Here is a 72089-nt window from a genome sequence, read left to right on the forward strand (position 1 = left end):
GCGTTCTTGACAAGGCAAATCTGTTCTTTGGAGGGAGATGCACCGGATTCAAGAACAGTCTCTACGAACACCCTCCCCTCTCATTAACATGACATTTACATTGTATTGACTTGTAAATGTAAAAGGTACACCCTCTAAACTTCCTTATAAGGCAGCAGCAAGAGAGTGTTTGAGACACGTGAGCACTGGAGTGCAGGTGAAACTCCGCCCACCAGAGTGATGGTCATTTCTGCAGATGACAGAGCTTCAAACAGCCAATAAAGTCTGACCTGAGACAGCTAAACTTTTATACTCAGAAAGGGTGTGTGTCGTAATAAAACACCCTCTGCCTCTGCTGCAGTGACAGGTAAAACTGCCCAGGCCATGTCCACCTTGTCTCCCCGGTCAGCGCGCGCATGCACACCGGGGCATGTGCACGTGTGCACGTGGCGGCGGTCAGCGTGGTGGATATTACGTGTGCACGTTGCAATAGTTATTGCGCGTGCACGTGGCGGTGGTCATTGCGCGTGCACGTCGTAGTGGTCATTGCACTTATACCTCCCACAGACCTCCAAACACGTTAATGTGACCAAGTTCAGCTTCAGATCTAAAATCTGATTTTGAGTTTAACTGGCACTGAACTATAAAACCATTGATCACTAAAATTCACTTGAATAAATTTACTTTTAAATTAAATAATTTGTGGTAATATTTGAATCATTTTAAGAAAGAAATTTAAATTTTTGGATCACCTTTGACTGTAACAAAATTCTAAAAGAACAGATTTTTTGTGTGTAAGAGTCCTCCTGAGTGTTCTTAGAATTTGTGCTTACTTTTAAGAACAGGTCAGTTAAGAACACGTTCGTGAATGCCAAAAATCTTCTTAAGAATGCTCTAAGAACAGATTTGTTCTTAAGAACGCTTCATGAATGAGGCCCATTGTTGCAATGTGAAAAAGCATTTGATATCTCTGGACAAGGCACTTAATCTCCAAACTGCTTCAGCATAGTTACTCAGCAGCAACCATCAGCAGTAGTGAATGCACCAGCATGTAATTGTGTGTGTGGATGAGATATATTTTTAATGATCCTTGTGAGCTAACAGAGTCACAAGGTCAATAATAATAGAATGCAGAAAGGAAAAAAAAAGAATATAATGAATGATAAGTATGAATGAATCACACTATTTTGTGGGTGTGCATAATAAAAGCAGCACGACATAATGAGACTAAAATTAAATCAAAATAGTCTTGTATGAGATTTATACAGTATGAAAATATGTGCAAAATTATCATCATATCAAGATGTTTTTGAATGAATCCATATGTGCATTGTGTCCTAGACTGTTCTCATAATGCACAACCCAGCGTGGGCAGTGCTAATGTTTAAAACAATAGCCAAGAAGGAAAAAAACACTGATTTATTCTTTTGTGTCTGGATCCTCCAACAAAAAGAAATTGAAAGAAAAAAAATATAGAAGAACAGGAAGGGAAAAAAAACTTGTTTTGGTCAACCATCACCTCAGGGCAAGAGAGATCTGTGGTTTGGACATGTGCTTTGAATTCAGAACACAGGCTGTCTTAATCGCTGTCAGAGCACAGTGAGGCACACACAACAAACTTACACATTTGTAGTGATATGTATACCCACCTGCCCACACACACGCTTTGGACACATGTTCATTACCTAGGGGGCATGACTTGAAAATCTGAGGTTGGTATCCTTCCCATCACACATCATTAAAATGAAGTAATCAATGTCTACCTAATTGAACCTTCCTGTCAGACCTATTTCAATATTTTTCTGTCATGTAGGTTTCTATTGTATTTCTTTTTTTTTTTATGCATCAGTCACCTGGTGCATCTACCATTCCTCTCCGTCATCTCCGACAATCTTCCATGGCCTTCCGCCTGCCGTCGCAGCCCTGGACCATCTGCCACACGTCAAGAAGCCCTCCGACCATTCGCCTCCCTCATAGTTTCCCCCGGCTCTTCTGTCCCCTTAAGCCTCCCGCCATTAGCTAAGTCTCAGTCTGTTCAAGCCCAGACTAGGTTTAGTCTTGTTCATAGTTTACTATATTTTTGTATAGCTCAGTTCTCCTGTGAGTGTAGTGTTCATTCGTTTTTATCTGGCACGCCAGTTTTGCATTTTACTGTAAATTTAAGCTCAGATTAGTATGATAATCATAGTGTTCTTTGTTTGATAATTAGTATATTCTAGTGAGTGTAGTCACTCATTCATTTTGCGCTTAGAATCACAGGTCTAGTTTTTCCTGTTTCTGCTGTTTTGTAGTGACTTTGAGTATTTTGTTTCCACTATCCTGCCCAGGTGTTTTCTGCAGTGGGTTAGTTATCTTGATTTGTTTAAATCTCTTTGTATAGTCAGCCAGCCACTAGAGACACTACTGAGTGCTTGCATTTGTTTACATTAATATATCGATCCCACTTCCGGTTTAGTTTTCAGGTGAGTTTTGTTGCTTCTTTAACTAATTCCCTTTGTAAATACATTTTTGTTTCTTCATCTGTTCGCTTCCATTTCATTCCTGCACCTGAGCCTCTAGAAACCATAACAGGTGACCCTTACCATCGGATCATGGGTTATAGAGCTGCCATCTTGGACACTGGATCTTCATACATGTTGAAATTCGCATTTCAACGAACCCCACTGACACTCCCTGGCACTCCCAACGAACATCCTTGAGAAGCCAGATGGGTCTTGGCAATGGTCGTTGGAATATGAATAGCACTGACCACACTTCACAGAAGTTAAAAGCTCAGGCAACAGCAACCACCACCGAGGCGAAACGTCTTCAAGGAACTTTCTTAAAGTCCAGTGGATTGATTTAAACAACTTTGGATAACCATGACCTGGATGAATGAGAACCTACACAGACATTTTCATACACATTAATCAATGAACAGTTATGGAATGATATTAAGCCACCGGAAGCCACACTTAAAACATGGACAAACATTCCCGTATATCTGGCTAACGGAAAACCAGAACACCCTCTTGGATGGGAAAACATGGAAAAACATGGCTGATACCTACGGTTGTGCTGTCTCCTCAGCCAATAGCATTGTCTGTGATGCTGGGATTAGATTTTGTATTTTTCAGTTGAATGCAAATTGATGTTGCAGGGAGCTGCTACTGGTCCCATGGAGAAACAAGGAGGTATGTTTTCCAAACTAGTCAACCAATTGCACTGGAAGATGGAGAGACTAGCAACCCTGTTGCCCTTTTCTTGGAAGATGCACCTTGGGTCATACAGCCTCCTAACCCAGAAGTGTTCAGTATGTTAGAAAAGTCAACTCAAGGCTCACACCTGGAAGGAGAAATGACAAGAGAGCTTTTTTTAGATGCTGCAAACAAACAAGGATATCTGTATGACCAGTGTTGGATGTACTGGTTTACTAAAAAATAAGATATTTTTGACTGATGGAGTTCCAATAAGACAGAAACCTTACCACCTCTCTCCACAAAAACAAAAGGTGTCAAAGGACCTTCTGGATGAAATATTGACAAATGGTGTGGTGGTGCGGTGAGGCCCATGCTGATAAGCCATCCTGCTATCCTCTTCGGCATGGGCCTTACCAGTGGTAATTGTCCCCAGGATGACAGGGAAACCTAGATTCTGTGTGGATTACAGAAAACCAAACACCAAGACTCATCCAGATGCCTATCCCATCCCTACCATCCCTGGCAGGAGTCACAGTGTTTGTCACATATGAAACATGTTTGGCCTCAAGGCTGGTTCTGCGCAGGTCTGGCATTCTACTGACTGAGCACTCTGTCATCTTTTTAAAAAACAAACTATTTAATCAAACATCTCAATGCTTACAGACAGATGAGCCTGCCAACATACTGACTGGTAGACAATATATCACAGAGAGGAAACAGATACAACTGGAAAGGCCAGCATGTGTACTGCCAGTTCATTTATTCTGTGCATTTGTTATTCAGAATAAGCTTTACTGAGTTTTGACACTTCCTTGACTCGCTGCATTCATCTTTTATAATAATTTAGACCAAAACACATTTTGATTTTAAGGTTTACCAATGTGGTATGGTGTGATTTTTTTTTTTTTTGTCAAACTCCCCCACTCAGCCAAAAAAAAACTCAACAAAACAAAAACACAATAAAATTAAAGAAAAGATTGCCTTCCAACTACTTGCAAAATCCCACAAGTAATGACCAAAACAACGCCCTGTTTTTTATTGACTTCATTAAATTTAATTTGAGTGTGTAAATGTATTGAAGACAAAACCTCCTAAAATGATCTACAGTGAACCTTAAAAATTGGTGTGCCATCCCATGATTTCCCCTTGTAGCCCTTTAAACCATAAAAAGGGACCAGAGACTGTACAAGAAAGATGGTGTTACAGTGTAGTTGGGAATTTGAACCCAAGAGTGAGAGTGGCACAGAGCAGATGGCAGGCAGACTGGAATTAACCCTCATCAGTACCAACCCGGTCTCACGGGGATTCGTGAAACTGTCACGTAAGTTTTAGTTTCGGTTTCGTGCGCACCAACACGATTTCGTCATGTTTTTCGTGCCGCTCACCACGAAATGTTTTTCGCTGTGGTAATCACATCTGAAAGTGGTTTATACCGGCGGATTCATGACGATCTAAGCTGTCCATCGGCGTATATTGCTTGTGTGATCGTGTTTGCGGCCGCCGGCCGCCGGACATTCTTGAAATTCCTATGCAAATTGGTAAGTGTACCACCGGCTTATGGTTAGGTTATGGTTAGGTTATGGTTAGGATTATGGTTATGGTTATGTTTAGGGACGATGTCATGCAAAATATAGCGTTGGATTCGCCGCGGTTTTACATTAAAAATATAATATACACATTCTTTTGAAATACGTTCTGAGTGGCACGAAAAGTCCGCCGTTTAAAATACATTGGTGTGCATTTCGTGGTGAGCGGCACGAAAAACATGAGGAAATCGTGTTGGTGCGCACGAAGCCGAAACAAAAATTTACGTGACAGTTTCACGAATCCTCGTGAGATCGGGCTGTCAGTACACATGGCAAAACCTACTTCATTTCATACACTTGGGGTCCAGCTGGATCCCAGTAGTATTTCAGCTGTTTCACATCTCCGTACCTGTCCATGTCCTCTCAATGTATACGTTCCCAAAACGTGTGCCGTCGACAGATACAAATATGAAAGAAACAATGAAATTACTTTTGATGATTACTGACGTGTATTGCTTACATATTACTGTAAGAACTCCTGAATAGAAATGAAACACAGTGCAACTGAACCTGTCATCACAAGAGCAATATAACACAAACATACAGTACATAAATAAAAGATGCACAGTCTGGCTGGGGTCTGGCTGGGGTCTGCATGTACCTCAAATGTGTTTTTTATATATATATATAAACACCACAAACCTGATTGGAATCAAATAAGCTTTGGTGTATGTGATGTCAACTATGTGGTGACAAGTACCTAAAAGACCTGAAAAATCCAACTAACAAATAATAAATATGACAGGTTATATGCAGCACTCTTTCTGCAATAGTCACTCATCACTCTGTAATAGTTCATTGTTGGCCATCAAGATTCCCAACATGAGCAAGACACCTGCCAGTCACAATCAGTCACAGTCAGTCACTTCCATATTACTGGACCTCCTCACCTGAACCAATCCCCAGTAGTCTCTCTCCTGCTGCTCTCCCACCTGGAATCCACCCCATTCCTTTGTTTGAAGCATATCAGCTTCATTCAGTCACACACAGCAGTAACTTGAACAATAGGATCACCCCACACCACTCATCTCTGGAAACCATTCACATTTCACAAGCCTTATATATGAAGTAATATTTTATATTGTCGTTTCTCCTGTTTACCATTAATACTGTAATTTATGTGCACTGCAGATTCAGCTCCCTCTCTTCATAATACAATCCTGTCTTGTCTTTTACATATTCCCGCTTCACTGTAAGTTATGCTACACAATATTTTTATTTCATTCATTTATTACACACTTCCACACATCTTTCTAGTTTAGAATTGTTAAATAATGTAATATTAATGTGCTATAAAGTTCTTAATAAAGCTCTTGCCCTGACAGTGTTGGTGTTGTTATGTTGCACATTGGCTCTAAATTTTGCACAAGAGCAATATGTACTCTGTGTTGTAATTATACAACATCAGAAATGAAGTCAAAGTAAAGAAATGGAACTTCTGAATACTAAAACAGTGAATAATAAACTGCTAAACAGTCTTTGCTTTTATCAGAGGGAGCTGAACTGGAATTGGTTCACTGAGGATGTTGTCCATTTTGTCTCCTTCACAACCAGATAAATGGCATGAGATGAGGTCTTCCTTCTGTCGGCACAACTCATTTATTTTCAGTGTGGAGACCAGCAATTCCAGTACAACACTTCAGTTAAAATGTGGCGATCACAGTGAATTATATACAGTATATACCGGTCAAAAACAACATTATGATCACTGACAGGTAAAGTGAATAACATCGATCATTTTGTTACAATACAACAATCTGCTGGGAAACCTTGAGTCCTGACAGTAATGTGGATGTTTGACATGTACTACCAGCCTGGTACATTGCATAAACTGCTCAGGAGTGGGAACATAACAGAGCAAAGGTGTTCACCCAGGTTCCACACTCCCAGATCCAATTCTGACTGAGTATCTGTGGCTGTGTCTGGATAAGACTGATCTGGGTAGGTCCCACCCTGCAATCCACAGAACCCACAGAATTCACTGCCTGATGCAACAGGACAACCCCAGAGATCCTGTGTCCATGCCACTGAGTCACAGGAGTTTTAGTAGCATTAAGGAGACCAACACAATATTAGGCAGGTGGTCATACTGTTATGCCTGTCTGGTGTACATTGCAGCTTGCCGGGATGAGTGCATGATTGTCCAGTTCAGCTGAGGACTGTGTATAAACTTACAGCCCGAAATGAACTAAGTCCTCTATGACAAGCATCCTTTTGTGTTTGTGCAGTGTACATAGGAACACACCTCTAAATGTTTGTGAAATGATCATTTTATGAATAAACAGCAATTGTAAATAGAAATTCTGACATATGTATGACTCATTATAGCAGTCCTGTGCACTGACATAAGGCCCTCACACTGTTTGAAACACTATAGACCAGGCACTTTCTTCAGTTTTAGTCCAACAAGTTTCACTGGGATAAAATGTAAATGTTTACAATGAGAGTATCGTGTAGTTTATCTGGGGTCCATTTCACAAAGCAGGTTTAGTGGAAACTCTGAGTCTGTTAACCCTGAAATGAGGGAAATGCTAAGTTTTCACAAAGGGAGGTAACTTAAACCAGAAACAGAGGGGTAACTCTAGCCTGTTTCACAGAGAGAGGTAACTGAAGCTCTCACTCAGTGACCGCAGTAACAGACTCTATAAACCTAACCTGGTCGGGACCAGGTTTTTCTCAGTAAACCTTGAGTTTCTGTCTGTCTGCCCTCTTTCAGCCCTACATGCTATCTGATTTCCTCATTCATTCATTCAGTCAGCAAGTGAATTTTGGCATAGCCTAGTTCTGCCATTTGTCAAAATGGCATGTCCTTTCATTAACAATCCAGTGGATGAAGGAACAGCATTACTGCGCAGAGAATTAAATATTCATCGGGAGATTGTTATCAGATATCACATCGATGTTCTTGTATTCCCGGAAAATAATCTTTTTGAGCGGTACTGTTTTATGTCACAGTAATCTACATACACAACCTAATCCGTCCTTACATTTGCAACATTACCAACCGCAGTCATGCTCACACATCCCATTAGATATTGTGTGTTGTGCTGCGGTTCTTTGCAAATGGAAGTTTTTTATATAATGTTGGAGATGCAGAGCACTTCAGTAAGGCAAATGTATGCAGAGCGGTGAGAAAAGTGTACCTGGCCCTGAAACAACTTTTACCATCTTTGTGGTTTACCCTGGACATAAACCTGTCAGAGTATCAAAGAGTTCCTCTCATTTCGAGTTCCACAGGATTTCAGGTGAATGATATAGAGATCTGTTACCTTAATTTTAAATCATATTCTGTTAATGACATTGTGCTGCAACCTCAGACTGGGATTAGTCATTTTAATTTCTTTTAGGATTTCCCACTGTGATTGGCTGCATAGATGCACACACATCCCCATCACAGCTCACATCATGAAGCTGATTATGTGAATAGGAAGTACATTCACAGCATAAATGCACAGGTAGGCTACAGGTAGATTGACTACTGTTTCAAAATGTTAAAGAAATTAAAGACAGGGGTTACCCATGTCAACCAAGGCTGATGATCCCATACCCTGACCCTGTACCAGGCCTCCAACAGAACTTCAACCGGGCTCACTGCAGGACGAGAGCCCAAGTGGAGAGGATAGGCCTGCTGAAAGCCCGTTTCCAGTGCCTGCGTCACCTCAGGGTGACCCCTGAGAGGGCCTGTGATATTATTGTGGCATGTGTTGTTGTTCCTAATATTACCACTATTAGAGGAGAGCAGCATCCCATCTTCCAAACTGAAGACCCAGATGATGACCCCATCCACCTGCAGCTATCCAGGACAGCAGAGCAGTGAGAGACACCATATGCAATAATCACTTTAGAGTTTAAGTCACCATCATCACCACCACAGCAAATAAAGACATGATACACATTTCATCTGGTCTTCTTTATTTCCTACAAATAAAATAGATAGTTTAGCTCATGTTCCAATAGTTAACATAATTCACCTGTGACCATACACCCACTTTTAACTTCCATCCATTCTCTATACACCGCTTTACTCCTCACTAGGGTCACGGGGGGTGCTGGAGCCTATCCCAGCTGAGTCAGGCGAAGGCAGGGGACACCCTGGACAGGTAACCAGTCTGTCGCAGGGCTACATATACAGACAAACAATCACTGTCACATTCACACCTACCGGCAATTTAGAGTAATCAATTCACCTCAGCATATTTTTGGACTGTGGGAGGAAGCCGGAGTGCCCGGAGAAAACCCACGCATGCACAGGGAGAACATGCAAACTCCATGCAGAAAGATCCCAGGCCCAGGCCGGGATTTGAACCGGGGATCTTCTTGCTGCATGGCAAAAGTGCTAACCACTACTCCACTGTGCAGCCCCACGTGTGCTTCTCCCCTGCGGGATTGCACCTAAATGAAATAACTTAATAGGCTACCATTCAAACAGTTTTCCCCTGTAATATTATTGCAAAGGACTACATTTAAACTTACGCATTGACCCGGGCAGCAATGTTCTCCCGCGCTGTTTCCCTCTCTTTTCTAAAAATGTGTTCGAACTCACCATATGAGTGCATTAGAATTTCCAGTTCAAGTGGGGTGAAAAACCCAGCCCTCCACTTCCCCGTTGCCATGGTGACTCGTTGAATTTGGGGCTCCATTGATGCTGGCTTTTCATAGTTGTGGTGCACACACTTAACTCTGGATGAAACTACTCCGAGTTCATTAAACCAACTCAAATCAGCTGTTCTGGAATCGGAAACTCAGAGTTTCCTATCTCAGAGTAGATCAACTCAGAGTTCAGGGTTAAACTCAGAGTTTGTTGAACCTCCTTTGTGAAATGGACCCTTGAAGTGTTTGTTTGCTTATGCATGACTTTGTGGCCATTTTTAATACTCTCGCATTTATTCAGCTAAATATGTCCATCCATACAACATACAGTTTTCCTCCTTAAAGTCTGTGTAAAGCTTCGCAATACGTGTGTTTGTCATTCCACAGAAAATTGTGGTATTACCATTCCAGTGTATAATCGCAAAGTATATAAAATTAGGTTTCAAACAAAATAAAAATGTCGGTAAAAACTTTGGCTGACTGCCTTAACGGTCAGCTGTAAGATAAATGATGCCATATTTTGCTTTGTGTGTTTATTTTGTTGACAGTGCTACCGTCGGCAGCTTGTCATAGTGCTGTAGTGTGGTTGTGAGGGAAGAAAGTGGTTGGCATGCCTACTATGCCTGAAGAGAGTGCAAGCAGAGCACAGTAGACATACACCACGCGCTGCTGCACATTGAGGCAACACACACAAAATGCAGCTTGTTTTGAAACACTGTCATTCTTTATGTATTGGTAGTCGTAAAATGCGAAATGGGATAATTTTTACAAGCAAAGAATAGCAATTATTTTTTAGTATTGTATGACACTACTTGTAAGCATTGTAGTTATTGTTGTATTTGGCTCTCAATCTTAAATTATTCCAAAACAAGACAACACTTTTACAATCAAACTATATTTTAACCTATCACATTACCACGCTTGAATTCACTGAGTTCCTGAGAGCGATGCATTCTTTCACAAATGTTTGTAGAAGCAGTCTGCATGCCTAGGTGCTTGATTTTATACACTTGTGACCATGGATGTGATTGTAACACCTGGATTCAGTGATTTGGAGGGGTGTCCCAATACTCTGTCAGTATAGTGTAGTAGGCAACAGTGCGTTCTTGTGGTGTAGAGGCAGGAAAATGGACACAAACAAATTTGTACAACTTTGCAAGAGTCAAATGTGATGGCTAGACTACTGGGTCATGGTTAGCAAGGAAAGCCAATGAGGTCAGATCCCACAGAATAGCCACTGTGGCACAAATTGCTTAAAAAAAAACCTTATTGTTGCTATGACAGAAAGGTGTTGGAATACACAATCACCTGCCACACTAAACTGTGAGGCAGGTGGCTTTCATGTTGTGGTATGATTGCCATAATGTGCCTCTGCAGTCAGGTGGTTCATATGACAAGACAGACTGTTCAACAGACTGGATTATCAAATGGTAACTACCATGAAAATATTACTTGGTTCAGCATTCAGATACCCAGAACTCTACACATATTACAAGTGCTTCACTACCTGAAGACATTGTGGCCCCATCAGCAGAACAAACAATACATTTCAAGCAATGTCTGTTTTCAAGTCATCTCAGTGTTGTGACAAGGTGAGCATGGCACAAGTGATGGTCTTTTTCATGAAACATATATGCTGATTTCATTTTAACTTGCACATGCTATTAAAATTAAAATTTTGTTTGAGTCATCTGTGTTATCCTATTTCCAAGACCACTATTTACCATAAAGATGGAAACAGGAATTCAAATTTTGCTATATTGTAGAACAAGTATTTCTACTAAGTCCATACAAATATGATGCTCCAATACCAGTAAATTACACAAAACAACATAAGAAATACATAAATCCAACCCTAAAAGTTTTGATAAAGCTATGCGCTAAATCTAATTATCTGACCTCCTCTTGAAGGTTTGTTTCAGAGGTGAGTGTTGATGACACACACACACACACACACACACACACACACACACACACACACACACACACACACACACACACACACAAACAAATTTAAAACCAAAAGCCAAATCTTAAAATAAATAGTAACATGATGACTGAGCCAAAGCAAAGCCTTTAAAATGAATGTAATGTGCTTGATACATGTAGTTTTTGTTAAAAGATGTTCATCCATCTATCCATTCTCTATACACCGCTTTATCCTCACTAGGGTTGCAGGGGGGTGCTGGAGCCTATCCCAGCTGACTTGGGCGAAGGCAGGGGACACCCTGGACAGGTCGCCAGTCTGTCGCAGGACCAGACTATAATGGCTTTTGAACCCTCAAAAGCCACCTATGAACACCATTATTGGCTGTGGTCAACCTTTGCCAAAATTATTGTAGTTATCAGTCCTCACAAAAAAGACCACACCATTGCAGGCGTTATTTAGAATAACATTTCCATTGTTCCTTAAAGGGGAACTTCGGTTTTTTTCAACCTGGGGTCCCAGAGGAAAAGAAAATTCAAAAACAGATCTCAAAAATGTTTCATTTACTTCTCCTAGACAAGTTTGAGATCTGTGTGACACCAAACTGAGACTAAGGCTTATTTCTCCTGTGTCTCATTTTTTTCTCCTGAGCAATAAGATGCGCTAAATCTCAGTTTAGTCTCCTTTAAAGTTTCAGAAGAGATCTCAACAAGCTCTCATATAATTCTCAGAGTTTCTCAACTTTTCTGTCTCTTTGTGATCTCAGGCAGAGGAGCTCTCTCTAAGAACTCAATCTATTCTCATCCCAGCTTCAGTTCATGCATCTCATACTAAGCTCAGAGAGAACAAATGAAGAGATCTCCACAAGTGCTCATTGAATTCTCAGACTCAGATCAACGTTTTGGTTGTTTTTAATCATCTAGCATGTTGACTTTATTGTAATCCACATGATATTTTTTAAAATTAATTAATAAAGATTCAGATTACTTTATTCATCCCAAAAGGGAAATTCATTTGTCTGTCAGCTCATCTGCTATTTGCTATAGAATTATAAAGCCTGATCGCTGTGGGTACAAAGATCTTCTATATCTCTCCGTCCTGCAGTCAAGAGAGAGGCCCATCACGATATTATGAGTGGATGATCCGTGTTGTTTAGAATGATAAATCCAGTCAAGTGGGAGGAGAGGGTGACATGATTGAAGTCACCATATATTATTTTAAGTGCCTCAAGATGTTTAGGCTGTATCCTGGCAACTTCTTATTTGTTGCAGCATTTGTAAGGTGTGTGTGTGCAGATTAATATATGCATAGGGCGGCATAGCTCAGTGGGTAGAGTGGCTGTCTCACACCCAGAAGGTTGTGGTGTAGCAAGACTGCAAAGGCCCTGGAATTCCTGAGCTGATCAAAACTCAGATAAGCTGTCCCTCTCCAGCACTGACCAACACCCATCTCTATAGGAGGATTGAGACATTTGTATTTCTGTAGGTTTTCATTCACAGAAGGATGGAGCTCCTGTGAACATTTAATCCCCTGGAATAATTTCTTCTTTTTAAAAGACAATGACTTTCAATTATATGCTATGGATGTTTGTTTAATGAACTTTCATGCTAAAATCCCTTTTCAGCTTCAGGAGACCCTCAGCCGGAGACGTCTCTGCATTCCACAGATCAGATAACAAGTCGTAAAACTTTATGGCTGAAGGCTGGAGTCACCCTCTCACTCTCTTTGACTGAAACAAAGAGACTGGAACTGAACTTAAACAAAAACACTTGCCAAATTAATATTTCTATATGCATTTGGTTTTTCCAGATTTACCACAGTTACTCACAGTGTTTCATCTATGTCATATTTGAAGATCATATTTGCATGTCTGATAGAAGTCGATTTATTAATTTGTGATGTTAATCATTTCTTCCCCAGGATACTATGATTTTGGAATGAATTCCCTTATTAATCTCTGAATTTCCTCTCTATTTAGGTTGAATGATGACCATTGTATTTACCTGTTACCAAATCTCTGACTTGTTGTTATATTCTCACTGTGATACATATTTTTAATGTCATAAACATAAACATATAGTTATGAATGAAATGATTCACATCATATGAACATATGTAATAATCTACACATTTCACTTTCACACAACTGAATATGGTGGGATAGACAGATCGTGTTTTGCGCGTTTAATATCATATTTTAATCCATTCTGGATTCCTCTTTCTTCTCTACTTTGTGAGAACAAAGAGATTCCAAATTCCACCAGACTCGCACCTAAAAGTTCTCTCTCTCCGCCCAGGTCCTCCCCTTAGCTGGACCCACAGATAAAGTCAGCCGTAGCCCCCACCTTCACTCCCTTCCGACCCTCTCTCTTACCCCTCTTACTTCTTACCCCTCTCTTCCTGAGAGGCCAACCAAAGTCTCTCTCATTATTTTCTTACCTAAAGCGCGTTTTTCCTATCTTCGAAATTCCCTCACCATCTAAGTTTGTTAACTATTTATCTCTTAATATTTTTGTAACTTAAGGAGACATTTTGCTCCCGTTAAGCCGAATTTTATTCGTTTAATCTGAAGAACAGATTCAGAACCAGCATTTATTTTTCTTAATTTTGACCGTTTTTCATCAACACCCATTTTTCTTGGCTAAAGCCTGAGAACCATCATTTTAAGCACTCAGCTGAGAACTCCGGAGATCTGCTGGATCAGGTCTTTGCATAGAACCGATCAACCCGCGGCAGGACATCCAGGCGGCCCTAACGACGACGCACCGTTCCGAACCCGCAGGTCCAGACCGTGTGCTACGAATCTGAAGGCCTCGCACGTCCCAGCCCCATGACGGTTCACTTCAATAACTCCAGCTGAGTTTGCTCTGATTCCATTCTATGGGTGATGTACTAACTGCTTGGTCAATTAATTAATTTAATCAATTTATTCTCTTACAAATCATTAGAATTCTTAATCCAAATTACCGGTTACCTCGTCAGGTTAGCTCTGGCTAATCCTCACCATATTTCCTTATCTCTCACACCTACTTCCACATCCCTCACGCATGCACACACCACACACACACTCCCACATTCCACACACACATGTAGTCCTGCACGTACACACACACACACACCATATCTACATTGTACATAGTTCACTTGTCATTATTTTCATAGAATAGTTAATAAATACCTCATTATAGACCAAATTACAGTCTTGTGTTTCTTTGTGTAGAATGTGGTCAATTTAACCGAGGATTCAAGACTTTTTGATATGAGATTGATCAAAATTTTTATGAATATTAATTTTTTTATTAATATTAATTTTTTCCCTAGAGATCTAGGGTGGTGCCCCAATTATTGATAACAAGAGCAATAAATCATAACGTAGTACTGCTACATATATTGGTGCCCCGTGTGAGGCCGATTAAAAACCTTTTTTGCACAAAGAAACACTATTATTCAATCACCGGGAGCTGAAGCCTCCCTCTGCCATTCATTCACATACACTGGTTCTTTATCTGCTGTGTGAGCATATGTCTTCCTTTAATCAAATTGTGTAAGTAATTTACTGCTTGAAACGCTGTTTTGTTTTTATATCACGTCGGATTGATAACATTAGTGGACGCACTTGTGTTTTATTAATCTGTTTGCCGTGAGCGCTGTTGATCCGTGACGTCAGCTGAAGCTGCAGTCAGTCCCTGTGTTGCTAACTAAACTAGCCTGAGCTCTTTGAGTTGTTTCGAAAAGTTTTTATCCATCTGGATACCGTTTATTTGTCGACTAAAACAATTAAAAATAAGGCCTGAAATTCATGAACAGTGCTATGCCTTACCGATGAAACGTCCGGAACGCATAGTTTGTTCAAAAGCCTCCCAGTTAGCGTTCGGAGTAGCTAACCGAACTTGCTAACTCTGCTTCGGCAGCTTGAGGTAATTTAGCATTTGTCTCGTACCCAACACACATTCATTGCTTGGTTAAATATAACCTTCGTTTGCTGTTTGCTAAGATCCACAGCGACCTCATTTTATTAGATAAGGCACAATTAGCCGCCGCGCTAACTAGCATTAGCAGCTAAAGCTAACTAGCATTAGCCGTTCCGGTCCTCAACCACCAAATTAAGAACAAGCCCAGTGGCACCATCTTGTGGCTGTTTCGAAGTGTTATACTTAAAGCAGAAAAACTGCAATTTCTAATACATGTAAGCCATTGAAACGCATTTTGATCGAAAAGCATGACTTATTTTTGAATGTAAAACTGAACTATTGTAGTTAAGAGCTATTATTAAACATTTCATGCACTTATTCAATTGATTTTAACCCACTATTGAATTTTAATTCCCTTTTTGATTTTCAGTTCAGATTCTGAACCAAGTTAAGTGAGTTGTTTTTGCATCAACTAATCAGTTGAGCACATTTTAGGTAAACATTTAATGGGCATAATCAAGCTTGCAATTTAATGTTTATTTTGAAACTTTTTCATAGTTAAATGGTTTTACACAACTGAATGCCTTTAACTAACCAATGCTGAATTAGTTCTTCTTTACCTATGGTAATTGAGCTTCTAAACTTGAACACTGAAACAATTAATCTTACAAAAACAAATGTACATAAATCCAGGCTGTTGACCAAATTATCTAAACTCTTCTTTTTGAGAACATCTAACTGCATTTGAATAATCTCACTTGTTGTTATGGTTGTTCCGATTCCAAAAACAGAACTTTTCCAGCCCAACTTGTGCTAAAATTGTTTCGTTGTAGATTTGTTTGTAACATTTGTCCATTTGCTCTCATTAAAAGACATGGCCCCAGATGCGTCTGACCTCAGTGACCCCCTGATGAGCTTAGATGACGCTTTAAGTGGCTTGACTGAAGACATGTTACCTGGATATGTAAGAAAAATCCAAAATGTTGGTCCTTCTACCCTTGAAACCAAAATGACAGAGCTCCTGACGGAAGCGATCTCAAAAACACACAAACAAAAACAATTTTTGTCAAAAATCTTAGGAAAAATGGCTGCTGTGATGTCAGCACAACTTCAAAACACTTTTCAACTCTTAGAGAGGACAACAAAAACTCTAAAAGCCCGCAATCAGGAAAATGAACTATTAAGAAAGCAGAACCAAACTACTAAAACCCAGATAGGGCAAGAACACCAAGCTAGGGTAGAGGCCCAGACACGTGTTGCTGAATCAGAAGCCCAAATCACTCAACTTCAAAGCAAGAATGCTGAATCAAACCAAGAAATACATCAATTAAGGAAAGAAAATGACCGATTGCAAGAAGCAATTTCCAACCAAAAAATCCAGCTTCAAACTGTAGAGACAGAGCTGGAACAGTCCAAGAAGGACTATACAGAAACCAAACACCTTCTAAAGAAAGCTGTGTTTGAAAACAATGACTTAAAATCTCAAATCAAAGACAACAGCAGCTATGTGGCAAACCTCGAACGACAGTTGCATGACGCTGAAGTCAGAGCTGCAGAACCACTAGAAATTCAAAAGATCGAACCAAAAGAGCGAGCTGAACTTGAAGCTGAGCTCACAGAACCAGGGAGATACACCCCACCTCCTCCAGCAGCTCAGAGAAAACAGTTTTTATCTCCCTCTCGTTTGCCTACACAGGAGCCGACCAACCGTCTCCAGGATGTCAGTGCACACCTGGACGGAGCTGTAACACCCCCTCTTCCTCAGTCTTCCTTGGACTTAGGTAACCCATTACCCCAGGGTTCCACAGTCCGTGATTTAGACAGCATAGCTAGACACATAAAGCGTTTTGAACCAAATTTTAATGACTCCAACTATGACATCCTCACCTACTTGTCTGACATCAACTTCTTTTTGAAGAGGTGTCCACTCGCCTCAGTAGATGACAAGATTTGTCTGGTAAAGATGACATCCAGTCGTGATGTCAGCAGCTTTATCGACCGCCAACCTCTCAATGTCAGAACTGATTTTGAAAAGCTGTGTCAGGCCCTGAAAGAGGAATACCGTGACCTCATGCCAGACACTGGCCTGATACCTGCCCTTCGGGTCAAACAGGGACGATCAGAGAATCCCCATCAATATTACCACAGGCTACGTCTAGCCTACTTTGGATCCCAAAACAAACCGGGAATGGAGGAAGATTTGTTCTTCAAATCTCTCTTTGTTGAACACCTGCATCCTACTACTAGCTACCATCTTGGAGTGTCGGCTTGCCCACGCTCCTTAGACAGCCGACAGCTACGTGAGCTGGCTGCAAAAGGCTTCTTTAAACAGAGACAGAGTCAGTCCAGATCAGCAAAACATAACACTGTTCTGCGTCTTGACAGCCCTCCCTCACTGATGGAGCTTGAAAGAACTTCAGGCCACAATTCACATGGTCGGATTACTCATCCACCACTAGCTAAGCGGCCTGACTCAACACCGAAACAGTCCTCACCTCAGGGACCTAGGCAGGCCCACAAACCTGTCAAACCACCTTGGACTGGCGGACGCCAGGACCACATGAAACCTGTTCCTAACCAAACTCGGCCCCCAGGTCACCCACGAAGGGGACGGTCGAACCGTTGGGACAGACATCACAGTCGTGGTGCATCCCGTGACAACTACTCGCATAGGAATGATGAGAAAGGCAGACCCAGACGGAACCACGTCAGTGGAACGGGTGAGTCTGACATCCCTCACATTTCCCAAGAAGATGTAAAGAACCTTAAACAGCTGCTCCAAGAGGTCCGGAAAACACGAGAGAAGTCAGAGCGTGGCTCTGTAACGTCTGTGTCTTCCTCCATAGATTCCCCAGTTAATCCCTCCAGCTCCTCAACCACGGCTGGAGAAGAATTCTACTCAGACCTGCAACAATGCATGACTGAACGCTCCAACCATGAATATGACAACCCTGCCAGCCAACCAGATGACACAGAACATATGTCAAACTGGGAAGCTGATGAACCTGACTTTGACTCAGACCCTGAGACTGACACGCCAGATTCCCAACAGGGGGGTGATGACCGAGAACTCCTCAGTGCGCTCTCAGAAGTCCAACCAGACTCTGATGATGAAATTTTTGAGAACAATGCATTCATTGGTCCGATGACATTCCTGAGCCACCTCACTGAAAAAGGAGGAACAGGCCGACAATTTCTCCTACCGATAAACATTGAAGGTGTCCTGGATCAGGACGCACTTCTGGACACTGGAGCCGACATCACAATAATGTCACTCCCTCTTTTCCAGGAACTACAGCACAGACTGCACAGGACAGGTAGAAAGTCTGATTGTCAGTTCTGTGACTTAAACATCCAGCCATATGCACAGACAACCGTCACGTTGTCCACTAGGGCTGAATTGATGCTTCAGATAGGACATATGACACTGATCCATCCAGTGTATGTGTCATCTCTGGACAACACTCCTTTCCTTATGGGGAAGGACCTTCTCAACCGCTTTGAACCCATAATTGACTTTAAATGCTCTGTAATCTATGCACAGGTCCGCCAGCCCCTGCCAATCGCAGCTCCTGATGACACTGTGACACAGAGTTACAGACAAGAGCACACAGACGACACCTTACAGGTTCCACAGGGCCCATATGATGTCTTCCTTTGCACAGTGGCTGAATCCACTCCTGCAACCCACCTCGGTCCACAGTCTGAATATGTCACTGAAACTGCAGGTATCAAGTGCACCAGCAGGGCAGCACTGCATGACCTCCAGCTTCCACTAGACCCTGGTCTTCCTTTTTCCATCCAGAACGTTCCTGTGGACACTCCTTGGACAGGTGCCTCCACATGTCAGCCCAGCCCAAAATCTTGTGCCCACCCACCCACCCTGTCAGCCAGTGAGCTCACTCGCCCTCCCTCTGCTGCCCCACAGGCCGCTCACTCTCCTGTGTTGGTCTCCCTGGCAGCTGACTCTGACCTTATGACCCTGCCTTCGCTCTGCTCTGACACACAGGGCCCGGTTCCGGATCTTGTGTGTGCTAATACCTACACTCTGCGCTCTCTACACTTCTCCTCGGCTTCTCACTTTTGGCTCCTCTCTACTGTCCTCGCCACGTTTCTGGTGTTCATCGGCCTACTTTTTCATGCTTTTGGCCCTCTCACTTCACCTTCGTTCGTGGTGACCCAAAACCACAGGGGGGTGACGTTGACACACGGCCATGAATCACCATGGGCAAATCCCAGCCTGAACACCGTTCACCAGACCTCAGGTCAGATAGGAAAAGCCAACCACAGAAAGTTTAAAACCAGACTACTCCTACTTCTGATAGCCATCACAGGAACTCCACATGAAGTGACCAAAGTTCCACTCCTTAAAATAATGACAGGTAGACAAAGGATTCTACTACTGCACCGGCTCTTCCAGCCAGAGGAAGCCTGTGTTGATACAGCTCACACAGCTTCCCACTATACGACTGACGTAAGTGACCAAAACCTCATGCAAGATAACCACCAAGTGGGGGACAAAACATGGTCCTACCTCTCTGCCCAACCACCTGAGAACACTAAACTAAGTGGGGGTAAGCTCGATCGAAAGCTCCTCCCTCACCGGTCTGAACACGACATGATTAAGGACAAAACCTGTCCTGTAATCTATCAAAACAAAATCGACAGGGACAAAAACCCGTCCACTTTGAATGAATACATAAAAATCGCACCAAAACTTCATAAAGACTGCATGGGAAGCAATAAATCAGTCAGATCTCATACTAGAACTAAATAGATAATTAGGAAAAACTAAACATCCTAGAGAAAAACAACAGGTGTAGAATAGAACAAAATTAAATAACTTAATTTTACAAGCCAATTGTAGAATTAACAGAGAAAAAATAAATAACTTAATTTTACAAATCCAATTGTAAAATTAACAGGCAAAGAAATAAATTACTAAGTTTACAAATTCAACTGTAGAATTAGCAGACAAAAGGAAATAAATAACTTTACAATCATAAGCCTAACTTTAACAACTAAACAACCATACAATCAAATTGTCAGGAAATTACCAAATTAAATAATATAATCACAACAAACCAAGACAGTTTACTAAAACTAACATAAACAGAGCTGTTGTCCTTCCTTTCAGACTCAGTGAAAAATCACTTGAGGTCCTCTCAACCACAGGTGTCTTGTCTTCAGTCAAGTTCACCTTTTAATATCTTTATTAGCACCCTCGTTAAACTCCGTAGGTACAAGTGGGGGTTAAACCCATCGTATCAAGTGCACAACTGACCGTAGCCTCTGTTTTGATTCTCGTTAACATAAGTTTCGCATCTCTTATCACTGCCAGTACCGTGAATTCATAACTGTCTGTTTTCGACTGCTCACCCAGTAGATAAATATACTTCTGTCTGACACGTTTCAAGACACCAGCTTTAGGTAAATCATACATCTACCTTCTCACTCTAACAGAACACCTTGGATTCATAACTACTGACAATTACACCTCATATACGGTTAAATAACTTAACCGTAAATCTTCTGTAAGGATTTACATTTTCAGAAGTGACATATATAGCTTTAGGTTTGTTTTAATTTACCTTCTTTTGTTTTATTTTTATTCTCTAAGCCCATAGGCCTTACCTACTCTTTATTAGAATCTTGATTCTTTTACTTTACCTTACTAGTCAGTAATAAAGCTGTTTCAGAAGCTAACCCACTAACCCTTAGGATTCCTGTTCCTGATACTAACAAACATCAGCCCTGAATCAGAGCAGCATCTGAGTTTGATCCTGACGACCACGGATGACCTTGATGTTGGACCGAAGTTCGTCTGATACAACGAACATCGCTCCAAAGTGGGGGAATATGTAGCAAGACTGCAAAGGCCCTGGAATTCCTGAGCTGATCAAAACTCAGATAAGCTGTCCCTCTCCAGCACTGACCAACACCCATCTCTATAGGAGGATTGAGACATTTGTATTTCTGTAGGTTTTCATTCACAGAAGGATGGAGCTCCTGTGAACATTTAATCCCCTGGAATAATTTCTTCTTTTTAAAAGACAATGACTTTCAATTATATGCTATGGATGTTTGTTTAATGAACTTTCATGCTAAAATCCCTTTTCAGCTTCAGGAGACCCTCAGCCGGAGACGTCTCTGCATTCCACAGATCAGATAACAAGTCGTAAAACTTTATGGCTGAAGGCTGGAGTCACCCTCTCACTCTCTTTGACTGAAACAAAGAGACTGGAACTGAACTTAAACAAAAACACTTGCCAAATTAATATTTCTATATGCATTTGGTTTTTCCAGATTTACCACAGTTACTCACAGTGTTTCATCTATGTCATATTTGAAGATCATATTTGCATGTCTGATAGAAGTCGATTTATTAATTTGTGATGTTAATCATTTCTTCCCCAGGATACTATGATTTTGGAATGAATTCCCTTATTAATCTCTGAATTTCCTCTCTATTTAGGTTGAATGATGACCATTGTATTTACCTGTTACCAAATCTCTGACTTGTTGTTATATTCTCACTGTGATACATATTTTTAATGTCATAAACATAAACATATAGTTATGAATGAAATGATTCACATCATATGAACATATGTAATAATCTACACATTTCACTTTCACACAACTGAATATGGTGGGATAGACAGATCGTGTTTTGCGCGTTTAATATCATATTTTAATCCATTCTGGATTCCTCTTTCTTCTCTACTTTGTGAGAACAAAGAGATTCCAAATTCCACCAGACTCGCGCCTAAAAGTTCTCTCTCTCCACCCAGGTCCTCCCCTTAGCTGGACCCACAGATAAAGTCAGCCGTAGCCCCCACCTTCACTCCCTTCCGACCCTCTCTCTTACCCCTCTTACTTCTTACCCCTCTCTTCCTGAGAGGCCAACCAAAGTCTCTCTCATTATTTTCTTACCTAAAGCGCGTTTTTCCTATCTTCGAAATTCCCTCACCATCTAAGTTTGTTAACTATTTATCTCTTAATATTTTTGTAACTTAAGGAGACATTTTGCTCCCGTTAAGCCGAATTTTATTCGTTTAATCTGAAGAACAGATTCAGAACCAGCATTTATTTTTCTTAATTTTGACCGTTTTTCATCAACACCCATTTTTCTTGGCTAAAGCCTGAGAACCATCATTTTAAGCACTCAGCTGAGAACTCCGGAGATCTGCTGGATCAGGTCTTTGCATAGAACCGATCAACCCGCGGCAGGACATCCAGGCGGCCCTAACGACGACGCACCGTTCCGAACCCGCAGGTCCAGACCGTGTGCTACGAATCTGAAGGCCTCGCACGTCCCAGCCCCATGACGGTTCACTTCAATAACTCCAGCTGAGTTTGCTCTGATTCCATTCTATGGGTGATGTACTAACTGCTTGGTCAATTAATTAATTTAATCAATTTATTCTCTTACAAATCATTAGAATTCTTAATCCAAATTACCGGTTACCTCGTCAGGTTAGCTCTGGCTAATCCTCACCATATTTCCTTATCTCTCACACCTACTTCCACATCCCTCACGCATGCACACACCACACACACACTCCCACATTCCACACACACATGTAGTCCTGCACGCACACACACACACACACACACCATATCTACATTGTACATAGTTCACTTGTCATTATTTTCATAGAATAGTTAATAAATACCTCATTATAGACCAAATTACAGTCTTGTGTTTCTTTGTGTAGAATGTGGTCAATTTAACCGAGGATTCAAGACTTTTTGATATGAGATTGATCAAAATTTTTATGAATATTAATTTTTTTATTAATATTAATTTTTTCCCTAGAGATCTAGGGTGGTGCCCCAATTATTGATAACGAGAGCAATAAATCATAACGTAGTACTGCTACAGTGGTTGGATTCCAAGTCTGTCGTGTTCATGTGGAGGTGTGAGTGAGCGAGTCTCACATATTGCTCCGTAGGAGCTCCACTATTGTTCATTTTCTTTTCCAGAGGAGAAATAAAGGAGCCATTAAAAACACTGTATTGAGATTAGCAAGGTATCTCCCACAAGTCTCAAGTATGACTCCCTCTAATTATCCTGTCTCACCTATTTCTCCTAGTGAATTTTAAGGAGAAACATATGAGAAACCTTTAGACAAAATAGAAACTAAAATGAGGCTGACATGAGAATCTCAAATTTGTCTCCTGAGCTGTAGAAGAGCAAGCTTTGAGCAGTAAAATTTTCCTCTGGGGTCTGTTTTCATATGTCATTTCATACATGTGAGTACTGGAGAAATGAATTTTCGACATAGTTCCAGTATTTAGCCAGGCAGGCAGCTTCGCAGCTCAGCTAGCGAAAAGTATGGGGCAGTTTGCCCCCCCGCATCAAAGTCCGCCCTCACGTGCTTCTTTTCCGACACTGACTGGCTCGGATAGTCTCAACGAGTGTCCCACAACATACTTGAGATGAGAAATAAACGAAAACCTCCACATTACTTGGCGATCGCTATTTGCTGTGGTCTGTATCCAAATCTCCGGATGCAAACAGCAAATCTCGTTCCGATTTCGCGAGCTATCCCGCGATTTCGGATTTGCACCCCTGTGCTTTTGAGTTAATCATTTCGAACTTGATGTTGGAAGTAGGGCTTGTTTGGGCTGTTTTATGGCATTTTCATTCCTTCCATCTGTAAAGCGCTTTGTGTTACATTTCATTTGTGTGAAAAGTGCTATATAAATAAAGTCTAGTTGATTAACTGGTTGACTAACACCCAACAATAAATAGAAATAAATGATTAAAAGTGCATTCAAAGAAACAAATAAATAAATAAATAAACAAAAGACTAGGCAGGACTCCAATCGTGAAAACAAACCACAAGTGAAACTAAAATTAGACAGAGCAGCAGTGGAGAGGAGCAGAGCTCCTGTCCTTTGCTTAGAATAATACTCAGGTCTAAGTGGATGTCTGTGTTGGTTTGCTCAGCAAGCTGTTTTGACAATAGTGCAAGACATATATCTTGTTCTCAAGCAGAGAAAAGCACAGATGCCATTCAGCAGCAAAAGAAGGGGCACCATGCAGCAGCAGAAGAGGAAGTTCACAATTTACAAGTAGAGGTATTTATATGCGGAGCTAATGTGTAAATTTACAAATAATGATGACAGTATTATTTATTTATTTATGTTATGTAAGGTTAATCTGAAGGCTACAGAGGTCCTCAGTACAACTGAAAGCTAGAAATGTGATGGTTAAAAATATTCATTGTGCTCTATCTTGTCTCTGTACTAAAATCCTTCATTTATTTATGAATTTTATTTGGTGTATTTACTGATAATTAAGACAGAGAATGAAGCTGTGGGAGAGATATCTGCAGGCCCCCCATTTTGCCTATTGATATTTTGGCATATTTCCAGTGAGGTGTGTGTGTGTGCATGTGCGTGTGTGTGTGATTTTCATATTGTGAAAGGTCACAGGTCAAACGAGAGCTTTTCCTGAGCTGCAGGCAAAGTGTCCAGTCTTTCCTGATAAGCGCACAGCCAGCTGCAGTCTATTTGCTGAAGATGGGTTTGTTCAGTTCATGGCAGATTGAACAACATTTTCACCAGAGATATGAAGATTAACTCGTGTCCTGCTTGTTTGTGTCTTTTGTGTGTGTGGGTGTGTGTGTGTGTGTGTGTGTGTTCTTGTACTTGCTACATTGTGAGAACCATTTTCTGCATTTAACTATCAAAGTGAGGACATTTTTACAAAGTGAGGGCATTTTGGCCGGTCCTCACTTTGAAACAGCCATGTTTGAGGGTGAAGACTTGTTTTTAGAGAACAGGTATGAATTGAGGTTTGGTTAGGGTTAGGCTAAGGATTAGGGTTAGGTGATCAGTTGTGATAGTTAAGGTTAGGGTAAGGCTCTAGGAAATGCATTGCGCCTATGGATGTCCTCACTAATATAGAAGTACAAGATTGTGTGTGTGTCTGTATGTGTGTGTGTGTGTGTGTGTTTGGTCGGATGGCGTGTATTTGACTGTAGTGAAACGACACTATAGTTGAGCTGCGTTGGTTAGTTTTAGGGCACCATCTCAGTTTACAGAGAAAACTATCCTTTTAGATTAAGTCACAAAGAGACCTTGATTAAAATAACGTTAATCAGTCTGTTATCTGAAAGTCTTAAGTTCTGACTGAACTCACTTCAGTTCCCACACAATTAAAAACACAAGACCATGAATTGGTTGAAATGAAAAATGTTTAACTGTTCTACTAATATAATGCATGTGAGCTATAAACAGTGAAATTGGAGTGTGTATAGTGAATGTGTGATGTAAATGAAGAGAATGATGGTGAAAGGAGGGTAGTTAAACAATGTAGTGTTACGAATCTATGGTCTGGGTTCATGATTGATACACTTACAAATAAATAAGTTTAACATGTGTTATTAAGTTACTACAACATCAACCCAATCTGGAGCAGATAGAAAATCATGGCTTTGCCAACTTTGTGCAGCACTGGCTGAATCAGATTCTCCTTGGGCTGGAACAGCAGTGATTGGGCCAGAAACTTCTTCACAACAGACTCAGGTCGTCTCATCCTGAAGCATCATGTATTGCCAGGCAACGAGTCCTGCCGTGGAGCTCTCAGCAGAGCAGTGTCAGAGGTCCGCCAGCAGATTTCCAACGTTGGTCGACAGCCAGTCCTCAGTGCAAGGTGTATGCGGTCCTCAGGGTTGATGAAGATTCACTGTACTCTTAACGGTGCCTCTTGCTGCGTTTTCGGCAACGCTTGGTGTTAGCCAGATGACACAAAAAGTTCTGAAAAATGAGAGCAAAGGTACAGCGTAATAGATTTTTAACAAAAGCCTAATTTCCATTGATTCTTATTTACTTGGTTTAAAAGGGAGAAGGTTGCGCAGCATCCGGACTACAACCACAAGACTAAGAAACAGATTCTTTCCCGAAGCTGTCAGGCAGTTGAACAGGTCTCTGTAGACTCTGTTTTTGTATCATCACCACCTCTCCCCGCATCATCACCACCTCTCCCCGCAAATACACGTGCATGTACACACATCCCCACATACACACACAAGCATACAAACATGCATACACACGCACACACACATGCACACATACATGCACACACGCAAACAGGCACACTATCAGGGTCCTCTCCTCATCCCACTCCCACCTGGCATCCCAAAACCCTCTCCCCTATCTGTCTCTCCCCTTTTCCTCACCCTCTCACCCCTCTCTCTCTTTCTCCCCCACACCTCCTTCCTCGTTCTCCTTTTTTCCTGTCTCCCTCTCTCCTCAGCTCTGCACTGAGTGGAGTGCACCCACATGGCTGCCTTCACTCAGCTGATTAGCTGCTCCCCGGAGTCCAGACAAGCTGTTCAGCATTCCACTGATGACATCCCCTGCAATAAAGACCGGTCAAACCATCCACACCCTGCCAGATTGTTGAATACGACTCACTAGTCAGTTCACGCTCTAGTCACTCAGCAGTACCTTGTGTTGTTTGTCGTTCACTCATGTGTGCTTCTCTTCGGCCCTGCTGTCTGGACTCCTACCCACCGTGCTCCCTTCAAATCCCTTCCTGGACCCATCCGGCACCTGGTTCCCCCTTCGGACCCCCAAACCGGCTCTCCCCGACAATATTCCTTGATCCCCTCCCTATCGTGAACCCTCCTGACTCCCCTCCTGGACCCCTTCATCACCAAGCCCCGGAAACCCCTCCTAACTGCCCCCCTCCCCGAGATCACAGAACTGCCAGCCGCCTCCTGGGCTGCCCACCATCGCGGCTCCTCCGGATCACAGACACGGGCGTCTCTTCCGCCATCAGCGGCTGCCGGTTCGCTCCCCTCCTCGACCACCGCCCAGCTCCGGCCGCCAGGGATCAAATCCGCCGCTCACCGCCGCACTCTGGTCCCCCTCCGAAACCAGCAGCAGCCGTCGATCCCCGACTCCGGCGCCCCGACCCGGACTCACTCAGCCACACCCCTCCCGGTTCTCCCCAGACTCTCTGCCATCTCCATCCCTTCAATAAACCTCCCTTTTTTCACCCAGTTTTGCCTGGTAGTGTGGTTCTCTGCACAGGTCCGTCCATTGAGTTTGTGGCATACACACATTCATACTGTTGAGACGGGAAAAACTCTTGTCCTGTCAATCATTGATCCCCTCCGTCTCCCCAAGTTGGTTGGTGAGGAAGAACAGGTATTCAAAAATGAGTCAGTTGTTTGGTTGAGTAAATACACTTTATTGGATACAGAAATCAGAACATCAGCAAAACATCATTTCTTGCAAGGGTACTCACACAATATAATCTGCTCTATCTGTCAGGAGCCCACAGCCTCCTTCGCGTCTGTCTGTGTCGAAGTACAAAAAAAGAACTACGTAGCCGGGGACTTATACTCCTCTCCTGGGTGTCCTTTCCCTATTTCGCCAACTGTAACCTTTCTATCTGACTCTCCAGTTGTCTTGCATATCGAGAGCACATAGTGTGCTAGTAGAAGAGCTGCATGTTCCTGCTCTTGCAACATTGTCTTGATATCTTGTACAAAATAACCCTGTTGCTATAACCGTAAATATGCGTCACACTGAATAATAATCATTCTCAGAACACTCTCTGCAATCTTCAAGCCTTGAGTTACCTGAGTTTTACACACACATCTGCTAATTATTAGAACACACTCTGTTAATGGTTCCTAATCTATGTCTAAAATGAGTAGTTCATAATTGAATACCATGTATGTACATTCCGAGCATATTGCTCTCACAATAGACACACTGCACTACTGCACTAGGCTCTTTATTTATCTACTAAATATTGCACTAACTGATGGTTCATTGCACATATGCAACCGGGTGGAAAATGAAGCGCTGTTTACACAAAACGCCACCAGAGGGCACTCTTGTTATTTTTGGGGTAACCCCTGTGACATGACAACATGAGATTTTGGGGCTCCACAAGAGACCACGAGAATCAGGAAGCTCTCTCTCTCCTTCCTGAACACAACACACGGTTTGACTGGCATTGTTATCTCCGGTTTTCCAAGGTAAATAAACCATAAATGTGTGTTTCTTATATGAAATATTCAGCCATATGCATGCATAAAGGTTTGATGGAAGGTTTGATGGATGTATATGCTGCTGTTTTGTTAAATAATAAGACTGTACTGATTCAATGTTGTTAGAAGCAAGAAGACTGCTAGGAGCTGCTAGGCTAGAGCCCGCGTCTGTCCATTAAGTCCAGTGTTGTGAAAGCTCAGTGTTGGTAGGAAACTTGATCTGTATATAACTATGTTTGTACCTGTAACGTTCCATACAGTATGTGTGAATGTTAAAGATGCTAATGATATGTTTGTGTGCTCTGTTATAGAGGGGGGAGCCACTACAGTTATTTTTTTGTATGTACTTTTGTTTTGTTAGCATTCAGTCTCATTTTGACTATGTACCAGAGTAGTTTTATTTGGAGGATCTGTTGTGAGTGCACAGAGTAGCAAGAGAAATTCCTATGGGAATGCACAGTTTTGTGTGAAGTGCAGCAAGTCAGTCTTGCAATTTGTTTCATTTATTACTTAATTTTTTTATCCATTGAATAACCCCAATTAATTTGGTCCAGAATAAAGAACCCAAATTTTTATTTCTGTGTCCTGTGCAGTGTTCATTTTGCCAGGATACGCATATATTTATGTTGCTTATATATTGTCTTTTATGAAAGTTTTTTATATTGTCCTATGGCTGAAACTGGGACCAGGGTCAAATTTCATATTGCTTCATGTGTAAATGTGGAATGATATGACAATAAAGAACCTTTGACCTTTGACCTTTGATAATATCTATAACAATTTGTGAAACAGTGAAAAGAGGAGAAAAAGAACCAAAAAGAAAAGAGGTGGGGAATGGTGGAGAGGTAGGGAGCCAGGTAAGGGTCCAGGGGGGAGTGATGGTGAGGAGTCCGGGGATGGAGCGGCGGAGCCGGGGGCGCAGGTGGTCCAGGAGCGAGGTGGCAACAGGTGGATCCGGAGGTGCAGGAGGAAGCCAGGCACGGGAGGTCCGGGGAGTGAGGAGGTGGTGCGGAACCCACGGAAGCAGGAGGGGAGCCAAGGAGGGAGCCCGGCGCGGGACACGATGCAGGATGGGAGCCGAGGAGGGGATCCGAGGAGGGGCACGATGCAGAACGGGAGCCGAGGAGGGAACCCGAGAAGGGACACGATGCAGGAAGGGAGCCGAGGAGGGAATCCAAGAAGGGTACGAGGGAGGCAGGCAGGTCGGGAGGGGACCCGGGCAGCTGGGTCGCTTGCGTAGCAGAGTCTATGATCTCGCGGAGTATGGGTGCAGGAACCGGTCTTTTATGGAGAGGGTTGTAATCACAGGATGAACCGCAGCTGCCCGGATTCTGGGGAGAAACGCTAATCACCAAGTGGAGGCAGCCGTGATACTGCGCTCCACCTGGTGCAGCAGTGGAGAGAGACAAGAGGAAGAGAGAGGGGGAGAGATATAGGAAAAAGGGATTTGGATGTCAGGAAGGACAGGGGAGGAGGAGGCCCTGACACCCTCACTTCCAGTTCCAGGCTCTCTCTGACAGGAGCTGCTTCCTCCTGGAGCTCCAGCAGCATGATTCTGGGTTTTTGTTTGAGGTCCTTAATGCACCGATTTAGTTGTTTTGAATTGCAATAAATCCTTTTTTAGTCACCATACAGTTGTTGTCTTCCTGTTTTGTTGCAATCTTTGAGCCAAGCTGTAACAGAAGGAATTCAGGATTCATTTATTCTTTTTAAAAAAAATTAACACAAAAATATATAGATATGAACATTCAAGAATTTGCTTCAGTTATTGTTATATTAATAACATTGAAACATCTGCTCATTCATGGAATTATTCATTCAACCAGTTATGTGGCTGATTTGACAGACTGGTTGGAGTTGACAGTGATCAATCTCGCAACTTTTGCGACAAGAGCACATTCCATTTTGAGGAAGATGGGCTACGGCAGTAGAGGACCATGTAGGGTTCCCCTCCTGCCACTCAAAAACACAAAGCTGAGGCTACTGTGAACTGTGGTATGAGGTTTCACCAAAATGAAATCTCATGCCAATAGTCTAACATGCTGGTAGCATAATGGTGTCAGAAATCTCTTCTTGACATACTTTCGGCCCCCTGACACCAATCAATCATGGTATGAATGTGACAACCTGTCTGAGTATTGGTGCTGACCATTTGCATCTTGTTGGGGCCATAGAGTACCATCTTCTAATGGTTACTTCCACTAGTATAATGCAGCACTTCACAAAGCAAAAGTCAAACTGATTTCATGAAAATGACAGTGAATTCAATAGACTTCAGTGGCTCCTCTAGTCAACTAATCTAAGTCAAATAAAATACCTTTGGAATGTTGTTGAATGATTGGTAGGTCATTAATGTGCTGCTGGGAAATCTGCAGAAACTATATTTCATTCAGTTTACAGTCAGCTAGTGCCAGAAGTACTTGGAAAAAGACACAGTATTCAAATATGCATTTAAAATGTAGTAATCAAAATGTGTTTGCTACGTAGAATTTTCAGCTTTAACAAAAAATATTGTATTAACCATTTATGAATTACAGTTTTGAAGATGCTTCAGTTATCTAAATCAACTCTCCAAAGATTTATAAGTATAAAGTGCATGGCACAGTTGTGTAATGCACTTGGAATAAAAATGCCATAACTAGGCATTTTTATTGCCTAGTTATTGCCCATCCTGATCAATTGTCTCTCAGCAACCTCTTGTTGCTGAGAGACAATTGATCAGGATGGGCAACAGTCAACCAAGAATCACCAAAAAGTAGGTATGCAATGAATTAGAAAGTGCTGAACCACACAAAAACTGTGTGGTTCCACATACATTTTATTAATTAATCAATGTATTTCTATATTTATTTATTTATTTACTTAAGTGAGCATAGATCGTCAAGTAGAAAGGTGCTGAAGAGCATTGAAATGTGTCAGATACTTTGCCACAATTGTGGAGGAATTGATTAAATTAAAAATGGGAAAGAAAAAAACAAGAAAATGGTGCTGACAAAAGGTTTTTACTTCTATTCTCATTTTTATTGCTCAAGTGAACATAGTTTGTAAATTAAGAGATTTTTTAAAAAAGATTTTTCTTATTAATTTTTGTCTCCAGTTTTTCAATGATAGTTATAGCAGCTAGATTTTAACTTTGTTTCATGATTTTGCCGACAGAAGCCAACTTGTCTTTGTAAATGTTGTTAGTAAAAGCAGTAACAGTTGTGCAAAATCTTAGATTATAAAAATGCACTTGCATTGCATTCTGTTACATATTTCTGTGAATTGTCCGTCTGATTTTGGTTTTATCTTCTTCAATAAATTAAATATGGTACTGATGCTAAAAAAGGAGATTCTGGATGCCTGACATTACAGTGAGTGTCACTTCCTGTTCTAGCGCTGTGTTGTGTTCTCTGACAATCCTAGCCTATTCACCTTATCTCATTTGGTATTGTCATGATCCCTGCTCTAGCCCTTGTCCTTCTCCCTCTTTTCCCCTCTTTCTCCCTCTTCCCTATCTCTGCACCTTGCTCCCGTGCTTGTCATCTGTCTCTTTCTAGATATGCGTCCAATAGTTCCTGTCATTTCTGCATCCCATTCATTGTCTATGTGAAAAACACCACATTGCATGCTGGTCTAGTTGCGTGGAACTTCAAGCTGCAATCTGGAGCCTCTCCCCGGAGGAGACCACAGCCCATTTGCATAAAGCAGTCTGGATTTTTACTTTAAGTAAATCCGATGCGCCATGTTGAGGTCCAATAAAACTTTCGTCAAACGTCTAAACAAGCCATTGGTGAACTAAAACAAGGACAGATTCAGCTATTGTGCAGGTTATTTCTTGCCTCAAATGCTTTCAGAAATATTTTTTGCTGAAGTGTTTTCGAAATAAAAGACAAAATTTGCGGCTGAGTCGCCATGTTGTTCCGGCTTGAAATCAGGAGCAGACCATCCCACGAGTCAATGCGTTAGTCCAATCAGGGGCAGGCAGGATATTTGAAAAAGAAGGTCAGCAGAAGTTGGATACACTTAACCATGGAGGAGAGGCTAACAGCCGTGTCTGTGCACCGCATTCTGTATAATGTCTTGCTGGCTTCATACAAGAATTCAGCTAAGAGGAACACAGCTTGGCAGGATGTTGCAGAGGATGTTGATGTCTCTGGTGGGTTGAAACCATTTATTTGCCTTTAGTTTTACATGGCTGTGATGTCCTTTTTAAGGCCATTGTGGAAAATAGGGAGACATCCTCCAATTACAGAGGATGTCTCTGTAATTGCTGCTGCGGATGTTAGCCAGCCTTCCTGTCTGCCATCCAGCCAGGTCTATCCTCCAGCCAGGTGTCCATCCCTACCTCCAGCCTGGTCTCAAACCAGGCTGGAGGTTGTATGACCCCCCCACCCAGAGCATCTGTGGGAGCAGCACACCTGCCGCTCATGTCTTCATCCATCAGCTATAAAGACTGGCACCACACTGCATTCAGCATCGAATCATCCTGCCTGTTGTCATTTACTCTGCAACCACGTTGCGACACTATACCGCTGGAGCAGCCTGCCTTTCCCCCCCGGCTGTCCTCCAGGTGTGAGGATGTGGACCACCTATAGTCCTCTGGATTGAGGACTATAGGTGGACCAGCTCCGTTCCCGGCCCTCCCCAGTGGTTGCCGCCGCACGTTGTGCTGCATGCGCACCCTCCAGACCATCGAACGTCAGGAGCCAGCTTGCCCCCTTGCTCCAGTTGACCCGGAGAGGACCCAGCATCATCTCTGGCCACCGCTGCTGCACTCTGCCGATCGTCGTGAGCTCCAGTGTGTGTCCATGAAAATTCCCCATAGACAAGATGGCAGCATCAAAATCAGCGTTTACAGGAAACCCATTCACACAGACCAGTACCTCCTCTGGACATCAGAACACCCCTCAGCATACAAACTTTCTGTAGTCAGGACACTGTACGAACAGACTGGCGTCATAACCAAAGATAAAGACAGACAGGAAGAGGAAAATCATGTCAAGAACACACTGACACAATGTCAATATCCAATAAGGATCATAAACAAAGGAAAACATCAAAACAAAAACAAAGAAGAAACTACACTGCAAAACCAGCTCTACTAGAAATAAGCCAAATATTGTTAAATCTGGGCAAATTTTCTTGTTTTCAGCAAAAAAAATCTGCCAATGGGGTAAACAAAATTTACTTGGCTGGAATTCGTAAAACTAGACTATAAATCTATCCACTTTAAGACCATAATGCGTCTTAAAACTAGTAAAAAATAGTCCAAAATGTAAGAAAATTTGCTTATAACAAGCAAAGAAACTCTGTCATGAAAGAAATATTTACTTAAAATAAGTGTTCTGCTTTCTTGATGAAGCTGACTTTAAGAATGTGTTACTTAAGAATTTATACCTAATTAAGATTTTCAGTTATTAAAAAAGTTTACAATAGGACATATTATCTTGAAACATTTTTTATTCTTGATTGAACTGATTTTGAGAAGTTATACCTCAACAATAAGAATAATGAGCTAAAAGTAGCTTAGTGTGAGACAATTTCTTGCAAAAGGATACTAAAAACAAACTACTTTTTCTTAAATTAAGTCACCAGAAGCATTGTTTATTTATTCATTTTGTATTAAAGCAAGTCAGGACAGCTGGGAGTTTGAATCACTCCAGTCCAACAACTGCGTAATAAATCCAGCTGCCACTCTCAAGAAGTGCATTTTCCAACTACTTTAACATAGTAATATATAACGCTGTCACTGCTGAAAATGCGTATTTCAGATATTTTAACAGGATACAACACTGCAACTCTCAAAAGTGCGTATTCCATTATTCGAGCAACATAACAATCACATAACATTCTAGCTGCCAGTGTCAAAAAAGGATTCCAGCACCATTTATATATTAAAACAAAAGACATTTCCACTGCTGGTTTGCAAAGTATCTCAGAAGAACTCAGTTAAAATGACACCAACAAACATGTGGCTGACATTTGACTAACTTTTTTTGAAACATCTCATCGCATAGAGAAGGAAAAAAGAAAAGACAAACTCACTCAATGAATGATTTCCACTCATCAAGGGCTTTTTTGTAGGAGGGGGTTGAATCACGGTCATGGATGGAATCTTGAAGAATTTCAGTTTGCAATACAGACAGTAGTGTGGAAATGCACTTTGGGTACGTGAGGTGGAAGGCATAATAATATGCCATGATATAGAGCAGTCCCTCATAAAGATCCTCCCGGTCGAACGTAGCCACTGGTGTGCTTCCCACGGCGATCATGCAGTTGTCCTTAGAGACAAGCACAAATGGACAAGACAGAGGTCGCTGGCGCAGGAAACAGTTGGGGTTCTCTGAAGTCTACATGACAGAAGACAAAGAAAAGAAAATTAGAAAAAGACCACAAGAAACACACCTGACTAGAACACTGAATAATAAGATAATAATCCAAAAAATCCTAGCCATATGAATTAATCGAAGGAAAATGAATGTGAATGTTGGTTGCAAATACTTAACACACCACAGCAAGCTCCAGTGAAGCTATAGAACACATTTGTGACAATCACCATAACAAAACAACAATGCATGCTGCAGCCTCACCGTAAGGACATGGAAAAGAGCCTCACTGCTGGAACCCAACTTCTTAGGAGGCACAGTGCTGGATGGGAAGAGCTGTGGCAGGGCTCTGAATACAACTGTGGCATGCTCCACTGGCTTGACAGAAGAGAAAAGATACGTCACCATAAATAACTGATTCTTATGCAATCTCAAAAACTAAGAGATCAAAGTCTTGTGACCATACCTCCATCCAATGTGTTTGGAGGCTTCATGGCTTTTTTCATCACACCATAGAACTGCACCTTTGAGTAGAAGTTTTCCCATCTTTCCTTCATCTCAGAGATGTACCGGGAATTGGATGGTTGAATAATTCTCCGCAATTCATCCAAAACCTGACAAATATATTAAAATACAGAAAGAAAAACAAAATAAAATATGAAAAGCATACTAAGATACCCCCAAATGTATAATGGGACAGCTAAAATGTGAGGAGTGTTTAAACAGGGAAAACAATAACTTACATGATCCACTTCTCTGAAACATGGGTAAGCTTCGAGAATCTTTGTTGGTCTGTCCATAGAAATCATAGAAGACTTGCGCCACTGTCCAGCATAGGCTGGTGATGCGTCACCGGCCGTCATCTTGGAACGGGAGTGAAGTTGTAAACAAACAACGTCTGGTACATGACATTACACAGCCACAGTTTTCCGGTCATAACTTTCCTTGTAATGCATACATTTTGACATGGTATGGCTCATTTGAAAGCTTACGAGGTCGTCTTTTGATTACACTCCAAAAGAGACAGTGTCAATCAGCACAACAAGTTTTAGGGACCCTTTTCCTGCACCTGTTTGTTGTGTTGATCTGTTGTGATGTCAGGTTTGTCTGATCACCATGATAAGCAGCTTCTAAATTTTATTTATTTAGTCTACTGATTATTCCTTTTTTGTTCCGCATTTCCATGATGTTAACACACCCTATGCTGTATGAATAAAAAGAAATGGATGTGAAATAGCGGTCATGACACCTGGCTAAAGGGCTCGACACACGGGAAGCGACAGTTTAGGGGGAATGCGAAAGTCATCGCAACAGGAGATAAATTCAACACACGGTGCGCGATACTTGGCAGCGGCAGGCGACGGCGACAGACGGCGCACTGTGCAAAAGCACAGATTGCTTGTCTCCCTCAGATCAGAAGTGAGACCCTTAGCCAGGTGTCATGACCACTATTTCACATCAATTTCTCTTTACAGCATCAGAGTCTATGAAGAGTCTTCTAGACTGAAACTCCAGGTCCATCAGTTGGGTCACTGCAGCTTTGTTTGGTTTCTTAGTCTTGAACAATTGTTGGATAGTCTTGTCGTGTCTTGCCTGGGTTTTCTGGCTGCTGTAGAAGTCAATTGAAGCAGCTGAAAGCATAAAGCAGGGTGAAGATCTCTGAATCAAAATCATGACTTACTGTCAAATAGGTCTTTACATATTTGCTGTGGTACGTCGGTGCATAAATAATACACAGAATGCAAGTAAACAACATCAAAAACATAACAGAAAGTACATATAAAAGAAAATGTGTAAAATATGACTGTGGGGAAATATAAGATTTCCAAGTTAACAGGAGGAAGTTGACAAGCGCCAGATTTATTACTTAATGTGTGTAACTCATCACAATATGGAATGGAATACAAACATCCCTTGGGAAAAAGTGAAGCAGTTATGTTCACTTGTTAGTGTTTCAAAACGTTTTCTCTCCTCCAAACACACAGATGCTTACAGGATGTATTAATTCACAACACGGTCTCACGGGGATTCGTGAAACTGTCACATCAGTTTTTGTTTCGGTTTCGTGCGCACCAACACGATGTCGTCATGTTTTTCGTGCCGCTCACCACGAGCGAAACCCACTGTGGTAATCACATCTGAAAGTGGTTTATACCGGCGGATTCATGACGATCTAAGCTGTCCATCGGTGTTTGCGGCCGCCGCTGCGGCCACCGCTGCGGCCACCGGACATTCTTTAAATTCCTATGCAAATTCGGCGGATTCATGACGATCTAAGCTGTCCATCGGCGTTTGCGGCCGCGGTGGACGATCATCAAATTAATATTTAGTAGTCCTGTCATTAGCACACAGTAGAGCTCTAATCCTGGCTAGCATGTTCCCCATAAATCGCCGCAAACGCCGATGGACAGCTTAGATCGTCATGAATCCGCCGAATTTGCATAGGAATGTAAAGAATGTCCGGCGGCCGAAGCGGCGGCCGCAGCGGCGGCCGCAAATGCCAATGGACAGCTTAGATCGTCATGAATCCGCCGGTATAAACCACTTTCAGATGTGATTACCACAGTGGGTTTCGCTCGTGGTGAGCGGCACGAAAAACATGACGACATCGTGTTGGTGCGCACGAAACGGAAACAAAAACTGACGTGACAGTTTCACGAATCCCCGTGAGACCGGGCTGTAATTCAATACATACATGCTTCATCACTGCTATCCTGTTGTTCCACTGGGGTGCTGGCTCGAGCACGTGATAAAATAATAGTTGATCCACTGGAATCTCCATCGTAGTCAGTTGTTGCAGCATCTGCATCCCCATCCTGTCGTGGCTTCTTGTAAGGAGGGCCCTTAGCCTTTCTTGGACTTTTGACATTTGAGAGTCTCTTCATGAGCATTTTAGCAACGTGCTCCTGCTAAGTGGAGATTATGAAAAATTGATGCTTTTCATCATCTTAAAAAGATGATAAAACACACAAGCTTACACCATGAACATCAAACAAAGTATTAGTGGCCAACGACTACTTACCCATTCACCACACCTTCCTGTTATCATCAGGTAGTACTCCACCAATCGCTTCGCCATAGCATTAACCTCATGTTTGCTGGGGTATCTGGAGTCCTCAGTAGCTCTAGCTATGGAAATCATGTTGGTCATTGTGTTTCTAATGAGTTGGCAGAAGAGGTCCTTTGATAAAGGCTCAACACGGTCTGTCCCCAGTTGTTTCTGCTCAAAGTAGTAGCGACGTGCTTGTTCAAGCTCACTGTCTGTGAAGACTATGTATTCTGGATTGGATATAGTCACAAACTTCGAAGTGTTGGACTCCTCTTGGGAGACGCCACTGGCTCCAGTGGTTAATGGTAGCACTTTCTCAGCACGAGTCTCTTCCTAAAATACATTTACATTACTTGTACAACTTTAAAGAATTTGAAGAAAATTGCATAGAACAGGAGAGACTATGGTCCTGTGCAGTGCCAGGAAAAAAGTTAAATAAGTATAAATGCTGTACATTTAAGACATTTATATTTGTTTCACGCCAAAGCACAAGAAGATCACATTCACTCCTCTTAGGCATCTGCTGAAATTAATTTTTGTTGAAATATTTACAAATTAGGCTTCTTAATAGGACAAGTTGTTAACGTCTCAAACTCTTCAGCACAATCATTGAATGGACTTATAGACTGGGTAGGGTGGTGTTTATAAAGACCGCATGGTGCCCCCAGTACGACCCATCATCAGTTGTATGCCCCAACTTCATCGGGTGTTTCGGCCACTGACTCACAAGCCACCTTCTGTTGAGGTTGGTCCACCACAGGGTGATCAGACCTGGGTGTCAGTCGCATGTTGGCACCATGCAGTCATTTAACAGCCCATGTGCATCTGTCTTCTGTGGAAGGATGCTCTGGACATTTGGAGGCATGGTACTGGTGGCTACCCTCTTGGTCTTGATTTCCGCAGCCAAGCTCTTGAGCACCTGGTTGTGGCGCCAGGTGTATCTTCCTTGAATTAGGCTGGTCTTGCAACCCACTAAGATGTGTTTGAGGGTTGCTGGGGCTGCACATTGGGGACAGGCTGGGTCTTCTCCATACCACAGATGTAGGTTGTACGGTGAGGGCAGGACATCATATGTAGCCTTGATAATGAAGCTTAGCCTATTAGACTCCATGCTCCACATCTCGTTCCATGTAATTTTCCTCCTCTCCATACCCTCCCATTTCATCCAACAGCCTTGCTGGGCTTGGGAGACAGCCTTGGCACACCTGGCTGCTTCCTCCTGGTGGCGCACCTCCTCCACCACCATGTGCTGCCACTCGGTCGGGGTGGCTTTTTGCCATGTGGGCGTTCTTCCCTCTAAGCCAAAGCCTCCTCTGCCATGTTGGACATGTCCCACTATGTCCCGATGTCTGAGGGCGGCCTTTGCCACAGCTACTGCTAGAGCTGGCTTCCATTTCCTCCCCGTAGCTAGGGTTAGAGCAGCACCGTTAACACATGGGTCCCGGGATTCAGTGAGGGTCATCTCTACCCTTGTTTTGGCACATTTATACTCCTCCACCAGGCTTGAGACTGGTAGGGAGAGAGCTCCATTGCCATACAGGGCTATGCTGGTTAGGCATCTTGGTAGTCCAAGCCACTTCCTCACTTGGGCATTCACCAATCTTTCCAGTCGGGTGACATGAGATACGGACCTCATAGATGGAAATTGGCCACATGAGCCGTGGTAACAGCCCAAACTGAAAGCACCACAGCTTCGGCTTCCCAGGGAGTGCAGTGTTGTTAATCTACTTGAGGCCATCGATGGTGTCCTGCTTAAGTGGTTCCGCCTGCTTCGAGTCTTTAAGTTCCGCACTATACCAGCGGCCCAGACTTTTGATAGGCTTCTCTTGAACCGTTGGTATTGGCTCGTTGTTAATGTGGAACCTCTCGCTGGTAAGCTTGCCTTTGACAATGGAGATGCTACGAGACTTGCTTGGTTTAATCTCCATTCGCGCCCATTCGATGCTTTTCTGGAGTTTATCCAGCAAACGTCTGGTGCATGTGATTGTTGTTGTTATCGTTGTCATGTCATCCATATACGCCCTGATTGGTGGAAGGCGCAGCCCACTCTTCAACCGCTCTCCTCCAACCACCCATCGGGATGCTCGAATGATGAGCTCCATTGCCATGGTAAACGCCAGTGGAGAAATTGTACAGCCTGCCATTATGCCCATCTCGAGGTGCTGCCAGGCAGTTGTACTGGCCTGTGTTGTTATAAAGAACTGGAGATCATGGAAGTAAGCTTTGACCAGCCTTGTGATGCCCTCTGGGACTTGAAAGAAATTGAACGCTGTCCACAATAGCTCATGAGGCACTGACCCGAAGGCATTTGCAAGATCTAAAAAAAACACATGCAGATCTTTCTTCTCCTTCATTGCTGTCTGTAACTGGTGCCAGATGACATTTGAGTGTTCCAGGCATCCTGAGAACCCACTTATCCCTGCCTTCTGCACTGAGGTATCAATAAGGTTGTTCCTCAGCAAGAATGCTGAGCGCCTCTGGGCCACAACACTAAAGAACATTTTTCCTTCCACATTCAGAAGACTGATTTGGCAACTGGTTGATGGTTGAGGAATTCTTCTCCTTGGGAATCAGGATCCCCCCTGCCCTTCACCATGCCTTTGGTATCACTCAAATGAATTACTCTTAATTGTAACAATGAAATGCTTTGTCATACTGCAATAGACAAGGAGCCTACCTCTTGTTTATTTCCCACAAGCCGCAAAGCCCTACGCCTGAGGAAATTTTCAGGACCAGGAAACAGATCCTTGATGTCATCTCTGGAGAGTGAAGGCAGTAGGTCTTCTCCAATATTTGCATCTGCAACATAGAAGTTTCAAATTATTACTAGATTAATTCAGGCAAATGTAAATAACAGGTGAGGATTTATTTTAAACTGATTTCTACATTGTGATGCTTTCTGTACAACTATGTCAAGTAAGATGCAGATGTTGAGGTCTCAGAAAGGACTCAGGCTCATTATGGCCCTAAGGTAACAAAGGTTTTGAAGCAGACAAATAAAGATCTTAAGAAGAAACATTATAAGTTAACCATATGATTATGCTTGCTGAAATATATATACATTTTTAAAAAAAGTTGATTTGATTAAAGTAATGATTCAGATGATTTATTATGTTCAGATTGAGAAGAATGATTTAAGAAGTGATTCTGTGTGAAGTAATCCTTGTTTAGGCTCTGTGTGTGCGTACAGGCCTCATAGGCTTTGTGTGTCCAGGCCTTAAGAAAGCAGAAGTGCAGAAAACAACAATCACCATGACTCGGCAGCCACAATGACATTGTAGCCGCCTCGGAAAAAAGGGAAGTTTGGGAAAAACCCAAGAGGGCTGGCTGAAATGTGTGTGTGTTAAACAGAATGTGGACACTGTGTATTTGCTGTAACAACATGACTTCTGTATTACTGCTGTATGTGATGACAAGTCGATTGCATAAGTTAGACGGTGTCAGAGGGCGTACCTAGCCAGAGATGTGTGTAGAGGAGAGCGTATAAGAGCGGCAGCATAGAAGGGTTAGACGGGAGATGTTCGCCGGAGCTGCAAGAAGAGCTGCAAAGGGAACTTGGCCGGAGTTCTGAAGAATCTTCACCTTCCTCTATTGCCCTAGAGACGGGAAGACTACGCGGGACTTAGGCTCCAGAGATCGCTGAGGACATCGTTAGAAGCAAAGTCTTTTTCTGACTTTGTTCAACAAGCGAAGACCACACTCTGCCAAACGGAGAGTCCTAAGAGGTTCTGCAGTTATCCAGAAGAAACCAATAGAGGGGAGAACCGACTACACCCGAAGAGGCAAAGGAGGCAACAGCACTGGGCTGTTCCCCTCCCCGGGGCTGGGAGACCCAGTGACCCACTACAGCCTGAACAGACGAGGGTTTTCCATCACCACCATACCACAGAGAAGACAGCTGGGGCGTAAGCGCTAACGTTCCAGCCGATTCCAGAGATAACTGCCAGACCACGATTGGCTTAGAGGACTCCTCCGCTCCCCCCTGCCGAGGGATAAGATCCTTTTGTCCACAAAGAAGACATCGTAACGAGTCCTCTGGACAACTGAGGACTCCTCCCAGACGCAAGTCAAGACCGAGTGATACGGTAGTGGCCACGCTGTTCGCTCTCTCTCCTAAATTCAATAATTAGAGAAGATTGTCAGGTACGCTCAATTTAGTTACTTTAGTATCATTTTTAATCAGAAATAATTAATTGTTTTAATCATGAATTGATGCTGTGCCCTTGCTAAACTTGCTTAATAAAACACTTTATTGCATTTAAAGAGAAGCCTAATGAAATTATTATAAACCACTAAAAATCTGCATAGTGGTAAAAAGTTAAGTTGATTGTGTGCATTCAATCCAATGGTTCTTAAAGGTTACTTAGTCCAAAGTGAGAGTGTTTAAACATTACCCCTGAGGTTAGTTCTTTCCAAACCTCTAAAACAAACCCAGGAATAGCACCAAGTGCATGCAAGTCCTTAGAGAGAAGCTGACCGATAACGAACGTGAATGATAGATCAATTCTACTACTTAGAAAGGCTGCTTGGTGGGATAGCATTTATCAGATAAGAGGGGTGAGACGTTCAGAAGCAAGGCAGTTAGAACCTGGGCGAGTGTCTCTCGACTCCAGCTTAATTATTCTGCTGAAACTTGTTAGGTGGAATACTAATAGGCAGATAGAATCTAACCCTTTAAACGGAGAGCTGGACCAAATTTAACCTGAGGTAAGGGTTTTAAAAAGGCTAGACTGGCGAACATGGCGTCCCTGGGTGGGCACGAGTGAAGAAAAGAAGTGTCCAAAAGAAGATTCTGAGGGTCCGGCACCGACACCTAGAATCAACCGCCAGAACCTTTCAGTGGAAACTGGGGAAGAGAGGGCCAATCTCTTCTGACCGAGGGTCCATGCTGCGGAGATCGGGGAAGGAGAGGACGAGACCTTCTGACCGAGGATCCACAGCATGGGTGATCAGCCGACAGAGAGACTCAGGATCATCATGCCTGACGGGAGGTACAGTGAGAACCGCAGGCTAGAAGAAGCCGCAGTGACCTTGGGCCAGCGCATCCCAGAAAAAAGGCACCGCGGAGCAGCCAGACGAGGTCTGCCCTCATCCCTGCTCAAAGGTCCTACGAGAGGTTTTGAGGGAGCTGGCAACTCGAGACGACAAAGACGATGGCCGACGGCCAACCAGAAAAAACGTACTCGTCCCTGACAATAAAGAAGAAGAACCAGCCCCACCAGATGCTGCAAAAGCCGGAGGGTCCGGTGAGCACAGAGAAGAGGATCCATCCTCCGAGGCCCCGGTGCCGGGGGAAACAACGATCAACGAAGTGGTAAGAGACTCCACTTCAAAGAAGATTCACCCAGACTTCATTCCAGCCTTCCAGTACCAGATTGTCCTGGCAGGTAATGGGTGGAATACTTGGGAAGAAGAAATAAAGAAACGTGCGCAACTTTAACCAGAGGTTGACAGAAGCGCAGCTGAAAGAGCAAATACAGGAGAGCCTCGAGAGGGACGGGTGCTACGTTTCCCACGAAAGGATTGGAAAGTACTGGCTAACAGTATTGGAGGGAAAGTCCAAGCCACCCAAAACGAAGCAAGAAGTGAGAGATTGGATAACCTGGTGGGGTAACTACCTGACAGAGTCAACGAGAAGTCTGCCAATGTCAAAAGTTGCCATGATATTGAGTCCTTCTGCAAAATATGACGCTGTGGTAAAGATGCTTGCCAAAGAGACGGGAGTGGTTCCAGTTCTGATCTCCAACAAGGTGCGGGCAACGGCAGTGCAAAAGGACCGCCGAGATGTGCTGAGGCCTATACATGAGTATGCAGCATCGAGAAATGAGATGACGGTTGAAGAGGACCGGCGGAGCGAGCAGACGTACTCAGGGTCCGTGAAAGAGTCAGATGAGGAAGACGCAGATGCAGAGGGACCTGAGCATGCCGGGATGCCAAGGAAAACGGGGTTCGCCCATTGGGAGGCTATGTATCCAGGATTCGGTGGACCGAGCCTTCCGTGCCCAGCGCCCCAACCAAGCCTCGCAGGAGACTACTCTGCACTGTCCCCCACAACTCAAAGAAATATTCATGCTACTGATGGGCTCATCGCATCCAGCAAAAAGATCCTCCAGTCCCTGAAGGCGTATACTGCAGCCCACAAAGCTGCAAGGTGTCCAGCTGATGAGGACCCCATTGAGAACGAGTCAATGAGCGACAGATCCAAGAGGACTCTCCCCACCTTATCACCGTTGCCCACAGATGGTAAGAAATTCAGCAACCAGACGGGCGCTACAGCTTACTACATTGAAGGAGACCCTTGGCAGTACCACGCAGATGCCCTGCTGGTAGTATCCTCCTCCATCCTGAAAGTCAGAAATACAGCCTTCAGAAAGGCTCTCGCACGTAGAGGTGGCGAAGAGTACAAAAAGGAAAGAGAAGAAGCCAGTAAGGAAAATAGAAATCGCCCAGACGGATGTAGATCTGTGGTGGTAACTAGCGGGGGAGATTCAACGTACTACTCTATAATCCATGTGATAGAAGATGAATATCGTGATGGAGATGACATTGAGTCGTATAGAAAAAGGCTATACAGTGCCCTGGTCAAAGGACTGGCAAAAGCAAATGACCTGAAGTACAGGAGAGTGGTCATTTGTGCTGATGGACTGAGATCCAACACGCTGCCCTGGGAAGTGGCAGAAGAGGCAGCCACAAGAGCGGCAAAATGGCAGCTGATGGCGCATGAGGTCTGTAATGAGTTAAAGCAACTAGTGGTCATGACCTCTCAAGCTCAGAACAAAGAGCGGAGGGATCGCATACTGAAGCCCTGCAAAGATGCAGAGAAGGCGAGAGGCCTTAAAGCAAAAGGGAAAACTGATCGACCAGCGGAAGACGAAGCAAAGATGCCTGAGGTGTTCAGCCCTGAAAGGGAGAGAAAATCATCCACACCTGGTGAAGCAGCCCCGCCTGGAGCTTACCCTGGGGGTGAACACAGCTATGTCCAGAACCAGCCTCAACCCAAGTCCATGGTAATATGGAAGCAAGAGACTCCTCCGGGAGCTGTGGTACAGAGGCTGTACCTACGGGACCAAGAAGGGGCCATGGGAGATGCGATCCCAGAAGGTGACTATACCAACCTGCAAACCACTGGGCAGGACCCAAGAGAGCAGAGAACACCAAGGACTCCTGTAACTACAGGCCCAGCGGTTTCACCCATCACTCCAGGACCAACGCCTCCTGTCCCTAGACGACGCACCAGTTTGGAGCCAAGACGTGTTACCGTCAACCCAGCACCAGAACCAGATATCGTGGTGAGCAGCAGTGAGTCATCTGATGAAGAAGAAGGACAAGAAGACGACCAGTCACTAGAATCAGTCCCCCATCAGACACCCAATCCTCCGAAAGACCTCAGAGTTGGCACCAGGAAAGGTGAGAAGAAACCGGTGGAAATAGTGTCAGTGAGAAGAACCTCAGAGAGGTTGGCAAGAGATCCAAGCTTTGGCCCCATAAAGACCAGAGATGAGAGGCAAGCATACATGCCAGAGGTCGGCCAGACCAGCTATGATGTGCCAGTCAGCTGGGCTGAAAAACCAGATGAGAAGAAAATCCTGCCGGTGAGTGCTACTTTTGGGGAATGGGCTAATATATTGATGATGCCCAGTTATGGAACCTTGGCAGCATGCACGCAGCTAACAGCCGGTTTCAGAACGGCCTTCATCGCCATAACCCATGATGTGATGCTTCGGAGAATGAAGAGAGCAGCATACAGCTACTCCAAAGAAGTAGAAAGGGCAATGTTGGAAGACTTTTCCGAGGATGAAGAAACAGGAGAAAGACCCCAACAGCAGCCACAACCACGGGAGGCCCCAGCAGCATCCGCGGCTGGAGTGGCAGGTAATGCAATGAGCCTGCTAACACCAGCCCAGGGCTTCACAGAGTTCAAAAAGGTCAAGATGCTGGTGAAAGACAAAGAGCCTGGGCAAAGCATGGTAAATTACCTTAGAGACAACTGGTCGCTGGTGAAGAACACCACTACGTGCGAGGAAGCCAAAAAGCTGTGGTTAACCTTTGCAACAGGTAACACAGTAAAAGAGGGAGAAACGTCTCAGAGCCATTACGACCGGTTGGTGCTTGAAGACTCAGATGATGAAGAGAGCTGGTTACTCAGAGCCAAGGCAAGGCTGGAGAAGGGACAGACCTCTGTCCTTGACCTCATTTGGCATGAGGTCAAGGACGAAATCCCACCATTTAGGTATGTAAGAGCCCTGAGGATTCTCACTGGAGGCCAGAGGGATGAGGTGGACTTCGCCGCCATGCCATTTGAAACTACGGTATCCCAGCTCAATGCCGCAGTAAAGGGGTGGGACCTGAAGAGGAGGTTCTACCAGACGAGGAAGGAAAAAGAGTCACAACAGCAACCACCAAAGGCTAAGCCACCACAAGAGACCCCTCAGCGACCAAGAGAACCCAACCCACCACAGCGTTCTCGGTCCTGGCCTAACCGACCAACCCCCAGAGACCAGACAAGACCAGCCCAGAACAAGCAACCATTCCAGCCTCGACAGACCCAGAAGCCGGCTGGTGAAAGGAAGAGCGATTACCTGCCCCCAGAAGAATACAGAAAGCTGACCCCGGAGCAGAGAGACGCCCTCCGTGCAGCTCGCCAAGTGGCAAGCACTCAGGGGCCTGAGAAATGATGGCCCAAGAGGTGTGGGTCACCCTGGAACATGCCTACTGGAAGGGGGATGAAATCTACACTGATGTGGATGGAGTCCCTTACCAAGTAGACTCCGGGGCAGAGGTGTCGATGACCCGCAAGAGCCTCGACATAGCAGGACACCTACAGGCCCAACTAGTGGATGGAGCAGTTAGAGAGTTCCCATATGCAATTTGGAAAGGAATTGTATGGGTTCTTGGGCCTTTCAATCTGGTAACGACGAAAGATCTGAAGCGGCTACATCAACCCAAGAAGAACATGCCAGCCGAAAGACTAAAGAAGTTGCATGCACGCATGATCCGCTTTATGCCTCAACAAGAAGAGTTCCAGCTCAAGCAGTGGTATAAGCCAGTCGATGTAGAAGAAGTCGCAGCACAGAAGGTTGAAGAGAGTGATCTGTCAGCTGCAGGAAAAGGACGGCTGAAAGAAATCATCTCAAAAGCCAAGGTAGCGAGGTTCAAGAACGATTGTGGGGATCTTGGGGAGAAGTACACCCATACTATCATTGGAGGAGTGCATCCAGCGGTCCGCCAATATCCCCTCAATCCAGGTGCAGTAGAAGAAATGGACTTGATCGTCAAAGAGATGAGCGCACTGGGGATAATCCGAGAAGAGCCAAATCCAATAACCAACAGCCCGATCCAGGCAGTGAAGAAACCTGAGTCGGCGGGAGGAGGATGGAGGCTGGTGATCAACTTTAAAGCCCTTAATCGTCGGACGACCGCAAACAAGGCAAGTTTGATCAATCCCCAGGGCACCCTGAAGACCCTACAAGTCAAGAAGTACAAGTCCTGCATTGACCTGGCGAACGGATTCTTCTCTCTGCACCTAGCCAAGGCTTCACAAGGCAAAACAGCGTGCACACATAAAGGAAAAGCTTATGTGTGGACCCGACTGCCCCAAGGCTTCAAGAACTCGCCGAATGTGTTCCAAGCTGCTGTAATGGATATTCTACAAGGACTTGGAGCGACAATTTACATAGACGACGTGTTCATCGCAGAAGACTCTGAAGAGGAACACCTGGGAAAGCTACAAAAGATTGTTGAGAAGTTGACAGATGCAGGCCTAAAGCTGAACCTGAAAAAGTGTCAATTTGGCCAGTTTGAGGTAAACTACTTAGGATTCCAAGTCTCAACCGACCTAGGGATTTCTGAGGGATACCGAGAGAAACTGGAGCAAATTAGACCTCCAGGATCACTGAGAGAACTACAACAGATCCTAGGTTTGTGCAACTACGTGAGAGACCATGTCCCTGGGTATCAGAAGTATGCCAGATCGCTGTATGCAAGATTGAAGAAAGTTGAAGACCAGCCTGAGGAGGACCACGACAAGACTTGGACATGGACAGCGACAGACCAGCACCATCTGGAAGAACTGAAGAAGGCGATCCAGGGAGCTCTACGATTAGAACCCAGGAGCCTGACGACCAGATTGGTAGCAGAAACGAGCTGCGACGACGACGACGACGCAGTGGTAAAAGTCAGTAACGAAGGAGCAGGAATTGTGGCTCTATGGAGCTATACACTGACATCGGTGGAGAAGAAGTACCCACCAGAAGAAAAGGAATTGGCAGTCCTGGCAAGATATTGGAGCACCCTGAAGGACCTGGCACAGGGTCAGGGCATTAAAGTGAACACCCAAAGCCAAGTACACCGATCCCTAAGGAAGGCCACTGTAGAGAGCACCAAGGCGACCAATGCGAGATGGGGAAGGTGGGAAGACATCCTACTGGACCCAGACCTCGAGATTGGGCCAACTCAACCTGCAAGTAAGAAAGCACCAAAGCCTGAAGAACCAACAGAGGACCCATACGAATGGACTCTGTACACCGACGGATCGAGAAAGGGTCCAGACAGCACTGCCTATTGGGGCTTCATCCTTAAGCAAGGGTAAAAGAGCGTTACCGACAGAAAGGTAAAGCAGAAGGCAGTGCACAAACAGGCGAGGTAACAGCGGTCTCAGAAGGACTGCTAGAGATGGAAAAAAGAAAGATCAAAAGAGCTAGAGTAATAACAGATAGTTCTTACTGTGCACAAGCTCTAAATGAAGACTTAGCCATTTGGGAAGAAAATGGTTTTGAAACTGCTAAAGGCAAAACGGTAGCACACCGTGATTTGTGGCAAAAGATTGCCGAGTTAAGAATGAACATGGACCTCGAAGTGAGGCACCAACGGGCCCATACGAGAGAGGGGGCCCACTGGAAGGGAAACGACGAAGTGGATCGTTTCGTCCAGATGAGAAAATTCGTCTTTGTCGGGATCGAGGAATGGGACCAAACCCCTAAAGGAAAAGTTGTCCCAGAGAAGTACGTGGAAGAAGTGGTGCGGGCCGTACATGAGGCGCTAGGCCATGTGAGTACACTTCCTACCCGTAGGGAGCTGGAGAAGCTGCAACTCTGGATTCCAGAGCGCCGTGTGCGACAAGTACTGAGGGCCTGTGAAGTATGTGGTCGATACAACGCAGGACGCCGAGGGCAAAGAGTAGACGGGCTCACCATCAAGAGCACTATTCCCTGGGGTTCTATCTGCAAGGATGTAGCAGGCCCAATGGGGGTTACAGGGAAAAGAGGTGAGAAATACCTTTTAGTGCTGGTGGATTCAATGTCAGGCTATGTGGTTACTAAACCAGTGAAGAAAGCTAACGGCAACAGTGTAGTTAGCATGTTGGAACAGACGTGTGGCATACTAGGGGTGCCAAAAGAATTGAGAACAGACAATGGAACACACTTCAAGAATGCAAAAGTGGATGCATGGTGCCAACAGTATGGGGTGATGAGGATTTATTCACCTCCATACACGCCACAAGCAAATGGAGTGGTCGAGCGAGCCATTGGGCTGGTAAAGAACTGGATAGGCAAGAATGCAAATTCCAAAGAATGGAGCACCAAAACCCTAGAAATAGGAAAGGCCCTGAACGACAGACATCGAGCTGATAGGCCTTCCCCTTCCGAGGAGCTGAATCAACGCCCCTTTGTGTCAGAAGAAATAGGGCGGGGCTCTGAAGATAAGATGGCAGCACCAAGCCCTAAAGTGCCATTTCAAGTTGGACAGCGAGTGTGGGTGAAAGCCAGAGACGCACCCACAGGCACAGCGGTGAAAGCCAAATACGAGAAGCCTGACATAATAAAAGAAGTTTTGGACAGCAACACAGTTTTGCTAAAGAAAGGAGGAATCCAAGGAGTGGAGCAGCTTAAGCCAGTTCCAGACTAGAGAGAACCAGGAATCAAAAACCAAGGCTACGAGCACACAAGGCTTACCACCCTTCATTGGAGTAGCCAACGTTAAAGGGGTGGTTACTATGCGGAGAAGCACTACGGGACTCTGGGCAGGCAGAGCCCTGAAGAAATTGGACTACGCTAAAAAGGGACTCCTGTCAGAAGAAAAAGAGATGTTAGAATGGAAGAAGATGAACAACAACTGTGTGGTTTGCTGGAAGCCAACCACCCTTACGGTCCAATGGGAAGGACCAGGGCAAGAGAAACCTACGAAGGTTAAGCCAAAACGAAGAGAGATGAAAAGTCTGCACCATAAACCAGTAAAGGTAACCGATGCCTATGTTTGTGGGTTATGCAGAATAGATAAGTTACCCAGGCTGATCTTCATCACCCAATGGGATCTACGCGGGGTAAGACCAGAGACTGCGGAGTGTGCTTGTCAGTGGGATGGGGACATGCTCTACTCTTGCAGCAGTTGCAGCCTCCAGAGAAAGTGTGGACAGCTGGTGCAGACTGGTGAAGCCGAGGGATGGCAGGTGAGGAAGATGGTTGATCCTCTCCAAGCGTTGGAACCAGGGGAGATTGAGGGCGACGAAAGAGTAGCATCGACCTCAGCCTGGACCCCCGAGGGTGAGGGAGCGCCATCAGCACCGCCACTGTATCCACCGATACAGGATGAAGAAAGGGGAGCCACCAAGGGTGAGGCCCAGGAGCAACAACTCTGGAAGAAGACCATCCAGAGGGCCTGGCCTTACAGCACAGCCTCAGCAGAAATGATGTCTCCGCCACTAGCGACAACACAAGTCCCTCTGGTGTTCAGGGTCTATCGTGACCCTGATGGGCCTAAATATACATCAGGTATGGAGATGATTCCAGGCCCTCACAGAGAGATGCCACAAGCGCATGGTTGGGAAGGACCATGGGAGCTAACTACGTGGGATAGGTTAGTGGAAAAAGTGTACACTGATTCAACCATCCCCCTAGTAGACGCTGGACCAGTGCCAAGAGAAGAAAGTGCCAGAGGCACGAACCTCTACTACAGCATCACAAGCCTCGATGCATGGGGCCACTCGGGCATGAAAGCCAAAGAGAAGTCTGCAGAGTACACCGTGACACCAGAAGACTGGCGCCGAGAAGGAAGTGTCCAATTGGTGAACTCCTGGGTGTCAAGGGCAGCCACGCCTACAAGACCGCATCAGACGATGACGGTGAAAGTATGAGTGCGCATGGTCATTGTGCCATTCGTGGGAGTGTACTCGCTGGGGGCGGATGTGTCCGAGGTACAGAGAGAACTGAAGCCTGAGGAAGATTCTGCCAAGAAGGGGGAGAAAGAGAAGGAGAGTGTTTGGTCAAGAATCAAGGGCCTCACCAAGAGAGTTGGGAGGGGAAAGAAGAATCCTGAACCCAGCCAACAGTAAGATCAACCTGTCGTTGTGAAAATGCCGTATCAACCAGTGTATGTACCATACACGGATGTAGAATTGTACACTGAAAGGCCATATATACAGGAATGTAATGGTAAAATATACTTAGACTCCCCAGAAAGGGATTACAAATACACTAATAGAGAATGTAAGAACGAGACGTGTACCAGAATCCTCCCGTCAGATGGGATGTTTTGGGGATACTTCAATTTCACATGTGATGTCCCACCGCCTCCAACGGCACAGCCTCCGACAGTGACTGAAATCTCAAGAAATGTAACCCAAGCTCCAACCACCATCATTGCTGAAACGGGTTCAGTTTCAGCCACCCATACACCAGCACCTGGGGTGAGCACAACTACCCAGAAAGCTACTATACAGTTAGTAGATCCAGACTTCCAGCCGAGAAGTAACCGTCATCGAGGCCGCTACTGGAATATAATTAAGGCCTGTGTAACAGACAAGTTCTTAGCTTTAAACCCGTGTTACTGGAACATGCTAGCCGACTGTAAAACTCAGAATTATCTGGTAATAACTCCAGCTACACACCTGATGTTCTACGTCACTAAAGGCATGTATGGAGCTGAACCACGGGCACACCATGAGAACTGGCTTAATGACACTTTGCCCTGGTTGTGGATAGTTCCAGTAAAGCACTTTAGAGGAGCATTCCCGAAGGGTTATGCAAGAACAGGCCAGGGCCTGGCAGGACCAACAGAAACTGACATGTATGTGCAGAAGCTTCCTACGCCACCAGAGCTGATTGGGGCCCCAAGAGGGGATTTCCAGAAGATTGACCAATGTGTGGTAAAGAAAGTAGCTGAAGCACTGGACGGAGAAGAGTATGTGAGTAACGGTGCCTCGCCCAGATGCCCATTATGGCAAGAATGGAACAGATACTACGGTACATGGACCTACAACTGCAGCGGACTGACGGCAAACAACACTGTTAAAGGTATTCTACAGGCCTGGAGTGAAGGACACACCAGGAGTGAATCCTCTACCTGGTGGGGCCTGCAGAAGCAAGAGATCCAGGAGTGGGTAGTTCCATGCCTGAGCGAGACCAGCAACTATTGGGTAAAGTACCAATATTTGGCTACAGTTTATTCCAAAGAGAGGGATATTTGGCCTGGTGTATGGAGCAACCCTGAACCCTACGTGAGTCCAAGGCCATGGCGTATGGTGTGTGACAGAGCTAACATGACGTGCACCATCGGCCTAGCCAGACAACATTGCCAGGGGGTTCCAGGATGGGAAGACCACTGCCAAAGCCACTATGGAGAAGACTGTGTAGAGAGTGTGTACAGTGTATAAAGATTGTATCCAACATTGACAGGGGCGGAGCATATCAGTACAAATACATGTGTGAAACACTCATTTCTTCTAGTATTGCTCTGAAATTTTGACCTGAACTATGTAAGACCCCAGGCTTTTGCAATATTGTGTTTTCAAGCTCTTACAGTGCTGCCACACTGATTTTCAGGTGTTTTATTAGGGAAAAAATGTAGGCGAGAAAACAATTCATCCTAATTCAGTGTGTGCCAACATGAAATACTCTGTGCCAGTAGCACCTAGAGTAATTCTGACTGCACTGGGCGAAAATTCAGGTTGTCAGCTTTCAAATGAGACCCCAACCATGCATGTACTCCAAACAGTTCAAGAACAGCATTCAATTTACTTTCTGTAAATCTCAGTAGAAATTTTGGGCGGAAATTGCCTGGACTTTTGTGGCGGTTGTAATTTCATCCAGTGTATCCATAGCTTGACTTTACTTGAATCCACAAACTGGAACTCAAAATATTAATCCAGAAAACAGCAGCAGTTTTAGCTAGCAGAGATGTATGTTCCACTCGGCGCTCTTCTCTTTTTTTTTGGTAACGGTCTTCTGGTCTTCTCCTCCTGGGGCGCAGTACATTGGACTATACCATCTTCTCCAGGAAGGTGGAGGGGGAGGGCTGTTGTCAGCCGAAAATTTTTTTTCCATTTCTACAAGTCCATTTTAATTAAGACTGCTTAATCAGATTATAGTCAATAATTATCTACGTACACATGCCATGTAGGGCATGATTATTTATTGCAGCCAGATAATTATGATAAGAAGTCTTACCCCCTAATGGACTAAACCATATAATCTTGGGCTCATGGGACAAACAGCGGGCAGTTTAGCGAAGACAAGAAGGGTACAGAAAATGATTTGGCGCTGTGTTATTTGCTTTGTCTTTGTGGGTCTAACCCTCAAATCTTTACTGAGTCATTAATTCTGCACATAGCCGTAGTCCAGATTTTCGTGTAATTTGCGGAATTGATGGTTGTGTCTAAGAATATCGAGTTTACAATTCTATTTGGTATCACATTCAAAGAAGCCACTCTGAGCACCTTGACAATGGACGCAGCGGCAGGTCATGGAGCGGGAGGACATCGACATCAAAATGGTAAGGCTGTTACTATTATTATTATTATATTAATCTCACAAATATTCTTTAAAACATGTGGGGAAAATATAAAATATGTATGTGAATACTACATATGAGAGTGATAATCTAAAACATATTGACATGGTGGTGAATCAAATATTCAGTCAAGAGCCACATATTTTCAGAATAAATCATTTATTGCTTATTCATCCAAGCCTTGAATTGTTAAATATATTTCCGGTTCAGTAGCAAACTGACATATATCTGTATGGGACGCAAACACAAACAGCTGACACTGACTTGCATGGGTGTTTTAGCTCTGTTTAGTTTAGAAAACATATGTTTAACCTCAGCTAGCAGTAAAACTGTGACATAAATTTACATTTACTCGAAATTCTTTTCCCCCATGTCACAAGCACATATTTCCTGTTAACAAAAAGCTGTACGTGCAGCTGTTTGTCCTTCTTAAAAACATGAAACGTAGCGTCTGGTTCGTTCTATTCCGTTCTGATGGCGGCTGACATGTTTACAAAAATGCTTCAGTGGTGCTGCCCTGTCAATCACCGTATAAAGCTCGCCTCATCAAATAAACGACTGTCATTAGCTATTGGGCAAATACACATAACTCAGGAAAAAAACAGGATCACTTAAAAGGTTGTTTTTTTAACCCTTTACGCTTCAGTGCGTCGTAGGTGTACCGCCGGCGGTACACCTACTAATTTGCATAGGAATTTCAAGAATGTCTGACGGCTGCAAACACGATTATACAAACACTATACGCCGATGGAAAGCTTAGATTCTCATGAATCCGCCGGTATAAACCACTTTCAGATGCGATTACTACAGTGGGTGAGAAAAACACATTTGTCCGACAAAAACAAATATTCATCCATCCGTTCTCTATACACGGCTTCAACGCACACAGCGCGACTCACATTTCCGGGTTCATTACTACACACAAAAAAAAAGATTCCACAAAAAACGGCCATAATCCAACCTTTTACATCCAGGCGACACAAGCCAGTAAACTATTTTGTCCAAAACATGTCCTGAAGTCGTATAAAATCCCCGAATCAGTCATTTTCAAGGAAATGCACCTCGTGATGCCCGTCCAATATTCCCCGTATTTTTCATAATTTTTTTTATTTAAAAATAGAATATTAGCGATTTTTTGTACTGAAAACGGCTGGAATTGACTGAAGCTTAAAGGGTTAAACTGTTTAGCTCAAAATCAAACATGACAAACGTATTTCACAATAATTAAATATCTACTTGTTGTAGACATGACTTGACTGTTTATTAAAAAACACATTTATTTCTTACTTGAATCTTTACAAATCCTGTCCAATAATATTTGGATGTTTGGTTAAAGGGATGTTGTAATTTTGCAAATGCTAATCTTACAGGGTAAATGAACTGAAACCTGATAATACTGACATTTTTGCTTGAAAAACTTAAAAATACGCAAAATATCTGCAGTTAATTTTCTTTTTCTCATCTAATCAATTATTCAACTCATCCAAATTGCAGTTCTACAAGAAGGGAACCCACATCAGTGGCAGACAGAAACACCAGCAACATTTGGACATACAGACCTGCTGATCCAGTGGTGGAAAACAGATGCCAACCAACAGAGAGTACAACATTGGAGAACAGAGGCCAACCAATGACGGATGCAGCAGTGGACAACAGAGTACAGTCAGTGGAAGATGCAATAATGGAGGATAACAGAGTACAACACTATCCGGAACGTGACGATCCTGAACATTTTGGAACGTTTGATAATGTGTCATTGTACTCTGGTTTCGACAATGGTCTCCATACATTTCCAAAGCACCCTACATTGTCCCAGACCAATGACAATATTCTGAACATCCCAGCGGCTTGTCCAAGTGAGCTTGCAGATGGCTGCAGATCTGGCCAATCTAAGGTAAGTCTAGTCTACTGATAGTTTTCTTCAATGCACAATAATATGCAATAAAGTACCTTACCTATAATTATTTCCCTCTTTTTTCCCTGAAGGATGACCACTGCTGCAATGTTCTGACGAGACAAGCTACTGTTATTGTGCTGACTGCCAGCGAAAAACACCATCTCTCACAGGTTTGTCTTCATGCAACATTATTAATATTATTGTTTTGACAAATGGTGATGGTTATTTTTTTTAATCCAAATATAGAAACAATTTAATATTTGGTTTTGTCCCAAACTGTTGCTGTTAGGAATGGGGGGTGTGGAGAACCCAGGCACAGACATCACAGACAGAACACTAGGCATAGTTAAAAGAATTTATTAACAAAATAAAAAAAACAAAACCTTTACAAACTGAAAGTGAGACTGGAGTGGACATAAAGCTAAACTAGACAGAGGCAAAAATGGCAAGACTAAAAAGGGTGGACAAAAACTAAACTAGACAGGGGCAAAATGGCAAGACTAAAGAGGTACTTACATAAGGAGAACAAACGACTAATGCAAGAGCAAACTAGAGTCCAAATAAGCATCGAGTCCTAAGGGGTAAATCCAGAAAAGGGTGAAAAATGACGATGTCCAACAAGTGATGCAATCCGGCGGTGGAGGGAAAGTGGGGAGTGAAGACAGAAGCTGCATGTAGGTCTAACTATGCGCCAGCAAAGAACTGAGGGGAAGGCAGTGCTTAAATAGGAAGGAAGGGGACCAGGTGAGATGAATAGAACTGATTGCAACAGGTGAGAGTGATGAACTAATGAGATGACAGAGCCAAGGGACGAGCGAGTGGAAGAGGGACAGAAGGGGAAGACACAGCCAGAGGGAGACAGAAACACACAAGCCAAAAACGCACACTAAAGGAAAACAAACACTGAGGGAACAAGCAGACTTAGGTCAAAGCAAAAAACAACAGAATCTAAAAGGGTTAAATCCAAATGAGGGGAGGAAAGGTGGAAAAAGGAACAAAAAAAGCAGCAACAGGGCAAAATCCTGACAGTACCCCCCTCTCAATGTGCGCCTCCTGTGCACCTACAGTTTGCTGGAGGCTGGCGGCGGAACCACTCTGGAGGCAGTCGACGAAGGCGGCGGCAAACGAGGCGAGGACCCTTTGGCAGCCGGGCTAGAGGCCGGCGGCGGTGGACGAAACTGGAACCCCTTGGCAGCTGGGCTGGAGGCCAGCTGTGACGGGAGCTCTCTGTAGACTTAGAAACAGGGGGAGCCACTGCAGTTAGGAAAAGGTTTTTGTAAACTGACTCCAGTGGCATAGTTTCTACTCCAAGGAATTGGTCAGCTGACCCAAGCTCAACAGTCTCTTGGCTGGGGGAGTCAGCAGTTGACTCGGGCCTAACAGTCTCTTGGCTGGAGGATGGGCCTTCTGGCTCCAGCGTAATTCCTCTGCTGGGTGGTTCATCAGCAGGGATTGACTGTTTGGAGATGTCAACAGCGTCGACCCGCTCGGAAACGAAGGCGTCTGGAGAGACGGCCGAGGTGCTCGGAAACGAAGGCGTCTGGAGAGACGGCCGAGGCGCTCGGAAACGAAGGCGTCTGGAGAGACGGCCGAGGCGCTCTGGAGACCGGCTGGAGAGACGGCCGAGGCGCTCTGGAGACCGGCGGCTGCAAAGACACTCTGAAGGCCGGCGGCTCGCTCAGAGACTGCTGCGTCTGGGGCGGCGTTCTCGACCCACTCAGAGTCGTCGTAGTAATCCCACTTGGAGTCATCGTAATCGACCCGCTCGGGACCTGCTGCTGCTGCAGCACAGTCGCCCTCGACCCGCTCGGGACCTGCTGCGGGGTCGGAGGTGGTGTCAACCCACTCAGGATCGAAGGCTGAGGTGGCGGCGTCGACCCGCTCTACGGCAAAGGCTGAGGTGTCCGAGGCAGAAGGGTCGACCTGCTTGGGAACTGCGGCTGGGGCATCCATGGCGGAAGGGTCGACCTGCTTGGGAACTGCGGCTGGGGCATCCATGGCGGAAGGGTCGACCTGCTCGGGAACTGCAGCTGGGGCGTTCGTAGCGGAAGGGTCGACCTGCTCGGGAACTGCAGCTGGGGCGTTCGTAGCGGAAGGGTCGACCTGCTCGGGAACTGCGGCTGGAGCGTCCGTGGTCGCGACGCTCGGCGGCGGAATCCTCGCGACGCTGGGGAGCGGCGAGGTCTGGACGCTGGGAAGCGGCAAGATCTGGAGGTTCTTAGAACCCCACTTCCGTCGAGATTTCTTTTGGGAAGGGGGCTCATCAGAAAACTGAAGTACGGGGTCTGGTGGTAAACTGTCCTGGCAAGACTGAAAATTATCGAGTCCCAGAGCTCTGTCCAACAAGAAGTCACATAGTTCGCTGGAGGTCATGGTGACTGGGAAGCTATCCGGCAAACGGGCATCCTGAGTGACAAAAGGATCTGTGGCAGCGATTGGAGGGGTTTCATAGCTCACATGAGAGTTCAAAAATTCCAGAAGGTAATCCGGCAAGTGGTTAATCAGGTCAAGCCTTTTGGCGGAAGCTTTGCGTCCTATAATCACCAGTTTATCCCTATATTCCGTTACTGAAGCGTCCACCTACTCCCTCCATACTTCCAGCATAAAATTAAAAAACTCAGCGTTCTCCTTACAAGAAAAGAAAATTGTTAATGGGTGGTCTGAGGTTCTGGACTGTTTGTCTGCTGGGTTCGATCTTGGCTGGCGCATAATGTTAGGAATGGGGGGTGTGGAGAACCCAGGCGCAGACATCACAGACAGAACACTAGGCATAGTTAAAATAATTTATTAACAAAATCAAAAAAAAAAACCTTTACAAACTGAAAGTGAGACTGGAGTAGACAAAAAGCTAAACTAGACAGAGGCAAAACGGCAAGACTAAAGAGGTACTTACATAAGGAGAACAAACGACTAACGCAAGAGCAAACTCGAGTCCAAATAAGCATCGAGTCCTAAGGGGTAAATCCAGAAAAGGGTGAAAAATGACGAAGTCCAACAAGTGATACAATCCAGCGGTGGAGGGAAAGTGGGGAGTGAAGACAGAAGCTGCATGTAGGTCTAACTATGCGCCAGCAAAGAACTGAGGGGAAGGCAGGGCTTAAATAGGAAGGAAGGGGACCAGGTGAGATGAATAGAACTGATTGCAACAGGTGAGAGTGATGAACAAATGAGATGACAGAGCCAAGGGACGAGCGAGTGGAAGAGAGACAGAAGGGGAAGACACAGCCAGAGGGAGACAGAAACACACAAGCCAAAAACACACACTAAAGGACAACAAACACTGAGGGAACAAACAGACTTAGGTCAAAGCAAAAAAACAACAGAATCTAAGAGAGTTAAATCCAAACGAGGGGAGGAAAGGTGGAAAAGGAACAAAAAAGCAGCAACAGGGCAAAATCCTGACAGTTGCAGCCTTGAGTGCCTTTTCTGAAAACCTGTCACTATTGGTGACAATAGTTAATTCTGTTGCATACCATGCATCAGAGGCATACGCTTTCAGTTTTGCTGTCTGCTTGTGTAACTTATTTTCTTTGTCTCACATGTAGCCCTCTGACCCCTTGGTTTTTTTTTTTTTTTACCACACATGCCCTCTGTATTTGCTTACTTTTTCTGTTACACCACTGATATATCTATCAGAGATATAATATTTTAATGTGTGTAATATTTTCTTTTCTTGCTCAACACAATCTAGATACATACACATTTTATAATAATTATTTTGCCATCATTCAGATGATAAGTTGAGGTTCCCTGGTTGTTTGTCATAGAGTTATTCATATTATCATTAATCCTTATAAAATGGGGGACCTAGTCTATAGGGGCCACACTACAAAATGTTTTTTATTGTCAAATACTGTGATTTAATTTATTGTTGTTTCTGATTTGTTTTTCAGAGTGGTGTGAATGATGTCTTAGTGGCAATGCAGCAGTACCAAGCTCTCTTGGTGACAAATCTGAGAAGTCAGCTATAAAAAGTCTTCCAGCAACATCAAGGAAGTGGACTTGAAAAGGAAGCTATGAAAGTATTTGACCAGATTGAGGATCCCTTTGCCTCTGTTTCAACAACGTACAGGCAGGATAGTGTGATTAAGGACAGTTTTAATTTTGTGGAGTCACAAGAGATTTCTGTTGGGCATAAAGCTTGCATGGTGAAAAAAGGGAGAAAAAGACCCCTCGCTATAGTGCCCAAATGTTTTCATTATATACCCCTTATCAGAGGTTTGGAACAGTTACTATCTCATCCAAAGGTTTTGGCAATGATAGATGAGCCATAGAAATACAGTGGTGCATATTTGTATGACATCAGTGATGGAGATCTCATGAAGTTACATCTTTATTTTCTGTTCGAACTTCTGCTTTGCAGATAATCCTTTACTCTGATGAAATTGAAATTTGCAATCCACTTGGGTCTCATGCCTCCAAAAATAAGTTGCTAATGTTTTACTATACTTTAGGAAACATTAATCCTAAATATCGATCAAAACTAGCTGCCATTCGCCTACTTGCCATTGCAAAAAAGAGCGAGCTCTCTGAATGTGGAGTAGATGGAATCTTGGGAAGGTTGCATGAGGATTTAATAATGCTATATGATGGAGTTACAATTCAAACAGGGAATGGTGAACGTGAAATATTTGGAGCATTGATTTCAATATGTGGTGACACTTTGGCTCAGCATGAGGTTTGTGGATTTAAAGAGAGTGTTGGTTTTGTTTATAGTAAATGCCAGCAGTGTGAATGTTCATTTGAGGACATGCAAATCCAGGACAATAGAGAGACATGTCTGGCAGTGTAGTGACATTGAGAAGGCCAGCACAGAATATCTCAGAAACAGCTTAAAAACAACATATGGCATCAATAGAAGAAGCAAACTGGTAGATTTCCCAGCCTTTAACTTGATCCAGCAAACACCCCAAGACATAATGCATATCATTCTTGAAGGGATTGCCCCATTTGAAATAAAGTGTGCGATGAAACAGTTAATTCTTTTGGGACAACTTGACTTGGATGTCTTCAATACTGCATTAACTGGCTTCCCCTACTCTCCACTTGATGCTCGAGATAAACCAAGCCCTATAGCTTACAGCACATTGGCCTCCAGTGATAATAAGTTGAAGCAGTCCTCAGGGCAAATGATTGTACTTCTAAAGATACTGCCATTTCTCATTAAGACACTGAACACTATGCAGTTATTCTTGAACTCATAGAGATTGTTCAAATATTGTTTGCTCCTGTTATTGGTCTATAGACAATTAACAAGTTGAAAATACTTATTGAACAACACTTAAAACGTATTTGATTCATGCTCCATCACAAATTAAACTGCTGGGACCAATGGTTCGTCACATGTGCATGAGATTTGAATCAAAACACTGCTTTTTCAAACAATGGGCTTCAAAAGTTAATTTTAAAAGTGTCTGTAAGTCATTGATAAGGCATAATCAAATGTATGAATGTTGTCAGAATGTAAGTAGCTTTGACCACCCCATTTTTTCAAATGAGTGTGCATTGGGACCAACATCAGAAATAAGCAATATGACATACTTAAAAGAAAAAATGAAGACCTTTCTTGGAAATGATGAAGTAAAACATGCAGTATCTGTTAAGTGGATAATTCTAAATGGTAACAAATACTGTACATGCAGTAGAAGTCATGGTAACACTTTATAATAAGGTACAATAAGCTATTTAAGATGGAGTTTGTTTATTAAGGGTTTATATGTGAGAAGCAGGATTTTAAATTCTATCCTGGATTTTACAGAGGGCCAATAAAAAGAAATTAATACGAAAGAAATTTGATCTCTTACTGGTTCCTGTCAGAACTCTGGCGCCAGCATTTTGTATTTTGTGGGAACCTAGAAAGAACCTATCTATAAAAGATTTTTTTTCTAGATCTTACAAATCTGACCTTTTATTTATTTAACCTTTATTTTACCAGGAAGTCCCTTGAGATGAAAAATCTCTTTTTCGAGGGAGACCTCAAAATAGCAGATTTGCTGAAGTGCATACTTGATAAACAGAAAATTTCTGAGTACTTCAGAAAAAGAGTTGTTGATGTACATTAACCTGGAAAAGGTTGCAAAAGAATCTCTAAAAGAGTTGTTACTCCATCAAGCTACAATCAAACAGTGTACAAATCATGGAAATTACAGACAATTGTTACCTTCCTCACGAATGATCAACCAACAAGGATCACCAAAGGAGAAAAAAAATTGCAATAGCCTGTGAGGTGACAAACAAACCCAGGGTAACTTCTAAGTACCTAATACCCTCTCACACAACACTCCAAATGAGCTTCCTCTGTAGGGTGGCTGGGCTCAGCCTTAGAGATAGGGTGAGGAGCTCAGACATCCGGAAGGAGCTCAGAACAGAGCCGCTGCTCCTTCGCATCGAAAGAAGCCAGTTGAGGTGGTTTGGCCATCTGATACAGATGCCTCCAGGGAGATTTCCTTTGGAGGTTTTCCGAGCACGTCCGTCTGGGAGGAGACCCCGGGGTAGACCCAGAATTCGCTGGAGGGATTACATATCTCGTCTGGCCTGGGAACGCCTCGGGATCCCCCAGGAAGAGCTGGAAAGCGTTGCTGGGGGGAGGAACATCTGGAACGACCTGCTTCGCCTGCTGCCTCCGCGACCCGGCCCCGGATAAGCGGAGGAAAATGGATGGATGGATGGACAACACTCCAACAGTGGATTCATAATTATACTAGTAAATAAATTATAGATTATACTAGTAAATAAATGCTAAAGAAAATGTTCAGGACAACTGCCCATGAACTTAATCTCAACAGAAAGTGGGTCATGCAATAAGACTGTGACCCTCGACACATGTTCTACCGAGGAATGGTTAAAGAGGAATAAAGTGTTTGCTTTATGGGTTTTTTAATGTTTCAAAATGAATAGTATTAACCTTAATCCATTTGACATGTGGAAAGGGGCTGCGTAGTGGTTAGTACTTTTGCCTTGCAGCAAGAAGGTCTCCGGTTCAAATCCCGGCCTGGGCCTGGGATCTTTCTGCATGGAGTTTGCATGTTCTCCCTGTGCATGCGTGGGTTCTCTCCGGGTACTCTGGCTTCCTCCTACAGTCCAAAACCATGCTGAGGTTAATTGATTATTCTAAATTGCCCGTAGGTGTGAATGTGAGTGTGATTGTTTGTCTGTATATGTAGCCCTGCGACAGACTGGCGACCTCTCCAGGGTGTCCCCTGCCTTTGCCCGAATCAGCTGAGATAGACTCCAGCACCCCCCACAACCCTAGTGAGGATAAAGCGGTGTGTAGAGAATGGATGGATGGATGTTGTGGAAGGACCTAAAATGAGCAGTTTATGTGAGGAAACCTACCAATGTCCCACAAGTGAAGGAATGAGTGTGCAGGACTGAATAACAGTTATGAAAACATTTAGCTGCAGTTTTACTACACAAAGCAGTCACACTAGATTCTAAATGCAAAGGTTAGGTTGAGTGTTTTTTTGTTATTACTTGTTTGTTTCAGTTTTTTTTTTTTTTTTACTTTTAGGACTTGTGTGAAAATCTGATAATATGTAGGTCATGTTTATGAAGAAATATTTTAAATTCTATGAAGTTTAAGTGCAAATATGAGCATAGGAACAATGGTCCCTATTGGCACACAAGCCCCATTCTCCAGGGTGACAGTTCTGTGTTAGACACTGACCCTCCAGCCTGCCAATGTACATTTTACTTTCATTTAACATGTCCAACTACATTATACTATTTCCTTATACACCACCTAACAAAATGCTGTTTGTGAGTCAGAACCTCTGCTCAGGTGCTCTGCTTATTTATTGTGTTTGAACTAATGGCATATTCCATTTCACTTTCATACTTCGTTTGCCACTGGAGTCAAATCCATTCATTCTTCTTTTGTCTCAGTGATGTAAACAGGTGACACCTTTGCCAAATACAGATGAAAGAAAGTGTCACCACAGATTCATTTTTTTTATCTAATTTTTTTTTAATGTTATCTAGCAAGACAGCTAATGGATATAACTGGAGAGAAGAAAGCGGAAGGATTTTTTTTTGTCCATCACCAGATAGATATATATTGATAGGGCACTGTACTCTTCATATTTTATTGAAGCCACCATCTGAGTTGACTAAACATATTGGAGTCTAAATTAATAATTTCAGTTTCCCCTGGATTCTGTTTGCTCACTTCAAACCCTGCATAACTGAGGGCAAACCCTTCTTCTACGGCATACATTGCAACCATTAACCCCATGGTGCAGAGAGATGGAGATAGAAAGTAGGGCGTGGGAAGAAGTTAAATACAAGGAAGTGAGAAGCAACTGTCTAGCTCTTCTCTCAATCTGTTTGACCACTGTCTGACACATTCTAAGGCTTTTACACGTCCGACACAGTATAGCACAGCCAATGGCTGTTTTGTGGTCTGTTCCAATTAAACATGAGAAGAGTTTCATAGTATATTCAGCACACTCCAGACCACTCTGACTTATCAAAATGATTATTATCTTTTGACTTTATATGACTCCTGATATGTATAAATGGGGTGAAGTGGTTAATGTGGCCATTCTCTGTAAAAAAATACAATATTTTATCTAGACCTGACTGCTGTCTATACAATCCTACGTGCATACTTGTGGATTTACCAGTGTTATTAGTAACCTGACTGGATAATATGTTACCAAAAGTTTGTTTACTTTGGTTACTTTTAGTTTTGCTAAGTTAGTTACTTTTAACCAATTCGGGGAAAAAACATTAATTACAGAGAAAGAAATGTTGTTTTGACACCTACCAAATCTGAAGTAAATGTTATTTCACGCCATTATTTTCTGAGTCAGATCAAAAGGTTGTGTCAAAGACTTCTAAGTACAATGGATTCAATACAAAAAAAATCAGTCAGTGCTAATAATTAGCATAATATCCACCATATATGAAGTGGAGATCACAATAAAATGGCCACTTTTCTTTGTAATTAGATGATTCTGAAAAAGAAGTTTCCATATTTCTGTGCTTGTGTGTAGTTCATCCAATGTTGTACATCCTGTGCCTGTATAATTGCATTCTAATGGGTGAAGGTGAAGATAATCCCCTTCTACCTCCTCAACTCTTTTAAAAAGGTCTCTCTATCCACTTACCACTCTGAACCCCAAATTAATCACTGACAATAAATTACTCTGAGAGTGTCAAGAAAGTCTGCAGCCCTGTGTCGCTGTCCTCAGGGCCTTGTCTAACCCTAGTGGGTCAAATGTGTCATAGTGAGGCCGGATCTACCATGTTCTTCTCAGAGGGGTGTCGTGTTTGCCCCAGTCAGCTGTGACACCACCACCCCCTCCCCCTGTGTTGCGTTTGTTGGCAGCCTGATGAGGGAATCATCTTCACCTGGATGTGTGACGTCACTCCCCGAACGGAGGGGTTCCATCGTAGTTAAAGCCCAGCTGTGGACGCAGCCGGGCGCTCTCCAGGAATCAAGAGAACCCTTCTTCCCTTCCCCAAAGTTTTTAATCTTTTATAGAAAATAAAGTAAAGTATTTTTTGAAACAAATAGAACCGCCTGATCCTTTCCCTGCACCTCATAATATTTGGTGCTGAAACCTGGGATTTAATCCAACAGAAGATGAGCAAGATTGTGTTGGATTAGGAGCTCGACTTGAAGTTGCGGGGACAAAGAAAAGGAGAAGTATGGCTGAAGGCGGTGCGCGGACGAAAAGGATAAGAGGAGCCGTGAGATCTGCCACAACCCGACTACTGAATAAGATTGATGGGGAACTAAGGAAGGAAGAACCAGATGTCAATACTCTGGAAGAACTCAGGTATCAGCTGATCAGTAAGGAACAGAGTTTGATTGAATATGACAGAGACATTGAAGCATTAACCAGTGAAAATGATTTGGATGAAGAAATAAACACTGGCATAAGCGCACGAAAGACACGAATCAGACGCACATTGCACATGGATAGAGAGTCAGATAATGCAAGCACCACCCACAGTCAAAGAAACAATGGACAAAGAATTCATAAGGTTAAACTCCCCAAATTAGTCATTCCAAGATTTGCTGGGGAAATTAGTGAGTGGCAAGGGTTTTGGGGTCAATATCAAACAGCTATACATGATAATGATTGTTTGAGCAAGACAGACAAATTCAGTTACCTTTAGTCATTCTTGTCGGGCACCGCCGCCAGTGCAGTGGCAGGTTTTGCCTTGTCTGATGACAATTATGACCGTGCAATTGACATGCTGAAAAGACGATTTAGTGATAAACGCTCACATGAATAAGCTGCTAAACATGATCCCAGTAAGAAGAGCCAATGACGTTGCATCTTTACGCAAACTGTATGATGACTGTGAGGTGCAGGTGCGAAGCCGAGACGCCATGGGTGTCATGTCCGACCAACACGGTCTCACGGGGATTCGTGAAACTGTTACGTAAATTTTTTGTTTCTTTTTCGTGCGCACCAACACGATTTCGTCATGTTTTTCGTGCCGCTCACCACGAAATGTTTTTCGTGTTGCTCACAACGAAACCCGCTGTGGTAATCACAGCTGAAAGTGGTTTATACCAGCGGATTCATGACGATCTAAGCTGTCCATCGGCGTATACTGCTTGTGTGATCGTGTTTGCGGCCGCCGGCCGCCGGACATTCTTTAAATTCCTATGCAAATTGGTAAGTGTACCACCGGGTTATGGTTAGGTTATGGTTAGGGTTATGGTTAGGGTTATGGTTAGGGACGATGTCATGCAAAATATAGCGTTGGATTCGCCACGGTTTTACATTAAAAATATAATACACACATTCGTTTGAAATACGTTCTGGGTGGCACGAAAAGTCCGCCGTTTAAAATACATTGGTGCGCATTTCGTGGTGAGCGGCACGAAAAACATGACGAAATCGTGTTGGTGCGCACGAAACCGAAACAAAAATTTACGTAACAGTTTCACGAATCCTCGTGAGATCGGGCTGACCTATGGGAGTCTTTTATGCCCCATATTATTAAAAATGATTCCTGAAGAAATTGCTCTCGAGTTTACTCGACAGGAAGAAGACAATGTATTGAAAGCAAAGGATCTGATGGAGTTCCTGAAAATTGATGTGGAAAGCAGAGAAAGAACGGCAAATCTCACACAGAAAGGAGAAAAACACCAGCCTGAAGAGAGAAATGCTGGTCTCCAGAAGGAGCGCAGGATGACAAGATCATTCATGGGTCCCATGGCTTCAGCTGCAACCTTCCACACCTGGACCCAAAATGACAACGGTAACTGTTTATTTTGTGGGAAGGGTGAACACAAATCATCAGAGTGCACAGAGTTTACCGTTGACATAAGAAGAGATAAATTGAAACGATTTGGCAGATGTTTTGTATGTCTTGGGCCCAGACACCTTGCGCGTAATTGCAAAGCACAAGGCATTGAATGTGGCACATGTGGCAAAAGACATTACAAAACTGTTTGCATGCAACAATCAAAATGTGCACAGAATGATAATGTTAATGAACCCACACCCGCAGACACCGTAGTATCAGTTTCCCCGAGTAACTCTGAAGGCAACACTGTATTGTTACAAACTGCTACAGTGTGGATTGATGCCCCTAAACAAAGCCAATTAGCAAAATGTTTATTAGATGGGGGAAGCCAGCGCAGTTTTATTCGGGAGGACATCTCTAGGGCTCTGAATTTGCCTATTGTGGGAACAGAAGTTATAAAGTTACACACATTTGGATCTGTAACTCACAAAAGAGTAATGGCAAGGAAAGTTACAGCAATTCTGAGAAATTTAAAAACGAATGAAGCTGTGGATGTGGAGTTATTAGAAACACCAACTGTGTGCTCTTCAAAAATACAAATGGCAGATGAAACATTAAGAAGGTCTCTGGAAGACAAAGGTCTGCAGGTTGCTGACACTCCGGTAAGAGGCATGGAAAAGGAATGTCTGGGAATTTTGATCGGAGGAGATCAATACTGGAAGGCGGTGTCAGGACGCACAGAGAGACTTAACAACGGGCTCGTGGCTGTGGAAAGTAAGTTTGGATGGCTGATTCAAGGTGTTGTTTCCATCCCAGTTATGAATGTTACCACTGAGCCTGTAGATGTGGATGTTTTACATCTGAGTGTTGGAGAAGAACAAAATCTGAATGACCAGCTGCGCAGCTTCTGGGAGACGGAGTCGCTCGGGATTCAGATGGAACCTGAACGGAGCATGGGGACGGATGCAGTTTGGAGATTCAATGAGTCGGTGAAATGCCAGCAAGGTAGATATGAAGTTTGTTTGCCTTGGAAAGAAAATAATGTGATATTGGCTACTAATTACTGTACTGCACTGAATCGATTGAATAGTCTTGCCAGAAGATTTCATAATAATGCGCAACTGTATGATCAATATAATCAGGTTTTCCAAGAGTATTTGGCTGAGGGAATTGTCGAAGAAGTTATTAATGTTGACACAGAAAATCTGGTATATTATCTGCCGCATCATCCAGTGATCAAAGAAAGTAGAGCTACTACTAAGCTACGAGTAGTGTTTGATGCTTCTTCGCATGAAAAGGAAAGTCCCTCGCTAAATGAATGTTTATTAACTGGACCAAATTTGAATCCTGATTTGTTAAGCATTCTGATTAAATTCCGACAGCACAGAGTTGCAATGATGGCAGATATAAGTAAAGCATTTTTGCAAATTAACGTAAACAAGAAGGACCGAGATGTGCTGCACTTTTTATGGCTGAAGGAGAGACCAGGCCCCTTTGAGGAGTTAAAGGTGGTAATTATGAGAATAACGCGCGTGCCATTTGGCGCATCTGCCAGTCCCTTTTTGTTGGCAGCAACAATTAGACATCACCTCAAAAATTATGAGCACATCTATCCAGACGAAGTAAAGACATTGGATGAGTGTTTATATGTGGATGATTTTATTACTGGAGCAGAGAGTGATGACAAGGCCCTGAAATTAGCTTGGAGAGCCCAAGAAATTTTGTCAGGCGCAAAAATGAATTTGTGCAAATGGAACACTAACTCGCCTGTGTTGCAAACTGTGTGGAAACAGGAAAATGAAATGGAACAAGTGGAAATCAAGCGTCAAACCCCACTCAAGGTCCTGGGCTTGGCATGGAAAACTGACACTGATGAATTTGTGTTTGAAACTAATGAATTAATTGAATATCTGCAGGACAGAAAGGACACGAAGCAAGGTGTGCTTCAGGCTGCTGCACGCCTCTTTGATCCAATCGGGTTGCTGTCTCCATTCATCAGTCGTGTCAAGTGTCTTTTCCAGGAAATGTGGGAGAGAGGAATTGCATGGGACCAAGACCTTCCTGAAGATCTGGCGGAGAAATGGCATAAATGGTGTTCAGAAATCCCAGATTTGAGCAACATTGCCATTAACCGACAATATAATGTTGAATTGAACAGTGAGTGGGATGAGCAGTCAACAGAGGTACATGAAATCCACGTGTTTACAGATGCCAGCGAAAAGGCTTACTGTGCTGCCGCATATTTGCGGTGCGTAAAAGCAGATGGACAATGCGCAACAACTTTAGTTGCCTCTAAAACTAAGGTTGCCCCACTGAAAAAAATGACGCTACCCAGATTGGAATTAATGGGAGCACTAATTGGAACCAGACTCGGAAAATTCATTATGAATTAACCTGAAGGTTGAAGAAAATTACGTGCATTTTTGAACTGATTCTATGATAACCTTCCATTGGATTCGGAGCAGCTCAAAACAGTGGAAACAATTTGTGGCGAACAGAGTCAGTGAAATTCAGAGTTTGACTGTACCTGGGAACTGAAATCACTGTGCTGGAAAGGAGAATCCAGCGGACTGTGGAACAAGAGGAAAGAGTGTGCGGGATCTCAAGGAGGATGATCTGTGGTGGCACGGGCCGGAGTGGCTGAAAGACGTGAGTAACACCACTGAAATGATCATTGAAGAGGGTGAAATTCGTGAATATCTCGTTCAGAATGCGGTGACTGAATTGGATTGTACAATTCAACCTCTTTGATTTGAGCAGGCACAGTGAACTCAGTAAAGCTTTGAGAATAACAGCTTGGATACAGCGTTTTGCGCATAATGCATGAGCCGGAGAGAGACGCACTGGAGAGCTGTGTACGGAGGAGATACAGCAAGCGGAGAATTACTGGATTAAGCAAATTCAACATGTCAGTTTTCCAAAGGAGATGGATCACCTGTTAAAAGGTACAAGTTTGGACAGACAATCAAGGATCATTACACTGATGCCATTTTTGGATGAGACTGGACTGCTGCGAGTGGGAGGCAGATTACAGGAGGCGAACTGGTCTTACTCCCAGAAGCACCCTTGCATCCTGCCAGGTAATGACAAATTTTCTGAACTTTTGATAAAAAGAGCCCATAGAGAAGTGATGCATTCGGGCTTACAAGCTACTCTCAATCAGCTCAGAGAAACCTATTGGATTCTTCGGGCAAGACAGATGACGAAGAGGTGCGTAAAATATTGTTTGATCTGTAAACGAGCTCGAGTTAAAGCTGGACAGCAACTCAGCGTGCCGTTGCCAAAGGAACGCATTGACACCACTGTGCAAGCCTTTGGAATGACTGGCGTGGACTTTGCTGGACCGTTGTATGTGAAACCAGACAACAAGAAGGTATACATAGCTTTATTCACATGTGCTGTGACACGAGCTGTGCATTTGGAAATTGTGACAGATCTATCTGTTCGTGCTTTCTTGCTTGCCTTCAGAAGATTCATTTCCAGACGTGGTATCTGTAATGTAATCTATTCTGATAATGCAAAAACCTTTAAGAGAGCTGAACAAGATCTGAAGTGTTTGTGGACTCTGATGAAAGGTAAAGAGATGCAGGAATTGTTCACAGAGAAGAGGATTTCTTGGAGATACATTGTGGAGCGGGCCGCCTGGTGGGGCGGTATGTGGGAGCGCTTGGTGAGATCCGTCAAGACGTGCCTCCGGATGCTTGGGAGATCTTACCTGGACCATGAGGAGCTTCAGACGTTGATCTGTGAGGTTGAGGCTGTAATAAACTCTCGTCCTTTAACCTTTCTTCACACAGAAAGCAGTGAACCCTCACCTCTCACTCCAGCTCATTTCCTGACCGGACGAAGGATTACCACCCTTCCTTCCTATTCAGCCCGTGACGTCAGGGTGGATAAAAGCAACGCCACACAGCTCAACAGAAGATGGTACTATTGCCAGAGGTTGAGTAATAATTTCTGGAATCGTTGGAGGAATGATTATTTGATGGAACTTTGTTCTGCTCATTGCGTGAGTAATATGAACCAATCTGCACCATTCAAAGTGGGAGATGTTGTATTGTTACATGAAGATAAACAACCAAAACACATGTGGAAAACTGGGGCGGATTGAGGAAACCTTTATTGGAAGAGACGGGAAAATAAGATCATGTGCTGTCAGACTGCCTTCTCATCTTATCCTCAGGAGACCTGTGCAACTGCTCTACCCGTTGGAGGTGGATGAACCTTGATTGGAGGATGCAAGTTCATTGGGCCGGAGTGTTGCGTTTGTTGGCAGCCTAATGAGGGAATCATCTTCACCTGGATGTGTGACGTCACTCCCCGAACGGGGGGGTTCCATCGTAGTTAAAGCCCAGCTGCGGACGCAGCCAGGCGCTCTCCAGGAATCAAGAGAACCCTTCTTCCCTTCCCCAAAGTTTTTAATCTTTTATAGAAAATAAAGTATTTTTTAAAACGAATAGAACCACCTGATCCTTTCCCTGCACCTCATAATACCCTGCTGCTCTGTTTCCAGATCTGTTTGTTAAGATAAGATAATAGGTAATAGTGTGGCTAATGTACCAGCCAACACCTGCTGGGAATGGCTGTTGTTAAAAACAATCTTCTCAATCCTTCTGCTGTTCTTCATTTTCAGGTGTTCTTACAAAAATTCAAGAGAAACACACACACACACACACACACACACACACACACACACACACACACACACACACACACACACACACACACACACACACCAGGGTGGGTGAGGCTGAGTGCTATTCATACTGGCATTGTCCTGGGCTCCCTCAAGTCAGCTTTACACCTGCTACCTATGTGGTGTTCAGAGAGAGTTTGTGATGCCTCACTCAGGAAATTGAATAACAGTTCTAATCCGACCTCTCTAGAGTAAACACACACACACACACACACACACACACACACACACACACACACACACACACACACACACACACACACACACACACACCAGGGTGGGTGAGGCTGAGTGCTATTCATACTGGCATTGTCCTGGGCTCCCTCAAGTCAGCTTTACACCTGCTACCTATGTGGTGTTCAGAGAGAGTTTGTGATGCCTCACTCAGGAAATTGAATAACAGTTCTAATCCGACCTCTCTAGAGTAAACACACACACACACACACACACACACACACACACACACACACACACACAAGATTAGCTTTTTCCTGAAGTGACACATGTTTTTAATACTGTGAACATACCCAGTGAAAATTACAGCACATAAGTGTGATGATTACTCACACACACATGCACACACACATACCCAAATCCACCTCCAGTTCCATCTGTTTAACTGGCTTCTAACAGGATGAATGAATTCTGATTCATAATCTCTCGCTGGTCACCAGCTACTATAACAACAGCTGACTGCCTTTGTGTCTCCGCACTCTGTCTGTTTCGCTCTTGCTTTTACACTTATACAGGATTACAAAGCACACACTCTAAAACCAATCTCTCTCTGTGTGTGTGTGTGTGTGTGTGTGTGTGTGTGTGTGTGTGTGTGTGTGTGTGTGTGTGTGTGTGTGTGTGTGTGTGTGTGTGTGTGTGTGTGTGTGCAGGTATGAGGCCAACACACTGGGCCTGACACCACTGCCTGTCATGTCTAAATACTGATGAATG

The sequence above is a fragment of the Acanthochromis polyacanthus genome, chromosome 20 (genome assembly GCF_021347895.1).
Source record: "Acanthochromis polyacanthus isolate Apoly-LR-REF ecotype Palm Island chromosome 20, KAUST_Apoly_ChrSc, whole genome shotgun sequence".
In the NCBI taxonomy this organism is placed as follows: Eukaryota; Metazoa; Chordata; class Actinopteri; family Pomacentridae; genus Acanthochromis; species Acanthochromis polyacanthus.